This window comes from Lotus japonicus, chromosome 5 (genome assembly GCF_012489685.1).
Source record: "Lotus japonicus ecotype B-129 chromosome 5, LjGifu_v1.2".
NCBI lineage: Eukaryota > Viridiplantae > Streptophyta > Magnoliopsida > Fabales > Fabaceae > Lotus > Lotus japonicus.
The window spans coordinates 35,175,008-35,247,096 of NC_080045.1; the positions used below are offsets into that span (position 1 = coordinate 35,175,008).

Below are 72,089 nucleotides of genomic sequence, written 5' to 3' on the forward strand. Positions count from 1 at the left end.
TTGGTGTGAATGATGTGCCCTGTCCCAGAGGAAATCCTATTACCTTGGAGCATCACTTATTCTTGGAACCTCATGTCCTGGACATTGATCTGCCATCTAATAGGACATCTGTGCCTGCTTCTATGTCAGCTTCTGGAACAAAGAGTGTTCTTTCTGAATTGGAAGATATTTCTAAGGAGTTGCAAGAAACCATCAGGGTTGTTGCTGCAAGAAAGCTTAAGGTGGATGCGTTGATTCAAAGCCTCAAGGAGGAAGCTGGTCAAGAGGGTGAGCCTGCAGCTGCTGTTGAGAAAGAAGGATCTGCAGACAATGAAGAGGAGCACTCTTCTTCTTTTGATGTTTAGTACTTGTCCTAGTAGTTGTACTAGTTGACTCTTATTTGGATGTGCTTTAATTCTTTCCATCTTTGCCAAATTTGTGCTAAAAAGTGAGAGTAGTGTTGTTGTTGTTGGTTGGTTTGTCGTTCTTTCATTTTGCTTTGAAGACTTGGTATTCTGGTTCAGTTCTGTAATAATCATGAAGACTTATTCAAGACCGGTTATGTACTAGTTCTTCAAGCTGTTTGTTCAAGTATTCTACTGGTTTTGTTCAAGCATTATCTGGTGTGTTAGTTTGTGTGCGTGCTGCTATGCATATGGTATTTTTACTTCAAGCAGTCTACATGGATGCATCATTTGAGGGGGAGTTCCTCTCTGGTTGGCTACAAAGATGCATTGTTTTGAGGGGGAGTTTTTTTTCCGCTGCTGACTCTATGTGATTTACCCTCTCTGGTGGTGAAGTTGTTTTTAGACAAAATTTGACAAAGGGGGAGATTGTTGTTCCTTTGTTGTCATACATTTTGTTAAAAACAACCTGATGTCCTAGCCGATGTTGTGGCATTTGCTTTTGTGAAGGCTAGGACATTTGTCCTTACTGGCAGGAAATGTGGATCCCTTTGTTATTAGTTTAGAGGATGTGATTTGTTATTACTTGAGATTCAAGTAACTTATTAAAGGGAGATATACGCGGGTTGTTTATACGCGGGTTGTTTATTGTTGGAACAAATCAGTGATTGGAGATTTGTTTCTATTCTTAAGTCGTTAATCACTCATATCATATCTTGGAAGATTCTGTGCTGATATGAGTTGGATTAGATTTGTTCTTCAGCCCAAGAAACCCTAAAGCCGCCTCTGCTGAAGTATAAAAGGACAGAGAACTGAAGCTTGAAGACATGTAGAATTATATTGAAGATTGAGTGTTTTTGAGAGTGTAAGTTGTTCTTTGTCATTGTTGATTGTGAACAAGTCTTGCTCATTGATTCTATAAAGTAAGACCTTGTTCTATGTTGCGTTTGAGTGTCAAACAGACTTTGAGTTATTGTTGTTACCAATCACTGAGGCAGTGATTGAGGAAAAGTGAGAGGGGCTCTCATACTAGGCTGTGGTTCTAAGTAGAAGACCACTGGGTAGATTAGGTTAAGATCAATGAACTTGATGTGTTCATGTGTGTCTGTAACACCTAGATCTTGTGATAGTCGAATTCCTTTTCTTTGGGCGAAAGCTAACCAGACGTAGGTGAAGTTTCACCGAACTGGGTTAACAAATTGCTGTGTCTTGTTCTTTTTATTTGTACCTGTGTTTGTGCGTTTTCAGTCATATTGTTCTAATCGATTGTCCCAACATCGTGCATCACATCTGTTCTAAGGGATCTAGAATTTCAAGGGTTAAGCAATACCTTATTCAAGCGGGTGTTCAAAGTTGGATTTTCATTGGGAGTTCCGGTTTAGAGGTAAAGTGTAATGTCATCATTCCTCGAAGTAAGAAGTATGCGAAGATATGCAGTGGTTGGAGAAGCTTCTGCAATCTTAATAATGTCCAGCCGTTTCAGGAAATTACCTTCAAGTTTACAAATCCACAAGCCAGGATTGTTCATGTTAGTTAAGCTAGCATGTGGAAGTTGCACGTTCATGGTTCGCATATTTGTTATCCAATTACAACAAGAATAAAGATTGATGATGAAACATCTCTCTTTTGCAGAGAGGGTCTGGAGAAAGTCCTGTCTTCCCGGCCACAAGAAGTTTGGAGAAAGTCCTGGTCTCTTTTATGTGATGGCATTTTATATGACAGAAGGAAAACACTCAATATTCCAGATATTCAATCATTTATAAAAATGTTTTGAATGTAATTAATGCAGTTAGACTAAAAATGTTTTGAATGTAATTAATGTGTTATTAATGTAGTAAATTTGGTATTTTTTTTTAATAAATATGGTTTTTTTTACGCTACAAAGGTTGAAAAATATCTTTATTTAAATTTAAATTTTTTAAATTCTAATAATCATAAATTCGTTTGATTATTTATTGAGTAAAATTTAATTCAGAAAAAAAAATGATTAAATGCGTGATTAATACTATTTTTTGTAACCGTGACTTAAATTACATAATTAAATCATTGTAATTAAGTAAAATAAATAAAATTTGTCATGAATTTTTAAAGATAAGTCAACCGAATTAATGAAAAATTTTAACGGATTTATTCTAAAAACAATTGAACGTAATTAATGCAGTTTACCTATTTTGTTATTTTGAATTTCGTCTACAATAATTCGTTATTAATGCAATAAATTTGGAATATTTATAATAAATGATGGTTGTTAATATTTTTAACGCATTAAAACCTAATTAAATTATAATTTCCTGAAATTAAGTATTTATTTTTAGTAACAGGGGAGTATCATCAATTAAATACAATTTATTTTATTTTCTAAATTTTAACAATCAATTTGTTAAAAGAAAGTCAAGCATTAAATCAAGATTTTTTCTACCCGTGCGTTGCAGGCTGAAAACTTAAACGATCATCCAATTAGAGGTTGTAATCAAGTTTATGTTTCTTTTATGTCTTTTAAAACAATCAACATTCATTTTAGCATGCTTGAATAAATTAATACTAAAACATGCATAGCTCATATTCCATAATTAAAAACTTAAATGATTTTCATATTTATTAATGAATGAAACCATTAATTTACCACCCACAAATGCATTTGTTTAAACATAATAAACCACTTAATAAACCTTACTATTTTGTCTTAATTGTGATGGATGACTTTTATAATTAAATCAGTGTTATTGATTTTGTTATTCATTAATTCTAATTTAAAAGTATTTTGTTATTATCTGATAATGGGGGATTCTTTTTTCTATATGGTTTTGGAGGAACTGGAAAAACATTTGTTTGGAACACCATATCTGCTGCTTTGCGTTCAAGGGGCCTTATTGTGTTAAATGTTGCATCCAGCGGAATATCATCGCTGTTGTTACCCGGAGGTAGAACTGCTCATTCCAGATTCTCTATTCCTATTTCAATAAATGAGTTATCAACCTGTAATCTTCGTCAAGGTTCCCAAAAAGCTGAATTGTTGAAAAAAGCAAGCCTAATTATTTGGTGGACCGGGCGGGTCATTACAAGCCCGTTGACCCCCCCGGTAAGGCCAACACTTGGTAGATAAGGACGTAGGTCATAGCTGGAAGATGTGGGTTCGAGTTATTTTGTCTTGTTATATTGTACACATATGTATTTGTCTTATTCAACATAGGGATTTGGGCCCTGCATGTAAGTCCCAAATCCATGAACATTCTAGATAAGGACCACTTCTACTATAAAAAGGGGTGTCCTCACCTTGTACTAGGGATCTTTTTTACCATTAATGAGATAATTTCCTTATTCACATATTTCTTACATACTTTTGGTTCTGCTAGGGTTAGCAAGGATATTCCATTTCCCTTGTTAGACCTTGGACAGGAACATTGGCGCCGTCTGTGGCTCTTACTCAGTGATTTTTCTTCTGCTAACGTGAGAGGCAGTTTATTCTTTGATGGAGACACGTTCTTGTGGTGGGCGGGCACCACGCCGCCGTGGTGGTGGCCATCACAGTGGAGGCAGAAGCCAGACACATGCGATTCAGCATGAAATGGAGGATGAGGCTTCCTCCGATGAGGCGTTAGTGGCGGTGCGATCTCACACTACCACGACGCCGGACAACCCAGAACGACCAGTCGCGGTGGTAAGATCAGGACTAGATCTTAAAGCAAAGCTTCCCACTCCGGAAGACGGAGGAGCCACGTGTTGAAACACCAGTGCAAGCGAAGGACCATGCACCCGGAGCCTCATCTTCGGAGCTAAGGCAGGTGTTGGATACCATTCAGGCGGTTCAACGTCAGAATGAACATTTACAGGCTCAGGTGGAGTACCTTAATCAAGTGCGCGACTTAAGGCGTAGACAACGCGTGGATGCTGAGGACGTGGTGGATTTTCAGCCCTTTGCGGCCATAGTGGCTGCATTTGAGATTCCAGAGCATTTGCAAACTCTGACTTTGGACATGTATGGGGGAGATACCGACCCAATAGACCATTTACGGTATTTTAATACTAAAATGGTCATTGGCGGGGCGACCGACGCTGTGAAATGCAGATTGTTACCTTCAACGTTTAAGGGCGGGGCTATGACTTGGTTTATCAAACAACCTCCATATTCCATTTCAAACTTTACTGATTTGTCAACTAATTTTTTAACACAATTTTCGGCCAATCAAGCACAAAAGGCAACCACGACTGATTTATTCAATGTTCGCCAACAGGTGGGCGAGCGTATCAAAACATACATGGCTCGATTTAGCAGAGTTTCAGTGCAGTTAGAGGATGCCAGTCCGGAGGTATGTGTGGCGGCCTTCAAAAATGGGCTCAGGTGCGGCTCGTTGAACAAAGATTTAACCAGAAGACCCACCAAAGACATGATGGATTTGCATGCACGGGTACAGGAATTTATCTTAGTTGAGCAGGACGAGCAAAATAAGAAGGATAGAGACAATTGGCGGGCCCAACCAGATGTTTCAGCTGAAATGGGACGAGTTCCTAAGGAACAACGCCCCGCTCAAACACCGCGCCAACCAAGGCCCGCGCCCTACCCTTCAGGTAGACAGGGGCCACAAAGCAACACTTGTCATCGAAACAGTCAACCTGCCTCGGCGAATCAGGCGGCTCAGGCAGGAAATGCTCCCGCTCAGGGTCATCAAACCAAGTTGAATGCCCCTCTCAGCGCAATTCTGCGAGCATTAAGGCAAACCAACGTCGTCCAATACCCGAGGCCACCTAGGCGACCTCCTGCAAACGTGGACACAACCAAGTGGTGTGAATTCCATAAGGCTATGGGACACACTACTGATAATTTTTGGACCCTACGCAAGGAGATTGAACGACTGATCAAGGCGGGGCATTTGTCCAACTTTGTCTCAGGAGAAAATACACAATCAGAAGCAGTCAAAACCGCTGGCGGTGAATTGTCAAAAGGCAAGGAGGTAGTTGAGGAGTTGGGAGCACCCGCTGGGTCTTGCTCATCAATCGTCGGAGGATTTGACGACGGGCGTTTATCTAGCAAAGGAAGGAAAAGATATGTCGAGGCAGTAAACTCGGTGCACAATGCTTACGAGGGGGAATGTTGGCTGAACCACACTCCTATTACTTTCTCGCCAAAATATTTTGATCACGTGATTTCGCATGATAACGATCCAATAGTGGTGACTCTGCGCGTGAATAACTATGTTACTAAGAAAGTTTTTATGGACCAAGGCAGTTCTGCAGACATCATATATGGCGATGCATTTGAAAGATTGGGCTTAAAGGAGTCAGACTTAAAGCCATATACAGGGTGTTTGGTCGGATTCACGAGCGACCGGGCCAAGGTCCGATGCTATGTGGAATTGGACACTGCTTTTGGCGAGGGGGAGTATGTGAAGAAATTTCAAGTAAAGTATTTGGTTCTTCCATGTAAGGCGACGTATAATGTGTTTCTTGGGCGCGGCACTTTGAACAAAATATGTGCAATAATCTCAACCTCCCATTTAACAGTAAAGTATCCAGCTTGCAATGGAAAGGTGGGATTTGAGGGTGGATCAAGAGGCCGCCCGAGCATGTTACGCACAAAGTTTGGAACTTTATGGTAAGAAGGCGGCCAAGGAAGCACATCGCGTCACATAAATTTTTCCACATGAAGATTTTAATTTGGATCCCCGTGATAATTCAGAGGAATTAAGACCTCAGCCGGCGGAAGAAACCAAATCCGTTCACATATCTGGGCGTGCTTTGAAAATTGGGAGCACCTTGTCAAAGGAACAAGAGAACCGATTGGTCCATCTACTCAAAAAAAATTTGGACTTATTTGCATGGACAATTAAGGATGTTCCAGGCATTGATCCCAATGTTATATCTCATCACTTGTCAATCCAGCAAGGGGCCAAGCCTGTTGTACAGGCTCGTAGGCGCATGGGCGAGGAAAAGGACAAGGTGGTGCAAATAGAGACTCAAAAGTTACTTGAAGGAAAGTTCATTAGAGAAGTTCAATATCCAACATGGTTGACAAACGTTATTATGGTGCGAAAGGAAAATGGGAAATGGAGAATGTGTACAGATTACACAAGTTTAAACAAAGTTTTCCCAAAAGACTCTTATCCACTCCCAAATGTGGACAAGTTGGTAGATGGGGCTTCTGAAAATGAAATGCTCAGTTTGATGGATGCATATTCAGGGTACAACCAAATTATGATGTATCGCCCAGATGAGGAGAAAACGGCGTTCATGACAAGTCAGACGAACTATTGTTACAAGACGATGCCTTTTGGTTTGAAAAACGCAGGAGCAACCTACCAGCGATTGATGGACAAGGTTTTTGCAAGTCAAGTGGGAAGAAACATGGAAGTGTATGTGGATGACATGATTGTTAAAACTATTAAAGGGGGCGAGCATCACGAAGACTTGGCCGAGGCATTTGCACAGATCCGGAAATACAACATGAGACTGAATCCAGAAAAATGTTCCTTTGGAATTTTGGGTGGCAAGTTCTTAGGATTCATGATCACTTCAAGGGGGATCGAGGTTAATCCTGACAAATGCAAGGCTATAGTAGACATGAAAAGCCCGTCCAGTATTCGAGAGGTCCAGAGGTTAACAGGACGGTTGGCGGCCTTATCTCACTTTTTGCCAAAAGCAGGTGATAGGGCGGCGCCATTTTTTGCGTGCTTAAAAAAGAATACAACTTTTCAATGGACAGGGGCGTGCGAAGATGCCTTCCAGCAGCTAAAAGAGTTGTTGGCCTCACCGCCTATGCTAGCTAAGCCTACGCCAGGGATTCCTTTAATTCTTTACTTGGCGGTCACTGATGCGGCGGTTAGTACAGTTTTGCTTCAGGATGAAAACAAGCAGTACAAAATCATATACTTTGTTAGTCACACACTACAAGGGGCAGAAGTGCGTTACCAGAAAATATAAAAGGCGGCTCTGGCAATACTAAAGACGGCCATGCGACTTCGGCCATACTTTCAGAGCTTTCAAATAAAGGTCAAGACTGACATTCCTTTGATACAAGTTTTGCAAAAGCCTGATTTATCAGGGCGACTGGTTAGTTGGTCGGTCGAACTGTCGGAATATGACATCAGCTATGAACCAAGAGGACAAGTCACAATTCAGAGTCTGATTGACTTTGTAGCAGAATTAACACCCACAGAGGGTGACAAAGAAAATGCAGAATGCGTACTTTCAGTTGATGGTTCGTCCAATGAATCAGGGAGTGGGGCTGGCGTGTCAATCGAAAGCCTGAACAAAATGCTGATTGAGCAATCATTAAAGTTTGGATTCAGGGCGAGCAATAATCAGTCCGAATATGAAGCGCTAATAGCTAGTCCGAAACTTGCCATTGAATTGGGAGTACAAAAACTATATATAAAGGGCGACTCCCAGTTGGTAGTAAAACAAGTTCGCGGTGAATACCAAGTGAAGGACCCACAATTGTCCAAGTATCTATAAATTGTTCAAAGGCTTATGCAGGCGATCAGACATGTCAGGATCGAGCACATACCAAGAAGTCAAAACGAGCGTGCAAATGCATTGGCTAAAGTGGCCAGCACTGGGCGACTCGGAAACTACCAAACTGTAATACAAGAAATCCTGCCCCATCCAAGTACAGACATGGTAGAGCTCAAAGTGGAAAAGGCTATAGAAAATGGGGAACCATCTTGGATGGACCCAATCATCGAGTTCTTAAGTCAGCGACCTCAAGATGAAAGCCAAAACACTAAGGAAAAGAGGCGAGAGGCTAGCTTTTACACCTTGGCTGGCGGACAGCTGTATAGGCGGGGAATTATGTCTCCAATGCTTAAATGTGTGGATGCCGCCAAATCTCAAGAAATAATGGCTGAAGTTCATGAAGGAGTCTGCTCAAGCCACATTGGAGGGCGGTCTTTGGCCGTGAAAGTCCTCAGGGCGGGATTCTATTGGCCAACTATCAAGAAAGATTGCATTAAATATGTGAAGAAGTGCTCAAAGTGTCAAGTTTTTTCCGATATACACAAGGCACCGCCAGAACAACTCACAACAATGACCGCCCCATGGCCCTACGCCATGTGGGGAACGGACATATTGGGACCCTTTCCAAAGGCGAAGGCTCAGATGAAGTTCATCGTGGTGGCATTAGATTATTTCACCAAGTGGATAGAGGCAACAGCACTCGCCACAATCACTGCTGCCAAGGTGCGAAACATTTTGTGGAGGCGTGTTGTGTGTCACTTCGGAGTCCCAATGGCATTGGTTATGGATAATGGCACTCAATTTACCAGCGCATTGACAAGAGACTTTTGTGCTGACCATGAGATTGACATGCGATTCGCTTCAGTCGAACATCCTCAGACAAACGGCCAGGCTGAGGTGGCCAACAAGGTCATATTAAATGGATTGAAGAAAAAGCTTGATGAGGCGAAAGGATGGTGGGCAGAAGAATTGCCCGGGGTTTTGTAGGCGTACAATACCACGGTCCAAACCAGCACTGGGGAAACGCCGTACAGGCTAACCTATGGTTCAGACGCTATGTTACCCCTGGAGGTAGAAAATCAAAGTTGGAGGGTTGCAAACAGGAATGAAGAAGAAAACAATGATAACTTGATCGCAAACTTGATCATGCTCCCAGAATTGCAAAGAGAGGCACACTTGCATAATGAAGCTGGAAAGCTAAGGGTCGCCCGAAAATACGCAACTAAGGTCGTCCCTAGAAAAATGAAGGCGGGAGACCTAGTGTTGCGTGAAAGGACGCTAACTTCAGGGAAGAACAAGTTGACACCCAATTGGGAAGGCCCTTTTTAGGGTTAAAGCTGAAGTGGGCGCGGGGGCGTACAAGCTTGAACAGTTGGATGGCGGGACGGTGCGCCGCACGTGGAATGCCTCCAGTTTGAGGCAATACTATAGTTAAGAAGAAGAAAGTCGCACTCTTTTTTCCTTGAAAAAGGTTTTTAATGAGGCGACCAATGAAAAGAAGGGGGGAAACTCTCATGTACGGGTCTATAGACCCTAGTTTTTGATTAAAAGAAATGAAAAATGTTTTGCAGTTTGATATTCGTCACAACTGACAAGATCTAACTCATAAACTTTCTTAAACAAACTTCCTATGGCGATGATCTAATATGACAAAAAACATTCGCAATCAGAAAGTGTCATCACTGAGCAAACATATGAAGGTATGAAAAATGGTAGAAAGGGGGGGGGGGGTTTGAATAACGTTTTCAAAGTAGAACTTCCACCTTAAAGATTTTAACAAATCTTTCGAGAACTAAGTGCTTAAGATAAGAGATAGAAAAGCACACAAGGATTTTTATCCTAGTTCACTTGATAAATCCCTCAAGCTAATCCAGTCCACCCGTTAAGGTGATTTCTTCCTTCTTAGAATGAAGGCAATCCACTAATCAGGTAAGTGTTACAACTGCACTTGAAACCTACAAGTGACTAACAATTACACTGAATTAGCTCACACTAAGATTCACTCTCTTAGTCTTCTCTAGGATCTGATCAACCTTGATCTCCTAAAGGTAACTAAACAACTGTTTTTGAAAGAATGTTTACAAAGAATTTGCTTCTGAAAAGCTAATAGTAAACACAATGAATACAGATGAAAGAATGCTTAGAAGGTTTTGAATATAGCTTGCGCGTGTGTAATTCTTCCAACCGCATCTTTCAATCTTCAGCCTCTATTTATACTCCAAGGATTAGGGTTTGAACGCTGCATGGAAATGCTACCGTTGGAGGGCAGTTCTGGTAATTCCAGCTTCTGCTGTGGCTGAGAATGTTAGGTAGGTCGTCAGGATAGTACATTTGCTTTTGTACCTGGATAGTGACTTGACCTTTAAACCTAGTAGACTTCTGATCAGGGGAATGCTTCATGTTGGAACTTGTGAAGCCAGTTGATCAGAGTCAGAGGGAAAGCACAGATCCTCTGACCGTTGTATCTTCTGATTCTGAACTCAGAGGGAAGTACATGGTCTTCAGAGTCATCTTGCTTTTGGACATCAGAGTTTCCAATTTTCAGCTTCTGGATCTTCAGAGTCTTCTACACCTTCAGAGCATCTGAACCTTCAGAGTGTATGGGTTGTGAGAACGTCTGGATCTTCAGAACTTCAAGTGACTGAGTCCATATCAGAGCTTGTATGACTTCAGATCTTCTGAAGCGTTTCTACTGTTCAGAGTGAACATAGATGTTGCGAAAGCGTTGCTTGGGTCACTCTTTATGCACAGTGCTTCTGATTTGTGTGAGCTTGAATTGAGGTCAGAGCCTGTAAACAGCACACTCAGAAAAACACGTTAGAGTACCATAATTGTTCATACTAAAATGTTAACTTGTAATCATCAAAACATAGAGTTGTACTACTCGATCAAAACTTGATCTTACAACATAGCCTTGGCAATTCTAGTGGCCACTAGAAACCAAGCCTCGTCCGTAAAACGACTAAGGCCAGTAAAATGTGCCTAAGCCTTGGTTATCATACCAAGCACAAAAAGCCTCGCCAAATGGCGAGCAAAACCTCAGTAAACAAGCCATAACGAAATTAAAATAATCGTGAGCAAAACATGATTAAAAATAAAAAAGGGACAAGCGGCCAAAGTCTTACGTCATTACAAAACAAAGGGCAGGGCCCAGAATCCAAATGAAAGCAACAAAAAGTCAAGTTACAAACATGGAAAATATTTTCAAATATCCTATGCTTAATTATCCGCGTTGGCAGTGGGGACAGTCTTCTCCACGTCCTCGCCTTGAGTTGTTTCGCTTGCAACAGCTTTCTCCACACCCTCGCCCTCGCCCGGAGTTACTCCTTCATCCTCATCGTCAGACTCTTGCATGAAAGGAAGGCTACTCACTTCAGGATCAGGATCGCCTACAACTTTTCTATCCACAATCTTCTTCATGAAACCAAACACAGAAAAATCAAGCTTCGGATAAAGAATCTGCAGTAGCTCTTTGGCGCTGAGATGACCCAAAACATACTGACGAGAGCTCTTTTCTAAAAGAGTCTCGTTGGATTTCTTCAGTTCGGCCTCCAGCTTCTTGATTTTCTCTTCAGCAGCATCAAGTTTGGTTTCAAGATTCCCCTTAGCAGCCCCCTCTTTGGCAAGATCTTCCGTCACCCCCTGAAGCTGACGGCGAACGCCGGCCAAAGCATCTTCAGTTTGCTTCTTGGCAGTATCAGCACGCTTGGCGGCGGTGTCCGACTCAGTTTTCAAGTGCGAATAGGCTGCCTTAGCATCCTCAAGTTTTTGCTGGGCGCGAGCCTTATCCGATTCAATATTCTTCAGGTGAGGAAGAAGACCGGCGGCGCAGCTGGCAGCGACTAGCGCTTGGTTCACTGCGAGGGTCACAGCGGCTCGAACGCCCTTAGAGGCCACGTCATGAGGAATTTGAGTATTGAAATTCCTCTCCATGAAGTTAAGGCCATTGAATTTAGGATCAAAGACGTTGTGAAGAGCGCCAGTATCACTACCAGGTACCGCGTCCCGAGACGATTGAGGAACAGGGCTGGCGGCGGCTACCAAGTTAGCAAAAGCGCCAGGAGTGTGAGTCGGGGGCGGGGGAATATTGCTTGAGGTTCTCTTGTCTTTTGGAGCCCTGGACAAGTATCATTCAGGGTTGTTTGGTTGGGGTCATTCTTGGAGGAATTGCCGGATTTTTGACGTTTGGGGTCACGCTCGTCAACCAAGGGCGACTTGTTCTTCCTGTCACCCTTCAAGTCTTTCTTCTCGTTCTTCCTATGTCCCTTAGCAGCATCGACCTGGCTGGCGATTAAGGCTTGCATGCTGTCAGCATTGACGTCGCCTTTGGACTTGCCCATTTCAGCTGCGAACAGTAAAGAATGCACAAGTTAATAACAAGCGATCAAGGAAGGCTCATTACAAGGCATACACACAATAAATCCAAACTTACAAAAAAATTCCTGAAGTTTCCCATCTTTGGCTGCCTGGAGAAGGTCGGAACAGGAAATTTGAGGAAGGGTAAGGATGTATAAGGCGACCTACTTCCCCTCCTCGGTCAACGCCTCGAGCACGATAGTAATATCCCGCCGAGGGTTCACGGTCCAGTGTAAAGGAAACAAGGGGCGGTCCTTTTTGTCAAGTATGAGATTGGGAATTTCGGGCGAGTAAACGATCTTAAAAAAATTCTTTTGCCAGTGTTTAAAGTTTCTCTTTAACGGTTTGAAAATGACCATATTGGGGCGGGCTGACAAAGGAACAAAAGACACACAAGAAGGCTTGGCGATGCTAGTCTTATAGAAAAATAAAAATAAAGGGTAAGTGGGGGCAAAGTTTAGCTGCTCACACAACAACTCAAAGCAGCGAATGAAGCCCCAGGCGTTCGGTAGAAGCTGACATGGGGCGACATTTAAGAAAGTGAGTACGTCGCAGACAAAGATGGAAAAGGGAAGCTTCATGAAAAGCTCGGTAAAAATATAACCATGAAGATTGAACCAGGTGGGCTCTCCATCGGCCCCAAAAGGTTTAAGGGTTACAACTTCATTGTCGTCGCAAGGGGTGACGTTCAGGGATAGGTTGTCGTTATGGCTGGTTTCGGGGTTCACCTTGGTGAAACCCTGGGAGGTAAGGCGATTTTTGTTTAGCGATTGAACACTGTTCCAAACGGAACGGAAGAGGCACTTGTCATCTATGCACTTGTCACTAGTGCGCCAATCTTCAGAGGTCGAGGGGTTACCAGTGGAAAGGTGAGAGGTTATAGAGGTCGTTATTTTTTGGGCGGGATTTGAAGAAGAGGGCGAGTTGTGGGACTCAGAGTCAGAGTCAACCGTAATAACCTCTTGGCTAACGGTGGTTTTGTCACCATCATCAGAACCAGAATTAAGGGAAAGAGAGGAGTAGGATTGGCCTTTTGCAGACATTTTGGGAAGCTTCATGGAAAGAAGATGAATGTAAAAACAAGAAAACTAAAGAGAAAGGATAGGAACTGACCGAATATAGGTGAAGTGATAGGAATGCAACGAGCAATGGTGGTCGGAGCACTGGGAAGTCACCGGAGTAGCAAGCGGCCGTCGAAAACAGAGAACTTCAAGGGGAAGACAAGGATTGAAAGTAAGGAGCAGTAAAAGAGAATGAAAAGTGAGGATTTGGGGTTTTATAAGAAAGTCAAGTGAGGAGAGAGAAGGAAAGTGGAAAAGACATGACCATTTTTGAACGTTTTCGCAAACCGAGGCAATCCCTCGAATCCCGCGTGAAAAGACTGCGACAGTTGAATACTAATAATGGCAACTTCTCGGTAACGGTGCAACACTAGATGAAACGGCACAAGTCAAACAGTTTGAGCGAACTGGCGTGAATTTCATAAAACAAGCAGACCCCAAAAGAAGTGAAGTCTCTTGTCTTGTGGGCTTGGTCAGATAAGGAGGGCCGATCGTGTAAAGGCGGCAGGATTATTTTTGCTCCAACTATAAGACATTTCAGCTCCAGAAAATATGGAGCTTCATGTCTTGTGGGCTTATGGACCGGGCGGGTCATTACAAGCCCGTTGACCCGCCCGGTAAGGCCAACACTTGGCAGATAAGGACGTAGGTCATAGCTGGAAGATGTGGGTCCGAGTTATTTTGTCTTGTTATATTGTACACATATGTATTTGTCTTATTCAACATAGGGATTTGGGCCCTGCATGTAAGGCCCAAATCCATGAACATTCTAGATAAGGACCACTCCTACTATAAAAAGGGGTGTCCTCACCTTGTACTAGGGATCTTTTTTACCATTAATGAGATAATTTCCTTATTCACATATTTCTTACATACTTTTGGTTCTGCTAGGGTTAGCAAGGATATTCCATTTCCCTTGTTAGACCTTGGACAGGAACATTTGGGATGAGGCACCTATGTTGAACAAACATTGCTTTGAAGCTTTGGACAGATCTCTAAATGACATTATAAAGACTAGATCTAAATATGGTTATGACATTCCATTCGGATGGAAAGTTGTTGTACTAGGAGGCGACTTTAGACAAATACTCCCAGTTATTTCCAAAGGAAGCCGTTCTGAGATTGTGGGATCTGCTATCAATTCTTTATATCTATGGAAGCATTGCAAGGTAATGAAGTTGACTGTTAATATGAGATTGCAAAATGCTAACTCATCTTCTTCAACAGCAGAAATAAAAGAGTTTGCTGATTGGTTGCTTCAAGTGGGAGACGAAATAGTTACAACTATTGATGAAGCCGAATCACTCATTGAGATTCCTCCGGATCTCCTTATTGAACACCGTGTAAGGATCCCTTACTTGAAATAGTAAATTTTGCATATCCAAAACTTTTGTTTAATTTGGAAAAAAATTCATTCTTCCAAGAAAGAGCAATCCTTGCACCAACACTTGAAAGTGTAGAGGAAATCAACAATTTTATGTTAGGTATGATTCCTGGTGATGAAACAGAGTATTTGAGTTGTGATACTCCATGCAAGTCAGATGAAGATTCAGGTGTCAATGCGGAATGGTTTATATCTAAATTCTTAAATGATTACAAATGCTTCGGAATTCCAAAGCATCAAATTAAACTGAAACCCGGTGTCCCTATCATGCTCATTCGAAACCTTGACCAAGCTGCAAGGTTGTGTAATGACACTCGAATGATAGTCAACGCTTTGACTAAATATATAATTGTCGCTACTGTTCTAAATGGAAACACGATGGGGGAAACAACCTTTATTCCAAGGATGAGCTTAACTCCATTTAATTCTGACATTCCATTCAAATTCCAGCGCAGACAATTCCGTGTTACCCTATGTTTTGCAATGACTATAAATAAAAGTCAAGGACAATCTTTATCTCATGTTGGACTGTATTTGCCAAGGCCTGTCTTTACTCATGGACAATTATATGATTCATTATCAAGAGTTAAATCTAGAAAAGGTTTGAAGATACTAATCCTAGATGACCAAGGAGTAGTTTCTAACACTACCCGCAACGTTTTCTATCAAGAAGTCTATGAAAATATTTGATATGTAAGTGTTGTTTTTTACTACAATTTTGTTGGGTTTATATTTTTTTAAATACCAAATATGATATCTCTTTGTTTTAATTGTTGACAGTATAAATAAATGTCAAGCAGCTTATTGGCCATTCTTGGACTTGAAGGATAATTCCGTTGTTATAAGGTTTGTTTTTAATTTTCAAATGATATATCAACTTCATCTTTGTTTTGCGTACTAATTATTACTCTATTATCTACTTTTTCCATTGTAGGTTATGAGGCTCAAATATTGAATTGGTAGCAAAATTCAACTTCAAGTCTGAAGTCATTATAACTGAACATGGACAGCGAAAATTCATGAATAGTACTAGAGGGAGACCAACACACGTAAATAGGAGGGGACTGCCTGCGCATAAGACTTCACACTCGAGTTACCGGATATGGAACGTCTCCTCAGGTTTGTAAAGTCATCACCTGGTTTCTAAGTGGCCCGCCGGGTAGAGAGTCCCTCACGAAGTAAAAGAGGCACTCCCAACCAATCCACATGTCTACAATCACAAAATTTATTTGATACATTGCGTACCACCTTTTTTGGGCGGGCATCGCAAGCTTGAGCATTTATAACACGCTTTATTGCGATTACTTTTTGGAAGTAAACTAACAAATCATGTATAACTAAAGTACCAGTCGGCCTTTAAACTTGGACCTCGAGGAAGTCAATAACTGCATCACCATAGTTATCCTCTAACCTATACCTTTTTCAAAATATTCAGAAAAAAACCCTAACCCACTCGCCAAACCATCTTAAAATCCATTGCATGATGATTAGTCACCTTTTGTTAAAAACCTCAAGCTTTTTAACTCAATCCCAACACCTAGAAAATTTCTTATCCGCCATAACTATCAACTTCTCAATCCTTTCCTAGTCGAGCAAGCCCCTTTTAGAGTAACATAAATAGTCTAACATTGCTGAATACTTTGAGGTTCGACCCGCCTAACAAAATCAAATCAGGACATACTTATCAATACCTGGGATACCTCTCTATTGCCTAACTTCTCCTTTACAGAATTCTCTAACAAAAATGAAAACGGCTCGTCTCACTATAACTGAAAATTATTCACCTCATTACACTGCCACAACACTTTTCCAAGTTATTACAAACTATATCCTATAGGAGAATCAGTCAGCTTAGGTCTCACTCAATCCTCAATTCCTCATCAACTACTAAATTTCAACCACCGTAAATCACTCGCTGATCACCAACAAATCATATTCCAAATGTCATACTTAGCAACTTAAAAACCACAAGTTGTAAGATGAATTCAATAATTACATGGAAAGTCCTAAATCGTCAGAAAATAGTCATGCTCACCACCCTTCCAAAAACCTAAACAGCACCCACGGAAAAAAAAAATGACTATCAAAAAATCTCATTCTTCGTCTGGCCCTATTCTCAACACTGGATCACCATCTACTCACTAGCAAACTCAAAAACATACACTCAAATTTTTTTTCATGATAAAGACCCCTTCTCGACAATATTCCTCTCGCCTTATTCATGCTAATATTTCTCATCTGGTTGACAATAACATCTTATATAGCACACTTAGAGAATTTCTATTGTTGGGGTTGATTGCAATGTAAGTCCCACATTGCTAATGAAGGAGAAAAAAATCAAGTTATGCATCTTGGAGAAGTCCCACATGGCTTAGATTAGTGAGGGGTGGGAGAGTCCAATGCTATATATAGGGATCTCAAGCTCCTTGTTTCAACACACCAAAAAACACCAAAGATGTAGCACCTCAAAACACTTTAAGTTTATATTTGTGTTTTCTTTTTCTCTTATACTCTTGTTTTAGAGTATTGTGAGATGTAGTTCAAATATTTACTTTGGAGAGTGTGGGTGTACTGGGGTTATGGGGTGGTTGAGAGCGGAGTCTATGTGTTGTAATAATTTTCACGTAGTGTTTGTTCTGTGGTTGTCGGTTTTGACAACGACCGTGGTTTTTTCTCCGGTTTTGGAGTTTCCACGTTATATTCTTGTGTTGTTGATTGCGCTCCTAGTTTATTTTACTTCTTCAGCTGTGTTATTTCTTAACAAGGGTATCAGAGCTTCCGGTTCGATGGATATCACTTTATGCGGTATTGCGAAGGTGAGGTTCTGGTTGGGAACCAACCTGAGGCACAGTTTACAGTCGGTCTACAGATGCGATGTTGTGATGGAGGAGTTGATGCAATCATGATTACACAAGGTGTTATGGGCATGAAATTGTCAAGGTGGCACACAGACATTTGTTGATATAGATGCAAGGTGTGTGATGATCGCGTGCGGGCATTGGTTGGCATTGATGCAAGGTACGTGGTTATGTCGATGGCTGATGGACTTCCGGAGAAAGCCAACATGGAAGTTGCACCATAAGTTTTCAGCAAGGTTTCGACATGTGGAAATTCTCGGAATGGTTTAGTTCCAAGTGAAGAAAATTCTTGGGATAGTTTAGTTCCAAGTGTAGTGTACTCTTTTATGGTGGAGTATGATAATTTAATTTTTCGGTATATAGACAATGAGAATTATGTTTGTTGGTGAAGACAATGATTGTCGGTTTAGACAATGAAGATTGAAGACCATTACAATCAAGGTGGAGATTGTTGGGGTTGATTGCAATGTAAGTCTCACATTGCTAATGAAGGAGAAAAAAGATCAAGTTATGCATATTGGAGAAGTCCCACATCGCTTAGATTAGTGAGGGGTGGGAGAGTCCAATGCTATATATAGGGATCTCAAGCTCCTTGTTTCAACACAACAAAAAACACCAAAGATGTAGCACCTGAAAACACTTTAAGTTTATATTTGTGTTTTATTTTTCTCTTATACTCTTGTTTTAGAGTATTGTGAGATGTAGTTCAAATATTTACTTTGGAGAGTGTAAGACCCAGGATTTTAGAATTAAATAAATAAATAATTTCTAGCTCACGCAGAGGATTATGTGTAAGCGTGAGAGGAACTTGACTTGTACTTGATGGTTGGATTAGTATTATGAAGAAGAAAACGTTAGTAAACGACTAATTTGCACTTAAAGACACGATGGAAACTAATTCCAAAAATCTTCAGAGAAATGTTAGAACTTCTCTTAATCCTTCCATGATAAGCGTTTCGATACGAAACCCTGGAATGTACGAACGTCCGATTCTAATTCTCGGAAGTTTGCCGAAACTAAGTCACTGATAGTTCAAGAAACCTAAAATCAACGGACGATGAAGACTTTTTCTATTCGGAGCTTCAAACAAAGATTCCACACGCGTTCGCCTATTTCTCTTGATATTTCCAATCTTTCTTCAGAACGAAGTTTTCTCATCCGACATCAACTGCAAAAAGTAGTTTTTTCGGGTAAAATCGATTTACACCGACTTTGGATCGTTTGGTTTAATTCCAAGAAACCTGTTTTGAGATTTGGAATTCTGTCGCCAGAACCTATCTTAGAATTCACGGAGGAATGCGCAGGAAAAATCGGAATCGCGAAATTTTCATTTTTCTGCATTTTCCAAAACCTATAAATAGCAAGAAAATGAAAAAAAAAAAACAAAAAAAAACCTCACAAACACACACACACGGCCGTGAGCTTCTTGGAGGAAGGAGGAGAAAAATATTTTTGTCGATTCTTGTCTGATCGTCGCACAGTTCGTTGCTACGCGTAGGCCTCGAGGTTCGCAATTTCCATGCCCAACTTCTACTCACGAAGGTAAGGGTAACTCAGTTTTAGAGCGTCTTTGAGTCTTGCCTGCTTTTATCGCACTGCCTGCGTTTGAGATGAAGATGTTTATACTGATTGGCATTGGATTATGATTATTATGCTTGCTTATGTTGACTGTTTCTGTGGCTTGTGCCAAATGTTTTCTGAAAGCTTCGGCCGAGTAAACTTATTGAGACGTGTGTCTCCGTTTTCTTGAGAGGCTTCGGCCATTTACTGGTTTCTGTCATTGAACTGAGTTGGTATGCAATTGAATTGAGTTATGTTCGTTGATAATATGAATAACATGTGGTTACCTTGATTTGATTGTTGGATTTGAGATTGTTGTTCGAGTGATTACTGAGGTTGAGGATTGTTGTTGACTAACTCGACATTTAGGGCTTGAATCTTGAAGTGGCAATGTGGTGGTGATTGTCCCACGTGATTGTCCCGTCTTTTAAGGCGTTATAAAGTGGCGGTGTGGTGGTGATTGTCCCACGTGATCGTCCCATCTTTCGAGATGTCCTAAAGTGGCAGTGTGGTGGTGATTGTCTCACGTGATTGTCCCGTCTGTAGTGGCGTTAAGTGGCGGTGTGGTGGTGATTGTCCCACGTGATCGTCCCGTCTTGAGAGACGTTGCTGATCGATCCATTTTGGTAGCAGCATATAGTTGCATTATAGGGAACTAACACCTGACCCTATGTTGTTGGATTTTAGTTATTGGTTTATTAATATCTGATTTGATGTTACATTGTTGAGGTTATAATTATCTGAGTTAATCTATGTTAAGTTGTTGATATATGAGTTGAGTTATGTTGCTAGTTTATTTACCATGCTAGGTAATTAAATTTGAATAGCATGGTTTTCTCTTTTATACATGGTAATTGCATGGAGTTAACCCTTTCTATTTGCTACTTGTTGTTTGGGCGCTTAACGCTATTAGGCGATGGAGAGCCTTCCGCTGAAGCTTAACTGTTCGAGTTGGAGATCGTGACCGTGGGCGGTCGAGTAAAGGTGGATGAAGCAGTTGCTTCTCCCTTTTTGGAGGACTATGTCTGAGTTTCTTTCTCCATCTGAAAACTCTATTGTTTAAACCTTATCTTCGCCACTTGTCTAAGTGAGCGTACTTATTTTGGAAACTTGCTTATGATATTGTAAGACACTATTATTATATGTCGGGAACGGGTTGTTTAATTAAGACTATGTTATGTATTAAACTGTGTTTAGTTGTTTTGAAAAGGAAAAAAATTATCGTGTTTTCTTAGGATTACGGAATAGTCCTTAGACTTTGTTAGGTTACTAATGTGACTCCTCAGTTGAGAAACCGGGGTGTTACAGAGAGTGTGGGTGTACTGGGGTTATGAGGTGGTTGAGAGTGAAGTCTATGTGTTGTAATAATTTTCACATAGTGTTTATTCTGTGGTTGTCGGTTTTGACAACGACCGTAGTTTTTTCTCCGATTTTGGAGTTTCCACGTTATATTCTTGTGTTGTTAATTGTGCTCCTAGTTTATTTTACTTTTTCAGCTGTGTTATTTCCTAACATCTATATATATTAAAACTAGAAACTGCCCTAAACGAGGCCTGAGATGCAACTCTATAGTCTATATATTAAATGGACCAGAAACACATTTGAACCCTTTATTTAATTTTGAGAGATTTTATGTAGTGTAAAAGTTTTTTTTCATTTTGTTACAATTATAAATATCACTTTTTATTTTAAACACAGTTATACAATGTTTATTTATTTTTCCACAAGCTATTCAAAATAACTTCTCTGGGAATGACATGTAAGAGTATTGGAAACTAGGGAGGTGGACAATGAAGGCAATGCTAATGGGAGCACCCTGCTGCCGGTGAACAAGCCGCTGGAGAGGAAAGCTACATTCCAAGAGAAAGAGTTAGGGGTGTCGAAGGAGGGACCCAAAAAAGTTATGAACCTTATCAAAGAAGGAGTGATAAGCTAGATTGTCGGGAAGGGAATAGGTTGTTCGATCAATTCCCTGTGTTCTCTATCGATGAGAAATCCTATGTTGAGCTATGCAAACCATGGGAGGATTGAATTGTGGTAAAGTTGCTTGGGAAACACATCGACTATGGTGCCTTTTGGGAGAAACTAAGAACGTTGTGGCGACTATCAGGAGGTTATGAAATTCTTGATGTTCATCATGGATATTTTCAAGTCAAATTCGACTTGGAGGCAGACAAAGAGAAGGTCATTTCAGGTGCACCCTGGCTTATCTATGATCACTATCTCTCGTTGAAGCCATGGACGCTAACTCGAAGATCAGTACGAAGGCTATTTGGATTCATATCCTGAGGTTAGGGTTTCAATTTTATGATGAGTATCTTGTGTACGCTAGCCTCGACAGTTAGGACACCCATCAAGGTCGACATGAATACGACATATATGAAGCGAGGGAAGTTTGCTCGTATATGTGTTGAAATTAGTTGGAATGAACCTGTTGTAGGAATGATGTGCCTTCAGGGAACCTGTTACAACGTAGAATATGAGGGCCTCCACCTTTTGTGTTCTAACAATGGTATGCGCAATTGCAGTGTCACTTAAGTTGTCTTTGTGACACACCTCGCTTTCCAGGGAACTTCTCGGATGAACTTGCTTTGATGGGTTTGGTTTCGAACACGCTAACCTTTTTTAAAAAAATTCTAAGCTAAGTCCCTAGACTTTGTTAGGTTACTAATGTGATCCCCGGTTGATAAATTGAGGCGTTAAAGATGCGCAATTATCGTGTTTTCAATGACAGCCCTGAGCACTAAAACTATGTTTGTGAGGCAGACTCTGGGCTCGATATTGGTGAACAATGGCACATATTCTGGTTCCGACCAAGGAGGCATAGCAGCACGCAGATTCCAGACTTGGAAGCCCCTTCGTCTACGGTCGCGCGAGTTATTTCTAGCACTGTGCCGCGAGCTAGTACAGAACCTGCACTTTTGTTTGTTGATGAAAGATTCAGTTAACGTCATCAACGCATGGTCTGTGATGTTGTTCTGTGAAATAGCCTTGGATTATGGATTTTTGGTGCCGCTGACAGCCTTCCTCGCGGAGTTGTTGGCTGTTGAGATGGTTTACAACACGCATGGGATCTTGGATACATGACCGCCTTCCTCTCGGAGTTGTTGGCTGTTGAGATGGGTTTGCAACACGCATGGGAACTTGGATACATGTCTATTACATGTACTTATGATTGCTAGCAGGTAGTAAAAGTTCTCCAAATCACTATGGATATCTCTACTTTTTGGGAGAAGGAAACTGTCTTGCACGTTAGAATGTTACTTATATACTTGGGAATTGACATGTCTTGGTGGTTCATGTACCTAGAGAGAAGTACAACGCAACGGATTTTCTGACTCGTTTAGCCTCTAGAGAGGGCACTACCTGTCAAGTTTGGAGGCTCGATCCCCACCTTCGTTCATTATACAGTGACGTAGTTCTTGTGCTCTTTGAGTTTTTCTCTAATGTCAAAAAAAAAATAACTTCTCCAAATAATTAGAAATTTCATTATTTTTTCACATTCTGATTTCTTTCAAAAGATGAAACAATCATTTAAAGTTTGGCAAAGTTATTTAATTAATAATAGAAACAAGCACTTTAAAGTTTGGAAAAGTTATCTAATAAAAGAAGTAATTTAAAAAAAAAATGACGTAAACAAATCTATCTACTTCTACTACACTTGAAAGGGAACCTCAAAGGGGTACTGTTCATAAGAGAACTACACATCTCGACCGTTCAATTTAATTTTTGTTGATCTATGTTTCCATTCAAGCAATCTTGCCCGTTCATATTTGGCTGACCCAAAGAGACGTCATCAGTGTTTTTTTCACGCTTTCTCCCTCTAGCTAACGACGTCATTGCCTTTGCCGAAGAAGGATGGATGGGTTGAAGGTGAAGGGCGTGCGTTTGGTAGGGTCTCATCCCATACAAGTCAGTTTCTCATCTGTTCCCGTCAAATCGGGTCTCTGCTTCCTTCAATTTCATCATCACGCATGCTCGCTTTCCCTTCCGTGTTCAAGGAGGTTTCCCTCGCCGAAGAAGGAGAAGAGTGTTTGCTAGGGTTTGCGTTCGCGAGATTAGGTGAAAATGGTCAGGAGTGAGTGAGGTGACAATGAGAAGGAATAGAATAGATTGTAGAAGGAGAAGAGCAAAATCACAAGCCAAAGACGTCCTTTACTTTCGTCAGCTGATGCTTTCCCTGTCAGTTGAGTACAAGAGGGTTGGTATTCATCGTGGTCCAGCAGGTTTCTTTCTTCCATTCAATTGTCTGTTTCGTCTCAATCACCATAAATTTTATTGATTTTTTTTGTACTTCTCATTCAACCTTATCTGTTTCACTTGATTTTTCCATTTAATTTGATTTTTTGAACAAGGAATGCAGGCTCTCTATAAATACCCCTGTTGTGAATTTACAATCAGTTTGCTTCCCATTTCCCCTTTGTTAAACTATTTGTTGATTTGTTGATTTCCACTGATTTCCCCAATGTCTGAACCTGTGAATTCATTTCGAAGCTTATGCCCAGGTTTGATTGCATTTCCAATGCCCACAAGGATTTAGAGTTTGTTGACAATTTTTAGTTTTTAATTTTGCCTTTTGGTAGGCCGATCCAGAAACAGATGAAGTTATCTTGTATTTGTTACTGCCAATTTGAGCTGAAGTTAGGTTTAGGTTCTAGATGTAGAACTAGATTGTGATGGCTTAGCAGAAGCTCTCCTCTTCTACGTGTTTCTTCAGTTGGTGTTGGCTATAAATATTCCCACAATTGGTCTTTCATTTCAGATTTTGTATTTGTCTCCATGTATCTCATTCTTTTCCTCTTCTTCCATGCTTACAGAGAAAACACTTTAACCCACGGTGAGAGCACTCAGACATTGGGAAAGAAGGATGGAGGTCTGTAGGCAGAGGACAGGTGGAAGCTAGATGACCATGTGTGCCAAGGTATGTGAATCGCTCTATCTTTAGTTTTGAAATCCTAATTCTAAGTTTCAGTCTTATCATTCTCTTTTCATATTTGAAATCTTATTCGGTTATTTTTTCTGGTTACATGAAATCTTCTTGTTTGAATTTGTGAACCATGAACTAAGAAATGTGAGCTAAGATCTACTTTGTAATGACAGTGTTCCAGTAATTTACTTGCTGGCATCCTTCAGTTTAATTAATTTGAAATTGAAATTTGTAATGACCTACCTGTCTCACTTTGTATCCGTCTATAAATACTGGTGTATTGTGGTCTCTTTGTTGCTCTTGCTCATATCCTGGTTTGATTTTGATATTGCTATTGCTTCATTGCTACCTATCTTCATATCTGATATCTGATATTTGACTTGTGCCTTAATCTCAATCATGGCCTTTACTTTTGCACTTGCACTTGTCTATAAATACTGTCATTTTGTGATCTTCTTGCTGTGCTTGCTCATAACCCTTTTCTTTTGCTATTTCTACATTTCTACATAACTGATAATTTTCTTTTGATTGTGATCGACTCACAGGTTCGTGTTATTTGATGCCTTGCAAATGGAAGACATCACTGAGTCATATGATGAGGGTGGTTCTTTTGATTCTGTGGTTGGTTCTTTTGGCTTATATAAAGTATTGCTTTTAAGTTTTTAAATTAATCTGCTCAATGGATTTACCATATTGTTCTTAGCATTGCCTGTTTGTTCTTCAATGCTATCTATGAAAAACCATCTCTGTGCTATGCTATCTACTGATTCCTGGTACATATAGTCACGTACGAAGGATTTCTGAAGGGACACTTAATTGTTGTATGGAATTATTCTCTGTTTTATTGCGGTTTTGAAGATTTTTCAAGAAAAGAGAAGTGGAAGGAAAGATTAAAACCCTACTTCTGTTGGTTTTATGCTCACCATGATTTAGTTAATGCTCAGCAAGTTCATTTTTGTTTGAAAAAACAGAAAATTCTAATCCAGTTTACCTCGTCTGTTTAGTTTGCAAATGATTTTGTTTTGTAAGCAGGTAGACCTAAGAATGGTTACTGAAGTACTTTCAATGGACTAATCTTAAGCTGTAGGATGTTCCAATGTGATGGCTTGTCCTGCTCCTGCTTAATGTAGATAATAGTTTGTTATCTTGCTGTGCAAATTATGTTACTTTGTTCTGATTTCTGAAGCTTAGGCTGAATGGCGTGGGCAATCTGGCAACATCGGAACTATGTAATCTTCATGGAGGGGAGAAATCAAGATGTGTCAATCTTTGAAGGTGCTCAACTTAGAGCTTGGCATTGGTTTACAGGAAGAGTGAAGGGATTCAATTGCTCAACATATGAATGGTTGGCTCAACCTATACTATGTATTAAGGCAGCGGTTCTATGATTTTGATGCACTCACCAGTTCCTCTGGGCGGCGAAAAGGGATTTTTATTTTTTTGAAACAAAGAGAGAAAGAGAAGGAAATTTACCAAAAAGAAAAAACGCGAGAACGCTGTTCCCCTAAACTCTGATCAAATCGTTCCAAATTCACAATTAATCCTCTCTATTGCTGTGTAGTTTCTATTCGTAGTTAAAGTTCAATTTTTGGTTCAGTTTTCTTCATAAAAATATTGGTTCAGTTTTCTTCTATTGCTGTGTAGTTATAGATTTTTATTTTTATTTTCTGTCATTCCTTTTTTTCCTCCTTCATGTAAATATAATTGGGGATGTTGTTTTCTGCAGCTATTAAAGAAGCAAGGTTGGAAAGAAGGGAATGGTCTTGGGATATCTGAGCAGGTTTTGTTTCTTACTCTCTTTTCTTTTTCACTGAAAGATAAAATCAACAGTTACAAATGTTGTTTTAGATGTTGGGAATGTGTATTTTGTTGGTGAAATTAGTCCCTATAACCAGCAACTGATTTGACCAAAGAAATTCATACTTGGTGATGAATTTAATCAGTGAAATGCTCCTGTTTGTGCACTTGTCTCATTCCCATAATTGTAGTCTATTAATCCTATGTTTGAAATTTTCTTGCATTGATTCTGATAAATGGATTCATGATGGAAACAGGGTAGACTAGAACCCATGGAAACTTGTGTGAAGAATAACAAACGAGGTTTGGGAGCGGACAAAGGGAAGAAAAAGGCTGTGAAGTCTGATGATAGTAATGTCTCTGAAGGGAACTATCAGCAGGTAACTTTTTGCTCCTAGGTCATCATCTATAAATCATCAGCTTATGGACATATTCCATAGGAATAAGATAACTATGGAAAATGGTAATAGTTCATTCATTTGGAATTGGAAGTTTATATGGTTGTCAAAGATTTTGTTATCTAAGATTGTGCTAGCTGTCCAAGTTATTTTGATTGGAATAGATTGAATTTTCAAGTTTTATTCCATTCAATTTGATGGGGGAGTTTAAGAAATATGATATAGTATTCAGTAGTGAATAAACTCTGATGATTGAGTAATTAGTTTATTCAGTGCAACCAAAGTAATGGTTATTTGTATCTTTATGTAACATAGTAGCACTATAAAATAATTGAGGTATTCAGTCAGCTTTTGTATCGAACTATTCTCAGTCATTACTAATTAGTAAAATATTGCATTCCCTTTGTCTTGCACTACTCCATTCTGAAATAAATTTATTAGTATGTTAGACATCTCTAATATCACCTAATGTCTAACATACCATGTTGCTAGAGAAGCGCTACATGGCAGAACTGAATCAATTTAAGAATCACTCTTTTACTATGTAATATACCATGAAGTAAAAGAAAGATTACATGGCAGTAGAAGATGCATTATATGTGGTAATACATGTAATTATTTGAATCAATCTAGGAAAACAAGAAGTCATACTAACTGCTTTATAATTTATGTACATTGAGAGTGGTAGCTTGATCTTTAAAATGAAGAAAAGCTTACCATAAACAAAGTAATACTGCAGTGCCTTTGTGTTTGTTTATTGATCATGTTGCTACAAATTCATAAAATGTGCAGCTTGATTTTTATTTTAAATAAAGCTCACCTTGCTTTGTTAATTTCTTTGATAAGCTTGGCTTTCCTTAGCTTGCTGCACAACAGTCTTAGATTCCCTTAGTTTGTTTCATATTAAGCTTAACTGTGTGTTGTTGATTTGTTGCATAAAAGAAGGTTGGCTTTCCTTAGCTTGTCTCACAATAATTTTAGATTCCCTTAGTTTGTTCCATATTGATTCCCTTATAGATTGTTGCATAAATGACTAGGCTTTCATTAGTTTGCTGCATAATATGCTTGGATTTCCTTAGCATTGCTGCATATTAAGCTTAGCATTGCTTGATGTTAATTTACTGCATACTAAGCTTAGCTTAACTACGGTGTAAGTTTAGAATGACACATTATTTATCATTGGAAATCTTTGACTTTTGAATCAAAGTAGTAGTATTTTCTCTTGATCGTCAAGTGCTCAAAGTGGTAGTATTTCAAATTTTGATTTACAAATATCTGTTAACCTCTTTCTTCTTCCATTGTAGATAACCAAGGGTCTGTTGGAGAAGTATGGCCCTGAGAGGGTTCTTGATACTCCAATCACTGAGGTTCTTTTTCTTACCTCACTCCAGGCACAATTTTTTTTCTTCCACGTAGAATTTACTGCTCCTTGCTTTTGTTTTGATACAATTTAGACACATTTGGAATAGAAGGACAAATGTCTCTGATTTTATCTTATTTCAACTATTTGTTGATTTATTTTATTGGCATATTTTATTTTATTTTCAAAAAATAATACAGCAGTCGTGCATCGCACGGGTAAACTACCTAGTGATTTACAAAGTTGGTAGTACTTTTATTGATCTTATGTGTTTTTGCCTATTTTTCCTTCAGCCTCAGATTACTTTTTTAAACTGGAAAATAGTCCCTTGACACCAAATTCCACCTCCACCTATAGCGAAAGATAGGAATAGAAGAGAGAAAAGTGAGACATATGGTGTGCGATTGGATAGGAAAAGAAGAAAGATATAACAAGGAAAAGTGAGTGGAAATTAAATTGAAGAGAAAGTGTGAACATATCAAAACTGTATAATCATCTTATTTTCAAAATTGAATCTTTATCCCATTCTTTGGTTACATGCATAGTAATATGTAAACACACTCGAGTAATTAAAGTGGTTTGTTATGTTTAATGTTGCAGAACAGTTGTTGATGTTAGATTATTTTAGTGAATGTTTTGGATGTTAAAATGTGGGAGTGTTGTTGACAGATAGAAACAAGCCTGTACCTGAGGCAGTATGCACGTACAAATTCTGAAAAGTATCAGCTTTTCATCAATTTATATGCAAAAGTTCTTGAGGTTAGTGTGTTTGGAAATTTAGTATGTTCATTGTTGTGTAAAGTTAATTTAGTATGTTCATTATATGTTCACTGGCGTACTAAGTGAGCACCCTTTTTTGTGGTTTACTCTACTGGTGTTTCATACCAATTTATTGGTCTTCAAGGCTACTAAAATGTGGTTTTTGATTTATGTTGCAGTTCCTTTTTTTTTATTTTTTTATCCGACTTGGTTCATATATCTCTTTTGGTTCAAATGCCTTCATATTCGCTGATTGGTTCTTTCTATCATACGGGGTTGTATAACTCATGCTTTCATGAGCTATTTTGTAACATTGACTTATTACTCTTCAATACAATTTTTCTCTTTAAAGAAAAACCAGCAAAGCAAAAGAGCAAGAGTAACTACTTTATGAAATAATTAATTCCAAGTGGAGAAAATAACTTACTTTTTTGTTACTTTTAAAATGATGGTGCCTAAAACGTATTCCTGTTTGTAACTCTACCTGATTAATTTCCCCTCAGGGACATTCACCACTGAGCTCACGAGGAGTTCTCAATAATGACACCCTTAAGACCCCTTTGACACTGATCTAAGAAGTTGCAGAGAAAATTGAGGGCGATACTAGCCCAACTCGCTCTCTGGTCGGGCCTGCAAGTAAGGCACAGTGTGCTGCCTAAGATCACAAATGAGTCCAGGATCAACTGAAATTTTGATGTATTTGAGTTGTCTGTTCGTGAAGGCCTGATGGCCAAGTTCTCTGGTGTTAACCAAGCAAGCAGAGAGTTACTTAGTTTAATTTAGTTTTTCTTATATCTCTTAATATTTATTTGCTCTACATTATTTTTTGAGGCCTGACCATATAATTGTGAAAATGTGATATTAATGCTAGAGATACTAAAAAAATTTCATTAATGCTAGAGATACTTGAAGCTCGCATGTTTTATGTTATTTGGTTCTGTTCCCCTATCTATCTACTACTTCTTATTGGTCTGTTTTCAAATTACTATTCATAAGAGACTTTTTTTTACCAGGACTCATTTCTGGGCTCCGCCAGTACTAGGCAACTACAGCCCATTCACTTTAGTACTTTACTTCATTTTTAGGGTGGCCAATCACTTTACTACTTCACCCCATTTTTAGGGATTTCCCTGGATCCCTGGCACGAACGTGAACTCCAGCCAACACTGCAAAGCTATTCTGGATCTCTCATTATTTTTCTCTCACTTTCCTTCATTTGTCATTCTTGCAGGGAAAATATATGAGACTATGGGCAAGACATCCAAAGTTGTGGCAGTGAACTTCTGAAAGAGGATAACGTTATAGCGTCATGGTCACTTGTGTGGGGAGGTTGGGTCGCTATGCTTGCAGAGAATGAATTTGAGGGAGAAAGGGAGAGTGCGAGAGGTAGTGCACTCCACTGTGGGAAAAAGATGGGGAGGAAAATCTTAATATAGTGAGACAGTGGGAAACAACTTCATAGCAGGCTATTTTAGATTTTGATGTATTCTCTTTTTCCTTTTATTCATTAACAAATTTTTCACTTGGTTTAAATATATTTTAGAAGGCTTTTTTAATTTCACTGGTTTTAATACTTGTGCTACCTACAAGATTTCCCTATGCCTCCCCTTGTATCCATCTATATTGGAGAAAAATGAATTTGCAGTTGTTTGTTAATATATATTGGGTAATGTGTGCATGTAGTAATTTTAATTGGCTATTATGGCAACCAGCTTCAATTATCGTTGGCATCTCCAATTAACAGTTTGATTGAGTGGATCTGTTTTGCTCTTTCCTCACTTATGCTTGATGACAAGTTAATTTGATTTGTAACCTTTCATGTAATATGTTTGAGGGTTTTTTTTAGTCAAATTTGTAACTTTGAAGATTGGAAAATATTTCATATTATATGTCTTAGTATTTTAGAGTTGATATTATTTAGCTTTGGAGTTCAAATTTGAAGTGAAAGTTAGGTTTTTTTGTGAATGTTAGCCGAAGTAATAGGACTAATTTCACGTAGGGGATGAGAAGGGTTAAGTGTGAAGGGAACTAGGTTCGAAGCTTGTGGATGTGAGTAAGTTATTTGTAAAGCTAGACTATCATTCGAACTTATTAGATTTAAATAGTTCAACTATTATTTTTAAGTATATTTTTTATTCACTTTGAAGATTGGAATATATTTCCGATTATATGCCTTAGTATTTTAGAGTTGATATTATTTCGCTTTGGAGTTCAAATTTGAAGTGAAAGTTAGGGTTTTTTGTGAATGTTAACCGAAGTAATAGGACTAATTTCGCGTAGGGGATGGGATGGGAAGGGTTAAGTGTAAAGGGGACAGAGTTCGAAGCTTGTGGATGTGAGTAAGTTATTTGTAAAGCTAGGCTATCATTTGAACTTATTAGATTTAAATAGTTCAACTATTATTTTTAAGTATATTTTTTATTCACTTTGAGATTGGAATATATTTCCTATTATATGTCTTAGTATTTTAGAGTTGATATTATTTAGCTTTGGAGTTTAAATTTAAAATGAAAGTTACTATTTTTTGTGAATGTTAGCCGAAGTGATAGGACTAATTTCGCGTAGGGGATGAGAATGGTTAAGTGTGAATGAGACAGGGTTCGAAGCTTGTGAATGTGAGTAAGTTATTTGTAAAGCTAGACTATCATTTGAACTTATTAGATTTAAATAGTTCAACTATTATTTGTAAGTATATTTTTTATTCACTTATTGGAATATATTTTCTATTTTGTGCCTTAGTATTTTAGAGTTGATATTATTTATCTTTGGAGTTCAAATTTGAAGTTAAAGTTAGGGTATTTTGTGAATGTTAGCCGAAGTGATAGGACTAATTTCGCGTAGGGGATGGGAAGTTTTAAGTGTGAAGGGGGGTAGGGGATGAGAAGTTTTAAGTGTGAAGGGGGCATGGTTCGAAGCTTGTGGATGTGGGTAAGTTATTTGTAAAGCTAGGTTATCATTTGAACTTATTAGATTTAAATAGTTCAACTATTATTTTTAAGTATATTTTTTATTCACTTTAAAGATTGGAATATATTTCATATTATGTATCTTAGTATTTTAGAGTTGATATTATTTAGCTTTGGAGTTCAAATTTGAAGTGAAAGTTAGTGTTTTTTGTGAATGTTAGCCGAAGTGATAGGACTAATTTCGCGTAGGGGATGGGAAGGGTTAAGTGTGAAGGGGACAGAGTTCGAAGCTTGTGGATGTGAGTAAGTTATGTGTAAAGCTAGGCTATCATTTGAACTTATTAGATTTAAATTGTTCAACTATTATTTTTAAGTATATTTTTTATTCACTTTGAAGATTGGAATATATTTTCTATTATACGTCTTAGTATTTTAGAGTTGATATTATTTAGCTTTGGAGTTCAAATTTGAAGTGAAAGTTAGGGTTTTTTTAAGAATGTTAGCCGAAGTGATAGGACTAATTTCGCGTAGGGGATGGGAAGGGTTAAGTGTGAAGGGGACAAGGTTCGAAGCATGTGGATGTGAGCAAGTTATGTGTAAAGTTAGGCTATGATTTGAACTTATTAGATTTAAATAGTTCAACTATTATTTTTAAGTATATTTTTTATTCACTTTGAAGATTGGAATATATTTTCCTTTATACGTCTTAGTATTTTAGAGTTGATATTATTTAGCTTTGGAGTTTAAATTTGAAGTGAAAGTTAGTGTTTTTTTAAGAATGTTAGCCGAAGTGATAGGACTAATTTCGCGTAGGGGATGGGAAGGGTTAAGTGTGAAGGTGACAGGGTTCGAAGCTTGTGGATCTGAGTAAGTTATTTGTAAAGCTAGACTATCATTTGAACTTATTAGATTTAAATAGTTCAACTATTATTTTTAAGTATATTTTTTATTCACTTTGAATATTGGAATATATTTCGTATTATATGTCTTAGTATTTTAGAGTTGATATTATTTAGCTTTGGAGTTCAAATTTGAAGTGAAAGTTTGAGTTTTTTGTAAATGTTAGCCGATGTGATAGGTCTAATTTCGCGTAGGGGATGAGAAGGGTTAAGTGTGAAGGGGACAGGGTTCAAAGCTTCTGAATGTGAGTAAGTTATTTGTAAAGCTAGGCTATCATATGAACTTATTAGATTTAAATAGTTCAACTATTATTTTTAAGTATATTTTTTATTCACTTTGAGATTGGAATATATTTCCTATTATATGTCTTAGTATTTTAGAGTTGATATTATTTAGCTTTGGAGTTCAAATTTAAAATGAAAGTTACTGTTTTTTGTGAATGTTAGCAGAAGTGATATGACTAATTTCGCGTAGGGGATGGGAAGGGTTAAGTGTGAATGAGACAGGGTTCGAAGCTTGTGGATGTGAGTAAGTTATTTGTAAAGCTAGACTATCATTTGAACTTATTAGATTTAAATAGTTCAACTATTATTTATAAGTATATTTTTTATTCACTTTAAAGATTGGAATATATTTTCTATTTTATGCCTCAGTATTTTAGAGTTGATATCTTTTAACTTTGGAGTTCAAATTTGAAGTGAAAGTTAGTGTTTTTTGTGAATGTTAGCCGAAGTGATAGGACTAATTTCGCGTAGGGGATGGGAAGGGTTAAGTGTGAAGGGGACAGAGTTCGAAGCTTGTGGATGTGAGTAAGTTATGTGTAAAGCTAGGCTATCATTTGAACTTATTAGATTTAAATTGTTCAACTATTATTTTTAAGTATATTTTTTATTCACTTTAAAGATTGGAATATATTTCATATTATGTGTCTTAGTATTTTAGAGTTGATATTATTTAGCTTTGGAGTTCAAATTTGAAGTGAAAGTTAGTGTTTTTTGTGAATGTTAGCCGAAGTGATAGGACTAATTTCGTGTAGGGGATGGGAAGGGTTAAGTGTGAAGGGGACAGAGTTCGAAGCTTGTGGATGTGAGTAAGTTATGTGTAAAGCTAGGCTATCATTTGAACTTATTAGATTTAAATTGTTCAACTATTATTTTTAAGTATATTTTTTATTCACTTTGAAGATTGGAATATATTTCCTATTATACGTCTTAGTATTTTAGAGTTGATATTATTTAGCTTTGGAGTTCAAATTTGAAGTGAAAGTTAGGGTTTTTTTAAGAATGTTAGCCGAAGTGATAGGACTAATTTCGCGTAGGGGATGGGAAGGGTTAAGTGTGAAGGGGACAAGGTTCGAAGCATGTGGATGTGAGCAAGTTATGTGTAAAGTTAGGCTATGATTTGAACTTATTAGATTTAAATAGTTCAACTATTATTTTTAAGTATATTTTTTATTCACTTTGAAGATTGGAATATATTTTCCTTTATACGTCTTAGTATTTTAGAGTTGATATTATTTAGCTTTGGAGTTTAAATTTGAAGTGAAAGTTAGTGTTTTTTTAAGAATGTTAGCCGAAGTGATAGGACTAATTTCGCGTAGGGGATGGGAAGGGTTAAGTGTGAAGGTGACAGGGTTCGAAGCTTGTGGATCTGAGTAAGTTATTTGTAAAGCTAGACTATCATTTGAACTTATTAGATTTAAATAGTTCAACTATTATTTTTAAGTATATTTTTTATTCACTTTGAATATTGGAATATATTTCCTATTATATGTCTTAGTATTTTAGAGTTGATATTATTTAGCTTTGGAGTTCAAATTTGAAGTGAAAGTTTGAGTTTTTTGTAAATGTTAGCCGATGTGATAGGTCTAATTTCGCGTAGGGGATGAGAAGGGTTAAGTGTGAAGGGGACAGGGTTCAAAGCTTGTGAATGTGAGTAAGTTATTTGTAAAGCTAGGCTATCATATGAACTTATTAGATTTAAATAGTTCAACTATTATTTTTAAGTATATTTTTTATTCACTTTGAGATTGGAATATATTTCCTATTATATGTCTTAGTATTTTAGAGTTGATATTATTTAGCTTTGGAGTTCAAATTTAAAATGAAAGTTACTGTTTTTTGTGAATGTTAGCAGAAGTGATATGACTAATTTCGCGTAGGGGATGGGAAGGGTTAAGTGTGAATGAGACAGGGTTCGAAGCTTGTGGATGTGAGTAAGTTATTTGTAAAGCTAGACTATCATTTGAACTTATTAGATTTAAATAGTTCAACTATTATTTTTAAGTATATTTTTTATTCACTTTAAAGATTGGAATATATTTTCTATTTTATGCCTCAGTATTTTAGAGTTGATATCTTTTAACTTTGGAGTTCAAATTTGAAGTGAAAGTTAGAGTTTTTTGTGAATGTAAGCCGAAGTGATAGGACTAATTTCGCGTAGGGGATGAGAAGTTTTAAGTGTGAAGGGGACAGAGTTTGAAGCTTGTGGATGAATTATGTATTACCATTATTTGATAACTAGGATATCTATAAACTCTATAAAGGAAGAGTTTTAGCAGCCTTGGGGGTAAATCTGTCAATCAACAAATAAATTTAAAGGCAATGAAGCTTGACCATGGATATTTTGGTAAAAATCTCTTTTATTTCACTTGGATTGATTCTCAGCCATTGATTCACAATAAGTTATTATTTATGGATCAAATCTTGGCCATCCAAATCCTCTAGCAATCTCCTTCTTTAAAAGAATCATATTATTTTTTAAATATGCAATCAGATGCCATACGTTTCCCTTGCGTTTCATCCGTTCATCATGCTGCCCATCGTCTTTGTCATCGACTCTCTAAAATCCCTAACCGTGCGTTTCTATTTTGGAGCCGCTTCGTCTCTAGCTTTTATTCTTCCTTGATGTTACTCTCAAAGTCTCTAAAATAAAGTTCTCGCTGAATCACGCTTCAGCCCTTCCCCATGTTCGTCGAGCTTGCTCTTGCTGCCAACGGAGAAGCAGTGAACAACGACGGCTTGAAGGAGAAACCCAATCGACCACATTCATAACAAATCGCGAGTTGGATTCTCCTTTTTTCATCTGTTTTCATTCTTCTAGGGCTTTTAATCGCGTGCACGGCTTAACATTATTTTCTTCTTGGCAGATTCGCGGCTTCACTAATCTATTGTAAGGGTTTTCCTCGAATTTACTGTCCTCAGATTCTTTGTTTGTTTTTTTTCTTCTCTGTTCTGAATCTGTCAGCTACCCCTCTAGACTATGAAAATCTGTTCGACCCAGTTTAATTTGAGCGAAAGGGGGTTCAGATTGATTTTAATCATGTTAGGTTTTGCAGGTTTGGAATTTTTAATTTCTTTTGCTGATTTTCAGGAGCTTTCCATATAACAGATCCAAAGCATAAAACAGCAAACCAAGGAAGGACAAAGGCTATGGAGTAGAATCTGTATCAAATTCAATGAGATACGACATACCGAAGCCACGAGGTTCAGAATTGCCATTGTGGTAGCCTTTGAACTCTGGATCACTTTCAGTACCCCAATTGCAGTACATTAGGCCCATCCCAATTGTGTAAGTGAACAAATTAACTTTTCAAAATGATTGCTATAGATGTGGATTGCATGAACCCAGCTCATGACGCGTAATGCTGACATTTTGGCCACTATATGTGAAAATTTAGCATCACTTACCAACACCATGTGTATATCAGTATATTACTATTATATATACACATCATGGCCTCCATGATTATAATTACAAGTACTCAAATCATTTATTGCAAAAAAGAGGAACAACGCATTGTTAAAGGAAAGTTATATTTTAGTTCAAGGTCTTAATTTCCATTATTATACCATAGTTAAAGATTAGTTAAGTCTACCCTGCCGAATTAAGAAATCATCAATGTTTTTTTTTATGATGATTATGATATCGAAGACTGCTCCCATGGTTATGATATCGCATTATGCTTGAAAGTTTTCAACTTTCATTTTCTACTGCACAAGAGGAAAATGATTGAAGGTACTTCTTTTCTTTCTCTAATTTATCTCCTTCTACAGAGCCTTCATTTGAAACCTTTTGACTTGAGTATCTCTCTCATGAAAATACTTTTTCCTATCTTTGAACTAATCTGAATTCCCTTTCTACATGGCAAATTAAAAGAATTGTAGGTGCTTCTTTTGTTTCCTCATTTTTATTGCTTGCAATTTCTCTTTCTTACAATTTCTATCTTTACTACATGATTTTGTGCACATGTTTATTGGCTTTCACACATGATTTGTTGGGTGTGTCTATGAAAAATTAGTTTCATGTATTTTTGTCTCAATGAACATAACCTGAGGTCTGTTCTGCTTTTATTAGTTATTTCTTGATACTACAGCTCTGAATTTTATATTTGTGTCCATTTGCCCTTGAGTAATAGACTAGGAAGCTTTAAATGGATAGTTTTAGACATTGAATAACACTTGACTTTACATAAGACTCGGACTCTAAAATATCAAATCGCTTAAAAGAGGAAACTGGATAAGAGCAAAGGGTGGTAGGATTCTACCAGTTAAATTGTTTGATTGAGTCTATTTTCAAATTTATACTATTTTGATGGTTTCAAATTCTGATGTAACAATTGCAATGCATGCCAATGAGTATATAGTTTCTGAAAAGTTTCTTTTCATGACTCTTTCTAGATTATTTTGCCTATCCGGTTACTCACTCCCTATTTATTTGTTGGCTTGCTGAAAAAAATTCAGGGAACAAACTCATGCTTTTGTGTTCATTGCTTTCACGCTTAGTGACCTCCAAGGCACTAGGATCCAAATAAATTCAATATGTTACCAAGAAGAAGCAAAGTGCAGGTTGTGCCAAGAAGAAGTCAATGGTGGAGCACACACAAGAGGATCATGAAGCTCACTCATGGGAACATCAAATACAGTACCAAGTCAAGAGCCTAGAGAATGTGCAATTGCATGTGTTCAGTGAAGCTCCATCCTCAAGTTCATCTTCATCTTCCTGCCACAGTCCTATTCTTGCCAAATTTCTCAGATTCAAATTACAAGCTGAGATGATGAAGGGTCTCAAACAGTCCTCTTTGTGACAGGAGAATGTGAAATCAAGCTAGCATTAATTTTAAAGTGATCAATGTTTATGATATGAATACGTTTCATCTATCAAGTTTCATGGCCACCTGTTATGCTATAGAGATGAATTGACATTGGTGAATGCCATATGTTACATTATCACATACTATTTTTTATTAGGGCTTATTTTATATGTAATAATCTATTTCCTCTTACATATATGTAATACCTATCATTAATTAATTATTTGTTCCTAATTACCTATTTTTGTTTTCTTAGTGCTTCAATAGATATCTTTTTTTTTCCTTATATAATCATCACATATCCTAGAGTTTCTTTGCGGAATAGTGATTGCATAAGGCACTCATTTTCCAACAGTGTCTACTAAATCTATCATTTTTTTCTTTATGCTTTCTTGGCATCTCCTAACTTGCAACTTATAAATAGCCTTCTGCATTTACAGATGCTCGCTTAAGACATAACTAATTTACATACAGAGGTGAAACTTGGAGAGCATAAAATACCACATGTCTCAATGTAAACCTTGAGTGTATCATAAGATTCAAGCAGGGTGGTTGAAATGAAGGAATATTTCAGGTGTGATATGTGATAAAAAATTATCTCGGACTGAAAAGAAAATTTCACTGCATAGTTATAAGACCTACAATGCTACATGGGACTTAATGTCGGGTGATTAAGAGCCAACAGAAAGGTAACCTTGGTGTTATAAATGTGAGCAGCTTATGTAGGATGAGAAGATATACAAGACAACAGATCATGGAATCCCAATGATTTCATTAAATTAGAACATAGGGAAGTTAACAAAGTCATGGAATCCCAATGAGATTTTAGTGAAGCTTACAATTGATGCATAAATTACTAAATTAATTTTTTAAAGAAATATTGTTAGGAGAGTTACAAAGTGATGGAATCCCAAGGGAATTTTAGTGAAGGTTGCAATTGAATATTAAACACCATTAAGCCTATTAAAAATGAAATTGATGTCAATTAACCACCCACTACATAGCTAAGGAAAAACTACAAGGAAAATAAGAATGATCCAGCTTCCTAGGCAAAATAGATTGACAAAAAATTCAAATACATTATATGATAAATTCGTATTTATTAGTCTATTTAAAATTTAATTTATACTTGCCTTTTGGTTCCTTTCTTTAAAGTTAGAATCCACACTCATGTTTGCTTTTAGAATCCACAAGGAAGGACAAATGTTTGCTTTTAAATTGATCAAAAAATAAAAAAAAAATATAAATTAACCAACAACTTGAACTATAACAATGGTTCTTATCTTTTGAATCATGAGCAGATACTTTCATTAACAAAAAGTATGAGGCTACAAACTGGAAGAGCAGATACTTTCAGGTGATGCAATGGCTTCTATTGTCAACTCTACTTATCCGTCTTTCGTTCAGAACTACGAAATCCAGAATTTTTTCAAGATCGTGCTATTTTAGCTCCTACAAATGAGATTGTTGATAGTTTGAATAAATACATGATGTCATTGTTGCCCGGAGATGAGAACACTTATTTGAGTGCCGATAACACATGTTCATCAGACAGCAATTATGACAGTCCAGATGATATCCATACACCAGAGTTTTTAAACACAATAAACTCTTCAGGCTTGCCTAATCATATGTTAAAGCTAAAAAAAGGAGCTCCAGTGATGCTTTTGAGAAACATCTACCAATCAGCTGGATTGTGCAATGGTACGCGTCTGATTATCACTGAAATGGGAAAATATGTTTTGGAAGGCTAGGTTATATCAGGAACAAAGGCCGGGAAAAAGGTGCCTATACCAAGATTAACATTGACCTCATCAGATAGAAGAATTCCTTTCAAGTTTCAAAGGAGACAATTCCCTATAGCGCTCTCTTTTGCCATGACAGTAAACAAAAGTCAAGGACAATCTCTGAAAAGGGTAGGGTTATATTTGCCAAAACCAGTGTTTTCACATGGCCAGTTATATGTAGCCTTCTCTAGAGTTACCCATCGTAAATGATTAAAAATCCTCATTGGCGATGGTGATGACAATAATTCAAATAGTACTTCAAATGTTGTTTACAAAGAAGTATTTCGCAATGTAATGTGAAGGACATATTTTTACAAAAATGTGAAATATTAGGTTCTCAGTTTTATTTTCAATCAAATAATGCCAATTGCAAAAAAAACCACTTATTCTTAGCGCAACAATGTTACTTCAATACAGATAAAAATAATATTAATCTTCCATTTGAAATCAACAAGTCAAAAGACAAAAACAAAGTAACAATACAAAAAAAAAAAACAAAAATTTAATAAAAACAAAACATAAGAATTCATAGTATAATTTTTTTATAATCTTTTAATCAATAAAATATATTTAAATAAAAACATATTTAACAAAAAACACAAAAAAAAAACCTAAAAATTAATATCCCGTGCATCGCACGGGTAAAAAGTACTAGTTTATAATAAAAAAGTAAGATAATTGTTTTACTTGAATGTTGTGATGGTCCACTTATTTCATGTGGATTGAGTGGGGCATGATTTTTTTCATTTGTCTTAACTATGTAGAGTTTTTTTTTATGAAACTTATGTTATTTTTCTTTTTGTTTTGGGTAAGTATGTTAATTTTTTTTGCTAACTAGAAATTATCTCTATGGGCCAATTTATTTTCTGAAACTCTGGGCGGCTCAATGTTTTTTTGTTGAATGAGGAAATTTAATTTTTTGTTAAATGTTAGGGCATGTCTATGATCTTTGTTTTTCTTTTCCCAGGGACGTGAATTTGTCATAATAAAATTAATTTTCTTATTCTCTCCTTTTTAGTTTGGATTCACTTTTTCTCCTTTCCTTTTCAGCCTTTCATTGTTTGTGACCTGAGCTTTGTTTTGTTTCCTGTTCAACAAGGGACAAAGTTGTGTTCGTCCCACTTTGTGCAGCAGTTAGGCTTCGCGTCAACGTCGTTGTTCCTACTAATTGCTGAACATGGAGAAGAGACGTTCAACTCTATCTCTTTGTATATCTTCTATATATCATGTGACAAGTAGGTCTTTGACAAATTATATTTTCTAATCTCTTCTTCTTTGTGCATCCAGGTAAGATATTTACAAATTTGACTTATCAGTACATATAATGTACTAATTAGTAGTAAAAAAGTAACAGTAATCATGATTTTCATTTACGCACCCCCAACTGCTCTCAGATGTAATCATATTTGGAAGTAGATTAAAATAATTTTTTTACTTGATCATCATTTGTTTACATGACTAGCGTGGGGCAATTTTCTTGTGTAAGTAGGTCAATTGCTTGAACTAAATTTGTACAATAAGGAAATTAGTACTTTCTGTGTTTTTTGGTTGTGTATTTGACACTGGAATTTCTTTATGAATATATGTATGAGAATTGTTATTCATACCCCCACACAACTATTCAGACCCCCTTAAATGTGTATAAATACTAAAATGTCCTTAATGAAAAAAAATATAAAAAATTCTCACTCACATTCTCTCTCCTCTCTCCTTACCTCTTTCTTCAACCACCACCACCCTCCACCTCCGCCGCCACCACCTCCGTCACCACCACCACCACCATCACCACAACAACAACCTCCATATTCTCCTCTCTATCTCCTCTTTCCTCTTTCCTCCACCACCACCACCACCACAACAACCTCCATCTTCTCCTCTCTCTCTCTCTCTCTCTCTTCTTTTCTACTGTTAAAGTGTCGTTTTTAGAATTGCTGTTTTTTTTTCTGCAACCTAACGCGCTGTCTCACTTTGACACCTGTCTGAAAGTGAGACAACTATCGCACTTTGAAAGAAAGACTGCGCTTTCACCTGTCTCACTTTCAAAGTGAGACACGTGTCGCACTTTCAAAGTGAGAGAGGGGTCGCACTTTCAAAGTGCGTTTGACAAGGGTATTTTTGGATTTCTGAAAATGTTTTGGGTCTGAATAGCTGTGGGGGGGTCTGAATAACAACTCTCTATATGTATACTGTTGACCATACCCTGTTGTGAAGAGATTTTCATCATTTTCACGCTGAGGCTTCGTATATTTATAACAGAAACTTTAAACATTGTAATTGTGTTCGAGTTATTTTGACAAAGACAAATGAAAATACAACTTTTGTTATACATATTAATGTTTATAACTGGTCGTTGATGTCTATGTTTCGGTTAAGCCATATTTTGTGTTGTGTTTAGTAAATGTTACAATAATTGATATGTGATTTAAATAGATGAAACTAAATAAGTTGATTGAATAAATATGATAAATTGAAGAACTGCTCGTCCGTGCATCGCACGGAGACGGGCTAAAAGCTTAGTTATATATATAGCTATCTCTGTATCATGAGTTGTGTACAGTTTGAAATGCATGTGTTCATTTCTTTTAAAAAGGACGGTCACAAACAACGAATTAATAGAGGTGGTACTTGATGTGTGAATGCCCTATGTAGATTAACGGTGTGAAAGCATTCGATCTTATTTGCTGGGTTCGATTGCTTTATTCTTTTCTGAGAAGACATAATAATTTGAATTCTTTGCTTCAAGCTTCCTTGGGTCGAGTTTATGCTTTGTTCTTTACTACTGTTAGAGCTAGCTACAGCTTCTTCTAGATTGGAATCTTTTCCTTAACTATTAATTATTTTTATCGAACGTGTTTGTTTGTGAAAAACTTGAAGTCATCTAAGTGAAGCCCCGATGACGTAAATACAATGCAGAGTGGGACATTTTGAGACTAAAATTCAATTTACATACATGTTATTAGTGGTTTTTAACCACCACAAATAATTGCAGCTAACTCCGATTGGATGTCTTTGAGCTTAGAAACAAGTTCATTAAAATTAATTTTTATGTTATGGTTGAGTGGGTTAATCATAACATAAAGGTGACACCTAAAAAAAACGACAAACCAAACCCAACATTTGTTTTGCTTCAGGGGTGTGTTCCCTGTCCATTAAAGGCTTTGTAGTTGTTCCAATCAGTTTTGAGTCTAAGAGTAAGTAGGAAGTGGGAATTCCCTAGATTCCCCATGAATCACGTTCCAGGCATTTAGCTCCAAATAGTAACAAAAGCTCTCCAATTACAAAGTGGTTACGAATCTTAGTTAAAATAAGGCTTTTGCAATTCAAAACACGTTTTCCTTTCTTTTTAGTACTTGTTCTTTAACGTTTTTCCTTTTCAGCCCCTCGCTAATCACTATAAAACCAAGCCTCTGCACCTTTGCAGGTAGCAAGTGACCCACAACCTCAAAGACTCAAATCCTCCAAAAGAAAACCCCTGTTATTTCAATTTCAATTTCCAAACCAAACCCCTTACCTTCAAATTTGTTAACAACCTCTGCATCTGATCGATGGGGAATGAAAACTCAGCATATCCAAAGCCAGAACATGGTAAAGCAGCAAAGGTGGTTTCATCAACTAATCAACCTCAACATGTTCAAAAGCAGAGGAAAGCCTCATCAAAAACAGAGAACATAGACCTTGCAGTGTACCCAGATCAGCAACATGGTAAGAAGCCAGCACTAGATGATGACACTTTCACTAATTATATCAAACGTGCTAAGTATAAAATCAGAAGCATGACAAACATTGGTCATCACGAGGAGAAACACAACCCTGCACCAGATGTGGGTAACTATGGTGACAACAACAAGATGGAAAATGAAGGAGACCACTTCTCTCATTTCATTGTGAATGCGAGGAAGAAGATGAGAACTGTGACAACAATGAGAAAGAATAATTCTCTCAAAAGGGGGCAAGACAGTGAACATTGAACCGCACCTCAAACAAAGTGGATTACTAATGTGGCGTGTTGGTGAAGGTATTGTTGGGTGGAGTGCATTAAAATAAGGAGTGATGCAAAGTATATTAGTTTTATTTTGTATCATTTTTAAGGTATGAATAAAATGATTATTGTGTTATTTAGGATAATAATACCTTTTAAAAACTTAAGTTGGTTCTCTAAATTCACACAATGAACAAAGAGACTAGCCAAGTATTGTATTGGATTTAATGTTTCTTTACATGTTTGTTTATATACACGTATAATTAGGGTTTCCCACTTATCGAACTAGTGCAAAATGCCCGCTCAAATTACATAGATTGCATCGTCATTACAGGGAATTCCTCGATTGACCCCGAATCTTTCATGTCCTTTATGGCGTTGTCATCTCGAACATGATTTTCGGCTCTCATGACGGATTGACCAATTGGGAGTCTTCAACAATCCAAGACGGTACACAACTCCCAAGACTTGAGCTATTTGATAGTTGTAGTGTGTCGTGCTAATAAAATCATACACACTTTTAAAGGCAAATGCATCCGGTCAATCATACCTTCTTATATTAATTAACTCATCGTTAAGCCATTGTTAATTGTCCTACCCAACTGCACTAACTTAAAAGCAAGCGTCATTGTAACTTGTAAGGTGATATGTGAACGTGACATGAAGTGCACAGTCATGTCCTATGAGTATTTCACTACCTAAATCCATAGGAAATTGGAAACATACAAGAACCTCCCGTTATGAGCGTGTTATTATTAATTCTGATATATTCATTTCTTTTATAGTTTGGTAGTTAATCTCTTTAATTAGAAGCCACACTTCTTTTTCTGCAATCCCTTCGGCCACATTTGTTGTACCTAAATCTTCTTCTCCGAATCAACACGAAACTAAGTCTGATTCTAGAACCAAGTCTCGTGATAGCTAGCACAAATTTTCAAGGTTCTGATTCCAAAAATGACAATATCAAGTCCAAATATACCTATTTCTACTAATTGTGTCACATTGGCCATACTAAGGACAAGTGTTACAAGTTACATGGCTTCCTACCCTACTTTTCGAAGCCAAAACCACCTCCAAATGCAATATACCAAGTTGGAATCCTCTTCTCAGCTTGTTGACATGTTTCCTAACATATATAGTTCTTCCAAAACAAGTTTCGGATTCTGATTTAAAGGTTCCAATCATATTTCTAGCAACTTCATCTGCAGCTCCATCTCCAAATCCATCACCACACTCACCAGGTCCTTCCACAAACTTTATTCCATATAACTTAGAAGATCAACAAGACATCACAAACAACCTGCATATCTACAAGACTATGCTTTGCAGGCCTCTTCATCAGGTATATCACATCCTATTCATAATCACATATCCTAGTCCAAGATCAATCCGTCATACAAAAGCACTAACTTTTGTGGAAGATCTTCTTGTTTAGTTTTTTTTTTAATGTTCGTTAATTTTTCAAATTAAAAAATAAAATTGTAAATATAGCATTATATATATATTCTTATCAATAACATAAATAACAGATCAGATCTATTAAAGATTAAATTGAGATATCTTTTCAAAAAAATTGAAATATCTATCATTTTCAAATTATGGCTTTCTTATTTATTAAATATATTTTATTGGTTAAATATATGACATTAGTATCGTAGTGTAATTTTCCGGTGTACCAAAAAAGTATCCTAGTGTAGTTCAATTATTTGAGATAGACAAATATCCTTATCCCATAATCTTGATTGACAAATATCTTTATCAAATTATGCTACGGGACGTTAAATCTCATTTCCTTCACCATGTAATGCTTGGTAGTATAAAGAATCAGAGAAGTTGATTGGGATTAGTGTGCGGGTGGCAACAACTTGGGCCATTTGGACTCATTGGAATTTTTTTGGGTAAGCAACTAATCAATTAAAAGACACAAGGGGTGCCACCAATACAAAGTCAACAAGAACAGATTACCATACATAAGTAATTAAAAAGAATTGGAAAAGGAAGAGATGGAACAGAGTAATAACAATAACAGGGGAAGAAAAAACACCAACAAGACAAAGAGCAACAAGACAAGGCCAGTATCCAGCAATTGTAACAGGTACCATCTCACACAATTCCAAGCTAATAATCACGAGCTGTCCCATAAAAAACACGCCTTCTGGAATACCATCTCAAAGCTAAAACGACTTTGCTGGATTTTCAAAGGTATATGCAGTCGGGTTATTAGATGCAGCTAGAATAAAAAAAACACTAGTTTGTTAAATAAATAAAACATAATCTTGATTGAAATTAATCCGGTTGACAGTTTGTTTACACGGATTTTTGGTAAACAAATATCCTCTTAGTTCGACTAAAGGAAGTTTAGATTTCAGGGTCCTTTTGAGAAAACGCTTTGCCAAAGTGTTGTGTGTACATGAATGTGTTTTCGACAATAACAAGCAGCTCAGATGAAACTGGAATTTATTGAATACGAGTCGATTACAAAACAGTCAAACAAACTAAAATAACATGAAAACTACATGAACTGCAGATTTCGACAAACAAACTGCACAGAAGAACTGGAAATCAACAAACTGAAATGCGGGGAAACTAAAGTGTTGGTTCTGCAACGTACTCCTTCATCATCACGTTTTGCTCCTTGAGTCTCATTGATGCGGACATTAGAGCTTTCTGGTGAATTTTTCAGAGTTTGAGTTGGGAACCCTCTTTCTGAATTGGATTCTCCTATTTATAGAGTTTCGTGTTCTGCGTGTTAGTGGGTCTGGTTTCTCCCACGATCTGATGCTTGCTCCGGAAGTTCTGCGCATGGTGGTGGAGATCGTGTGCTTCAACTGCTCCAACCGTTTCCTGGCCATGTTTTCGACCATCGTGGGGGGAATTTGACTTGGTCAGTGTGGCACGTGTTACATGTGCCTGTGTTTAGCAGTAATTGTTGTTGTCGAGTTTTGCCGCCCCATTAACTTGGTGCAACTTCCTCTTCCTTTCTTTAGTCAGAATTCGACTTCCTCGAGAGTTTTGGGCTGAATGCGTTTTTCTTTCTTGGGCCAAAATATTGGGCCAACAGATGCCCCCCAAAAATGTTGATTCTCGACTACCAGTCCTTGGAGAGATCAAGCATTTTTCGCCCGTGCATTTCGACGGAGCTTGACGGCTGTTCGCGACTTTTCCTTTTCTGATTTCAAGTCCCATCAGAGATCCAATCGTTTGACTTTTGCTCCAATCAGAGGCTTTAGCGTCTGACCTCGTCTGCCGTGTGCCGTCTCTACTTTAGAGTAATCATGGCCTTTTCCTAGCCTTTTCATTAGGGTTTGCGGTTATATAATAAAATAACCGTTGGATTTCAAAAATTTTATGCATCACCCTGTAATGCAGCTTCACGTCCGACTATTCGCTTGCCTATAAATACGCCATTGTTGGCCTTCTTCAAGCTTTACCGTTCTTTCAATCACTCACGCTTTCAAACCCTCAAGCTTTCGAACACTCAAACTTTTGCCTGATTTTGCTTGTGACCGCCTTCCATCGTTTGGTTTCTGTTTTCCCGGTGTATTCTCTGAACATTTCCATGGCTTCTGGTTCTGGTTCCGACAATGTCATCCCTTTGGCTGCTGCTTGTGAGATGAATGAAGCCAAGCGCACTCCCATTCCAGATCCGCCGTATGACGTGGAGAAACGGGCTATCTGGAAATCCCAGGTATTTATTCCTATTTCTGTGAATGGCAATTTACGTGCCATTTTGGGCCCTTTGAAGAAGGCGAAGAAGGGCAGGCCTGACAGTCTCCCTGAGGACTACGAGCATTTTCACCCCAGCATTCGTGGGGATGAGCTCATTCTTGCATTCCAACCTTCTTACCGCTTCCCTTTTCTGAAAGATCCCAAAAGGGCTTTCAGGTCTGCGCCTCCTAACCCATCTGCTGGTGAAGGAGCCTATCTGAGATGGCTCAACAGGGTGGAGGCCAGTAAGTCTGGGCATTGGAAAGTGACTGGCATTTTCGACCTCATTCAGTTGTCGAGGTCGCCGATTACTTACAACCCTGCCATGCTTCTGAGTTCTCTTTTCTTTTGGGAGCGGTCCACCAATAGCTTTCATGTCCCCTTTGGGATGCTTTCTCCTACTCTTCTCGATGTTGCTGCCATCACTGGCCTTTGGGTGGTGGGTGACGATTATCATTCTTCTGCTGCTCCCACTGATCCTATCGCCATTCCGACAGACAACATTGCTTTCAGTAAGTTTATTAAAGATCATTACGTCGAGAATGGTGAAGTCTCCGATGCTGAGCATGTCGCGTTTCTACTGTATTGGCTTTCTGCCTATGTGTTCTGCACCAAATCTTTGAGAATTCCGGCTAAACTTCTTCCTTTAGCCAATCTGTTGCACGAGGGTCGAATTATCGCCATGGCTAGGCTCGTGCTCGGTAATCTCTACCAAATGATCAATGAAGCAATCGCCGATATTCGAGATCCTAAAGTGGCGTCTTTGAATGCAGCTGGTCCTTTCTGGCTTCTTCAGCTTTGGATGAATGCGGTTTTCGAACCATCTCTTCCAGCCAAGAACTCTCCTCCTGTGGTGTCTAACACAAGGATCGACGCTTTCAGGCTTGAAGCTCTCACCCCTCCTTATGATGCCTCCACGTTCGAGTTTGACTTTAAGAAGTATTTCACCATGTTTTTCGAGCTGAAACGTTTCCGCTCGAGCTTTGCACCGTATCACAAACCCTCTTACGGCCCTCGGTGGCTAAGGAATTCATATCCTAATCTTCCCGGTTCGGAGAACCTTTCTCAACACCAAGTCGAGCTTTGGCAGACTATATTGTCTCCCAGGGTGTTAACCATCAACTTCGCCAGTAATGATTTTACTCTTTGCGGTTACAATCCTCAGCTTGTGTCTCGACAGTTTGGGCTGAGTCAAGATTTGCCAATACCTTGTTCGACAAATCCCTCATCCTCTATCCTGGTACCATCACCAAACGTAGTGTTTTCGACACTACCATTGGTTACTATAACAATGAGGAGCTACTTGGTCTTAGTCCTTTCAGTTTCACTCCATCCTTTTACGTCACCCAGGCGTTTAAGGCGTGGTGGTCTGCTTATTGGCATGATATTTCGACGCCAATTGAGGATTGCTTCCAGCGCATAACAAACGTTTTTCTTTTGCAGAGGCAGGCCCCAAAGAAAACTAAAGGTATGCATACATCTGAGATCAACGCTTTTCAACAATTCTTCGGTGTAGTGTACTTTCCGGGTCCTCGACTTCAGGAAACGGTTGCCAAAGCAGCTCAAGTTCTCAGGCAAATGTGGGAAGCTAAAGCCAAGAAAACCCGATTGAACCTTCCTTCTGATGAGGACGGTCTTTCTTTTATTATTCGAAAAACTGGCTTTAGGTTCCCACCACTGCCTACTTGTAAGTATGCTTTGGCTTTTCCGGTAGTGCTTCCTAAGTGGGTTGATCATGTAAGTATCAAAAACTTTTACCACAGTGCACTGCCCCCTCGGAAGCGGGTGACCTGGACCAAGCGTTACCTATGGAATTATCCTCTCCATGTGCCGGTTGAAATCTTCAACCACATATCGATAAAATCGCTTATTGGTCAAGGTAATCATTTCGACCTGGCATCTTTGCGATATTTATGGCTTAATCCTCCTTTGTTTTCTTTTTGTAGCTGAACCAATTCCTCGACCGACCCCTCAGGCTTCTCCTCGGGTGGCCTCTGCGATTGTCGAAGTGGAGGATGATGATGATGATGATGTTGCCTTGGCTGATAAGCTCAAGATTCCTAAGGTAATACTGAACCTTGTGAAACTCTGACTTTTACTCGACGTGTATATCTTTGTGATCATTTGCTTTTGTTTCAGAGTCGAAAACGGGGAGCCACCCCAACTACTTCTGCGAGCCAAAAGAGGGCTAAAGGCGCTGGTGAATCTTCTGTGGGAAATCCCTCCCCGGCTAAATCAGCTAGTCAACGTGAGGAAGTGCAGCAAGGTGTTGAACAAGGTGTTGATGAGCAGGCTTCTAATCCTCTGCTTCAAGGTACTACACCAATTCCTGTCGAGATGGCTCAAGCCAAGAAGACCTCCGGGAAAAGGTCTAGTCGCAAATTTGGCAGCTCCTCTTCCCACCATTCTAAGAGTTCAACCAGTTCCAGTCCCCTCAGAGCATCTGGCCCTAAGGTGAATCATTAGCTCACATCTTGTTTCAATTTGCTTCCTTTTCCTCTTTCTCAATCATTTTTACTTTGATTCTTCAGAGGGTTGGCATGTCTAAAATGGCTGTACCTCGGGCCACGTGGTTTTCTTCTAAACCTCCACCAATTGCCCTATCTAGTTCTTCGAGCGGTTTAGAGTCCTCTAGCTCGAGTTTAGACTCTACTGAGTCAGACCCTGTGTGGGACAAACTGACATTCTATTTTAACTCGAAACCAATTGCTTGGCAACATCCTGGTTGTGAACCCTATTATACCAAAGAATGTCGAGATAACCTTTCTAATTTTCCTCCACAGGATATGCAGAACCTGCCTTCCCCTGCTCGTGAAGAAAGCATGCCGCATGATGAAGTGCAGGGTGGTGAGGATCCAATCATTCAGCCTGACCAAGTGATTGGCGTAATGCCCCCACCCAAGGCTGATGTTCTGGCCTCTACTCATTCCGAACCTTCTCCTCGACAGCTTCAAACTTCCCCTCAACAGCCTCGACTTTCTCCTCAGCGATTTCAACAAGATGCTAGAGCCGCTTTGATCTCACCTCATGCTAAGGGAGGTTCAGCTTCTTCTAAGACGGCTGCTTCTTCTCATACTTCTAGTGAAAGGCTCAGTGCTCTTTTGGTCGAGGATCCTCTTTCTATCTTCCAGAGCTTCTTTGATGGTACTTTGGATCTCGAGTCTCCGCCGCGCCAAGCTGAAATTGCTGAGACTGCTCAGTCTGGTGGAGTGCCCGATGATAGCCGGATTGAAGCGGCTCTTGTTAAGTTAAAAGGGCTGGTTTTCGATACTGGCTTTATTGGCAGTGTCCGAGTCACTCCTCAATTAGGCCAAGAAGTGAAAGAACTGCTTGCCTTCCTCTTAAGCCTACAACTTGATCAAATTCAGGCAGATGCTCTCGTCGAATTGCAAACTCTCGTGGTCGATGTTGTGGCCACGCTTGACAAAGCCATTGCGGTGGAGCAATCTATTGAAACTAAAAAGGCGCAAGTGGTTTCCAATACCAATGGCCTATTGCCCGCAAAAGAAGAGGCTCTCAAGCTGACTGCTAGGAGGACTCTCATTGCAGCTGAGTTGTCGAGTGTTGATGCTCGACTGGATGAGCTTCACAGGGAGGTAGCCAGACTCGAGAAGCAAAAGGCTATGTTGATTGATGAAGGCCCAGCTGTGAATTCTCGACTGAATGCGCTGGCTGCTGAGTGCACGGGCGTGATGCTCTCGACATCTCAACTTTCTAAAGAAGTAGCAGCGGAACAGCGTATGAAGCAAAGCTTGGATTGTAGGATTGCTGCTGCTGGGGTTCAGCTTGAAGCCTTCAAGTCGAGAATTTAGGCTTCATAATTGTTGCTTTATTGTAATGGCCATGGATCTATTATGGCCTTTGTTGCCAACTTTATCATTCCCGTCCTGTAACTCTATTCGATTCTAATTAATGAATGACTTTGTATTGGCAATGCTCGACATGCTTTATTTCTCGATTTGCATTTTATCGTTGAATCAGCTTTCGCTACACTACTCCTTGCATTGAATTGCTAAGCCTCACCTTTTAACTTGGTGCTTAATCTAACCTTTCAGCTTCCAAGTTTCTTGGAAAACCACGATAATTTAAAATGCTTTTATCACGTTTCTGTTCAACGACTCAAGAACTTCCTTCACTTGTGGTAGTGGTTGACGTGGATTGCCGTGTTTGGCTGACGCTTTGGTAACTGCATGCTTGCATTAATACGTCTGTTTGTTACTTCCCTACTATAAATGAAGCAGTTTTCTACTCGTCTTTCAACAACAACTCTTTTCTTTCCATTCTTCCCTTCTTTCTGCGATCCAAGAACCTTTCATTCTTCACCATGGATAGCAGACTAATTCTTCGTCGTATCAAGGACTTGGCTTTCCAAGAGAACCTTTTCCAGAACCTGTATGACTCCTCAACTACTTCATAGGCCAATCGTTGCGCGCGTTAGAATTCCTCTTCAGGAGTTCCAGGGGCTTCTCTTGGAGGCCAAGCCTCTGTTTGAAGAGTTCCGGGAACTTTCAGTAATGGTGTTCTTTCAAGAACACCAAATAGATGAGTGGAGGGGTAAATTCGATTTTCTCCAGGCCTCTTTGGATCAGCAAGATCCTGAAGGTCTTGTTCAGTCAGTTGTCGCGATTCTTGCAGCCTCCCTTGAAGACCTGGTTGCTCGTCAAAAGAAGGCTCGACTTGAGGGCCAGATGGTGGCGCTGGTGGGTCGATTAGCACCCATGCAAGCTAAATATGACGGATACAGAGCCATTTTTCCTTTTTAGGTTTCTAGTTTTACTTGTATTTTGCCATACTTGTAACGTTTTTCGATTAATGAATATAATTTGGCAATTTTATCGTTCATGTTTCATTCGATTTTACATTCGTGCAACATTGGCTTATATGCTTTTAAATACTTGCCATTTATCGTAACACATTGACTCTGATTGCCCAATTCCTTGATCACGTAAGCATTATTGGGTAACGTTTTCTCGACTGTAAATGGCCCTTCCCAACTGGGGGTCCATTTTCCATAAACTCTATCCTTTTTATCCATTGGGAGAATAACTTTCCACACATAATCCCCTGTAATAAAAGATCGATCTCTAACCTTTTTGTTGTATGCTTTAGCTATGCGATCCTTTTGCCTTGTTAAGACGTCTAGTGCCAAGAGCCTTTCTTCGTCGAGGTTGACCATTTCATCTAGCATCATATTCCAGTAAACGTCGCTTGGGATTTCTTCTTGCCTTTGAATTCGACATGATTGCAAGTATACCTCTGCGGGCAATACGGCTTCTTGGCCATAGGCCAGTCGAAAAGGCGTCGTTCCTGTCGCTTCCCTTGGTGAATTCCGGTAAGCCCATAGGACTTGGCTTAAAGATTCATGCCAGCTTTTTGGTTTTCGACCCACATGCTTCTTGATCAAGCTTATTAGGACTTTGTTGGCTGCTTCTACTTGGCCATTAGCCTGAGCGTAGTAAGGGGTCGAGGTCAAAAGCTTGATGCCCCAAGATTCTGCGAAGGCTGCCACTTTACGTCCCACAAACACCGTGCCTTGGTCCGTTGTAATGGACTCTGGCAATCCAAATCGATATACAATGTGGTTTTGTATGAACTCGATCACCGTTTCCTATGTTACGTTTTGTAGTGGGATGGCTTCGACCCATTTAGTGAAATAGTCGACTGCCACAATGATATACTTGTGCTGCTTTGATGAAGCTGGGTGAATTTCGCCAATTAAGTCTATTGCCCATCCCCTAAAAGGCCATGGCTTGATAATAGAGTGCAATTCACTAGCTGGCACATGCTGGATTCCTGAGTGTTTTTGGCAATCTTGACAACCTTTTGCGTACTCGATGCAATTTTTCATGATAGTTGGCCAATACAAACCTTGTCTAAATAGAATCCATTTCATTTTGGCCCCTGCTTGGTGAGCACCACACAGGCCATCGTGAGCAGCTGATACTGCTATAAATGCGTCGTCTTCGCTTAAGCATTTCAACAGTGTGTCGTCGACGTTCTTTTTAAACAACTCGTTGCCTAAAATGGTGTAACTTAGAGCTCTATACTTGACTTTTCTATCAGTTGACCCCACTGGGTTCTGCAGGTATTCGACAATTGGCTTTCTCCAATCGTCAGGAGTTAGATTATCAATGACCATAATGTCGAGATCTGAAGGACTCAGTTTTTCTTTGATCTTGATTAACTCTGTTAACTTTAGTCTATCTATCATATACCCAGAAGCAATCTGCGCCAATTCATTGGCTTCTTGGTTCTCTATTCTAGGAACATGTCCTATTCCAGCTTCGTCGAATTTAGCCAACAAATTGCTTGCTTTCACATAATATTTGGCTAGATGCTCACTAACGCACTTGTATTCTTTGGTAAGCTGCTTTACTACCAACTCAGAATCCCCTTTCACGACAACATTCTTTGCCCCGAGAGCTAGCAAGATCTCGAGGCCTGATATCAGTGCCTCATACTCGACCTCATTGTTCGAGCAATTACTCTTGATCCTAAATTTGAATTTAGTGGGGATGCCCTGCGGGGACATGATAAACATCCCGATTCCAGTTCCATTCTTATGGCTGGAACCGTCGAAATATAACTTCCAAGGCTGTATGCCCACATAGGTTATGATCTCTCTAGGCATGGTGTGATCTGCCAAGAAATCAGCAACCGCCTGCCCTTTAATCGCTTTTAATGGGGTGTAAGTTAATGAATATTCGGTTAGGGCCAAAGCCCATTTACCAATTCGACTATGCAAGATTGGTTTGGATAACATGTGCTTTATTATATCATAATGAGAAAAAACCATTACATCGATTGGCTTTATATAATATTTCAACTTTACACAAGAGAAGTACAGGCATAGACACAATTTCTCGATCATAATGTATCGAGTTTCTGCGCTATTTAACACCCTACTTAAATAAAATATGGCTCTTTCGTTGCCATCTTCATCTTCCTGAGCCAGCATGCTCCCGATGGTTTCATCTGTGGCAGAAATATACAGCTTCATTGGCCTCCCCTTGATGGGTGGTACCATTACAGGTGGATTGGACAAGTACTTCTTGAGTTCATCGAATGCCTTTTGGTGCTCTGCCTCCCAGCGGAACACATCTTCCTTTTTTAGTCGAAGAAGCGGAGAAAATGACTTGGTCTTTTCACTGAGGTTGGTAATGAATCTCCTTAGGAAGTTAATCTTCCCCAATAACGATTGTAGTTGCTTCTTGCTGGTTGGTGGACTTGTGTCGAGAATGGCTTTAGCTTTATTTTTGTTGATTTCGATGCCCTTTTTGTGCACCACAAAACCCAAAAAATCACCTGCAATAACACCAAAAGCACATTTAAGGGGATTCATCTTTAAGCCATATTTCCTCATCCTCTCAAAGGATTTCCTCAGATGAGATAAATGGTCATCCCTTGATGGGGACTTTACCACAATATCATCAATGTAAACCTGCATGGAAAATGGTATTCATTACCCTTTGGTAGGTCGCGCCAGCGTTTTTCAATCCGAATGGCATGACCACCCACTCGTATGTCCCTAAGGCACCAGGACATCGAAAAGCTGTTTTCGACACATCCTTTTCTGCTATGAAGATTTGATTGTAGCCTGAGTAACCATCCAACAAGCTTAAGTATTCATGACCAGCAGCTGAATCCACCATCATTTCAGCAATAGGCATGTGATACTCGTCTTTTGGAGTGGCGGCGTTAAGATCTCGAAAATCAATGCAAACTCTCATCTTGCCGTTCTTTTTGATCACTGGAACCACGTTGGCTAACCAGTCCACATATCGAGCCGTTCTGATAAACTTACACCTAAGGAGCCTTTCAATTTCTCCCTTGATTTTTACCAACACATCTGGATGGAACCTCCTGGGTAATTGCTTGACTGGTTTCTTGTCTTCTTTGATGGGTAACTTCAATTCCACCAATTCTCGACTGAGGCCAGGCATTTCATCGTAATCCCAAGCGAAACAGTCTTTGAATTCCTTGAGTAATTTCACCATCTTATCCTTTAATTCTGGGTCAATAAGAGCACTGATGTATGTTGGCCTCTTTTCTGAGCCATCACCCAGGTCCACTTCTTCTAAAGGGTCTTGTGCTTCCATTTTCTTGGACATGTCGACCACTGGCTTTTCGAAGCCTAATGGGCCGTCATCGTAGATGCAATCTAGCCTCAAATTGCAAAGGTCCTCGAATTCGCATTCATCGACACTCTGCTCGTTTTTCCTTATGCACGTGTTATCCTTCTGTGCTTTTGCCTCCTCCTGAGATGTCATTTCGACAGGAAGAATTGAGGCCTTGGCTTCGTCAGTAGCCATTTCTTTGGCTATTCTTGCGGCCTCTAAGGCCGTCCTTATTCTGTTTTCGGCTGCGTAAGCCGAAATTCGAGCTAGGCTCGAATTAATCATCTTTAACCTCATTTTGCCACTCAGTTGTGGCATCCTTTTCTTCATCGCTGTGCCATCCACTCATGGCATCAGGTTTGTACGCTTCATTAAGGTTTAAACCCCTGAGTACTCCGAATACGGGTTGAAATATTGAGAGGCCACTGTGTCTAGAGGAGCAATTGTGGCTAAACTCTTTTCGAAATTTTTCTTGCTGACGTAACCTGTCTCCGCTAAGTAGTAGCTCTGATCTGCTTGCACGTTCTCGACGACTCCATCTGCTTTCCAAATGGAAATACGTTGGTGCAGAGTTGAGGGCACTGCCCCCACGCCGTGGATCCATTCTCTCCCCAATAGCAGGTTGTAGTTGGCTTTTGAGGGCACCACGATGAACAATGTGGAACGGGCCACCGTTCCTACGGTTATGTTCATCATAATTGCTCCTAAAGAAGAACCTGTCTTCCCTTCATAGTCGGAAAGGACCATGTCGTGAGGGATTAAGTCTGCTTCAGTTTTGCCTAGCTTCTTGAGCATAAACTTAGGCATTAAATTGATCGTGGCCCCTCCGTCGACAAGAACTTTATTGACTCCTTTTTCGTCGACTTTGGCCCAAACGAATAACGGCTTCAAGTGGCTTTTCATCTGCTCCGTTGGCCTCTGGAAAATAGCTCTTTCGTCTTCGACGGATCCTTTTTGCATCACGTAGTAGCACAAGGGGTTGTCATCTGGCTCCTCCTCGTCGTAGTAGTCTTCTTCATTCTCGGTGACCTCCGAGATCCTGTCGAATTCAGCGGGTAAGATAGACACTATGCAGATGATGTTGAGATCTTCCCCATCGCTATCATCGAAATCGTCGAGCATGTCTTCATCCTCGTCCTCAGCCACATCTTTCCCTTTTTCTTTGGCCGGGTTTGGGGGCACAACTGTTCCCTGTTTGATAGCATGGTCGAGCTGGTTGATGATTGACCCCACACTAGGTTCCTTGTGAGGGTTGTCTTCTGGCTTTATGTCCCATAATGAACGGAACTTACCGCCTCTTTCTCTCTCAGCTTTTCTTTTCCTCAGGAAACGTCTGAATTGAGTTCTAGTCATTTGCTCAGGAGCATAATAATTCCCAGAGCCATAGGAATAGTTCCGCGACACACGGGAATTGTTGATGTAAGATGACCCCTGGCCTAAGTCGATTTTCTGCCACTTGGGGTATGGTTTTGGTCTTGGGGGTGCTGGCCTAAACCATTGATTCTTTGGCAAACCAGCATCAGGGACATAAGTCTTGTCCTTGATTCTTGACCTCTGGCCTTTGTGGCCATCGAGTTCTTGATCCCTCTCAACCCACTCCTCGTGGGGATACTTCAACCTTCTAGACACAGGCATTTTGCTCTGGTAATGCCTCTTCATCTCAGAATCTTGATAGGCTTTAGCTGCTGACTTGTCGAAAACGGCACTACATCGAGGACAAAGCATGACCTCTTTCTCGCTATCTTTGCTTCGTGACAAAAACTCGACAAGAGTTTCCCCTGCCTTGGGGTAAACCTCCTCTAGGCTCACCTCTTTCACGACGTCTGGTTCTTCGACAGCCGTGTTTTCCTCCTTTGCCTCCTCGAGTGTCAGGCCCAGATTCAGCTTCTCAGAAATGTCAACCATGCCAATGTAGAAAGGTTCCACGTAATTGGCTTCAGCTACCTGCAGTGGGTCGGAGTCAATCTTCATTTGGCTTTTGGCTTTTTCGTCATACTTGAGCCTTCCCGAGTCCAATGCCCCCTGCACAAGATCCCTGAAACGAACACATTGTGAGGTCCAATGACCAAAAAAGTTGTGATATTTGCAATATTTCTTCCCCTTCCTTTGTTCAGGAGAAGGAAGTTTTTGGTCTTTAGGGACCACAAGCAAACCATCAGACACAAGTATATCATAGATTGCATCACATTTGGTCACATCAAAAGTATAAGTTTTCACAGCAGGAATCGTGTTCTTGGGGTTTTCCTCCCCAAGTTTGTTTTCACGTGGTTTCAATGCTTTACAAACATAAGGATCCCCTGGCTGAAGTTCAGCCAGATTGACATCATTTAAATCGACGTCTGCAGGGACTTCTCGATAGACACATGGATTTTGACATACTGAATCCGCGTCTATGTACGCTACCTTCTCCTTATTTGGCCACTTAGTAGTCTTGGCCCTTTCCTCGGACTTTTCGGCCTTTAGTAATTCGATGTGCCTCACTCTATCTACGAGTAAAGACATATCTCGAATATACTGAGTGTCGATTTTCTTTCTAATGGAATACTCTAGACCACCAGCGGCTAAGACAACTAGCTCGTGTTCAGGGACATGGGTGAAACATCGAGATTTAAGCATCCTAAACCTGTTTAGGTAATCATCAATAGACTCTGCTGGCTTTCTTTTAACACTAGCCAGATCCTTCAAACTTACTTTGCACTCTCCCCTAAAGAACTGTTCATGGAAAATTCTTTCCAACTGAGCCCATGTATGGACTGACCTAGGAGCGAGGGTGGTGAACCAGGTAAATGCATTCTTGGTTAAAGAACTCGGGAAGTACTTCATTTTTAAATTTTCATTGATGGCTAGGTCTCCTGCTTCGATTTGGTACCTGGCTATGTGTTCTACAGTGGACTCTCCTGAATCCCCCGAGAACTTAGTGAATTTGGGGACCTTCCAGCCTCGAGGAAGTTCTGATTCGAGAACCTCCTCTATAAAGGCTGACACAAAATGGGGTCTATTCGCGAAACCCACGTTGAAACCATGTTGGTTCAACAGTTGCTCCACCACAGCAGCAACATTTTGTTGCCCCCCAGCGTTCTGGTGTCGAATTCTTTCTAGCACACCATCAGCGTGTTCTTCCCTGTTTACCATATATACATTTTGCAATGGCGGCTGCACTGCCTCGTACAAAGGGTTTGCCCTCATCTCTTGGTGTTGCGGCACCTGATAGCGCACAGGGGCAGGGACATGGTTAGGCAACGGGATTTGGTTGATCCCTGGCGCCGATTGGATCTCGACTGGTGCCCCCAGGGCTGTCGCCAAACGATCCATCTGTCGTGCCAAATGCTGATTATTGGCATTATTATTTTGGAGCACAGGGTTGATTAGCTCACCTATCTGTCGAGATAACATGTTAACCATTTCATGGTTACTATCATCTACTTGCTGCCTAATGGCTTGAAGTGAACCAGTGTTCATACCTGTAGATAAATAAATTTGTGAACTAGATCCAGGAATAGAAGGGCTAACTCGACTCCCCAAATTTAGCATTGTTCCATTTGCCCCAAAAGGGGGTATACCGAATGGAGGAACATTTTCAGGGAACGTCGAATACGTGCCTTGTATGCCTTGCATCATAGACGTAGGCATACCATAAGGCATGTTTTCCCTCGTAACTGTTGGAACAATTTGTGCCTGTACTGATGTAGATACAGGCATTTCTGCAACTGCAGAAATTGCTACATTCTGGGTTGACATAGTGGTGCCATGCCCCATTCCAGTAGACACTTCTTCATTATTATTACCACTACTTCCCCCGGGACTACCCTGATTGCCCACGTTAGACCCTTGGGGGGAAGTCCTCCCTCGATTGCTTGCCATACTTATAGTCTTACCACTTCTCAGGCGCATATAAATCACAATCAAGGCAAGTAGCAAATACCAAATAGCATGCAGCAAACAAAACACACAAAACGCTTCTGTAAAACTTAGTTTTCACAAAAATTGTCCCACTGGGCGTGCCAATTTGTTTACACGGATTTTTGGTAAACAAATATCCTCTTAGTTCGACTAAAGGAAGTTTAGATTTCAGGGTCCTTTTGAGAAAACGCTTTGCCAAAGTGTTGTGTGTACATGAATGTGTTTTCGACAATAACAAGCAGCTCAGATGAAACTGGAATTTATTGAATACGAGTCGATTACAAAACAGTCAAACAAACTAAAATAACATGAAAACTACATGAACTGCAGATTTCGACAAACAAACTGCACAGAAGAACTGGAAATCAACAAACTGAAATGCGGGGAAACTAAAGTGTTGGTTCTGCAACGTACTCCTTCATCATCACGTTTTGCTCCTTGAGTCTCATTGATGCGGACATTAGAGCTTTCTGGTGAATTTTTCAGAGTTTGAGTTGGGAACCCTCTTTCTGAATTGGATTCTCCTATTTATAGAGTTTCGTGTTCTGCGTGTTAGTGGGTCTGGTTTCTCCCACGATCTGATGCTTGCTCCGGAAGTTCTGCGCATGGTGGTGGAGATCGTGTGCTTCAACTGCTCCAACCGTTTCCTGGCCATGTTTTCGACCATCGTGGGGGGAATTTGACTTGGTCAGTGTGGCACGTGTTACATGTGCCTGTGTTTAGCAGTAATTGTTGTTGTCGAGTTTTGCCGCCCCATTAACTTGGTGCAACTTCCTCTTCCTTTCTTTAGTCAGAATTCGACTTCCTCGAGAGTTTTGGGCTGAATGCGTTTTTCTTTCTTGGGCCAAAATATTGGGCCAACACAGTTCCACAGTTTGTTAAATAGTTTAGTCACCCTAGTTTCAATTTAAAAATAAAATCAGTAAAAGATTAAACGTATCAATTATTTTTCAAAATACTTCCAAATTACCATAAAAAAATCCTTCCAATTTTCATTTGAAATAGTAATGATACAGTAATTTTTTAAAATCATCAACGAAATTTAATAAAACTAGTGTTTTTTTATCTGTGCGTTGTACGGGGAATATGTCTATTGTATTTGATGCATTAATCAATCCCTTGATTACTAAAAATATATTAAACACAGATGAAATATAGGAGTCTGAAATGCTAAGCATAGTGGACAAAAAGACTTATCTTCTAAGCCTGATCCAGATCAACAGGAACTCATTTCAGATTCTTCATGAACATGAAGACAATAGCACAAATCATAGATATTAAGAATCATCAATAAAGCAGACGATAAACACATATTAATCTTAGAAAAAAGAATGTAATAGTAGTACAAATCAAGGGTTTTGAAAGATAAATCATAAAGTATGACATCATTGTAAGATCAAGATTTGGTCATGTGGTACAACTTTATGTTTTGATGATAACAAGTATTTATTTGTGGATGAACAATTATGGTACTCTAACGTTTGTCTTGAGTGTTTTGACAAACAGGTTCTGATTCTGATACCAGAAGATATATTCATCAGAAGATCTGAGGATCAGAAGATCTGAAGACCAGAAGCTCTGAAGGTCCAGAGGCTCTGAAGGTCCAGAGGCTCTGAAGGTCCAGAAGCTCTGAAGGACCAGAAGCTCTGAAGGACCAGAGGCTCAGAACGTCTAGTAGCTCTGAAGGTCTAGAAGCTCTGAAGGACCAGAGGCTCTGAAGGTCCAAAAGCTCTGAAGGTCCAGAAGCAGAAGTTACGAAGGTCAGAGGATCCAAGCTTCCCTCTGACTCTGATCACCAAGCTTCACAAGTTCCAACATGAAGCGTCGTCAGATCAGAAGTAAATGGTTAAAGGCAAATGTCACTATCAAGAAGTACAAGAGCAGTGTACTATTCTGACAAGCCTACCTACCAAGGTTCAGCCATAGCAGATTCTGGAAGTTCCAGAAATGCCCTCTAACGGTCATATTTTCTCAACGGAAATATCCTTTGCACCTTGGACTATTTAAGGCTGAAGAAGAGAAGAAAGAAAAAAAGGAGAGAGAAACCAAGAGCTACAATACAAGAAAAGATTCAAGCCTCCACTTTCTTCATTTGTTCGTATTTAGTTTACACTTAGCTTATTCAGTTGTTTGATCTGTGTATCTTAGTGGTTACTAATTCATTGTATTGTTAGTCACTGAGCAGTTAGGTCAGTATCCTTGAGAAGACTAAGAAAGTGAATCTTAGTGGTTACTAATTCATTGTATTGTTAGTCACTGAGCAGGTTGCTAGTGCAGTTGTAACAAACTCTGAATAGTGGATTGCCTTCATTCTAAGAAGGAAGAAATCACCTTAACGGGTGGACTGGATTAGCTTGAGGGATTTATCAAGTGAACCAGGATAAAATACTTGTGTGCTTCTATCTCTTACCTTAAGAAGACTAGGATCTGTGTATCTTAGTGGTGATTCCTTAAGGGACCAGTTAGGTCAGTATCCTTGAGAAGACTAAGAAAGTGAATCTTAGTGGTTACTAATTCATTGTATTGTTAGTCACTGAGCAGGTTGCTAGTGCAGTTGTAACAAACTCTGAATAGTGGATTGCCTTCATTCTAAGAAGGAAGAAATCACCTTAACGGGTGGACTGGATTAGCTTGAGGGATTTATCAAGTGAACCAGGATAAAATACTTGTGTGCTTCTCTCTTCTCTCTATCTTTATCTGCAGCACCATCTATCTCAGATAAACCGAAAAGATTTACTTTAAATCTTAAGGGGAAAATTTTTATATTCAAAACTCTATTCAACCCCCCCTTCTAGTCGTTTTTCACACCTTCAATTGGTATCAGAGCGCAAGTTCTGATTACCACACTTAACAGTGTTCAGTAGATCCGGGCCAGTGTGAAAAACTCATGGATTCCACCACTACTACAAGCAAATATCAATACAGTGCAAGACCACCTATCTTTGATGGTCAGAGATTTGATTTCTGGAAAGACATAATCAAAAGCTTCTTTCTTGGCTTTGATCCTGATCTCTGGGATTTTGTTGTTGATGGCTACACCCCTCCTGTTGATGAACATGGTGTAAAGATCCCAAGGGAGGAGATGAGTGAAGATCAAAAGAAGGAGTTCAGAGATCATCACAGATCAAGAACTATTCTGCAAAGTGTCATTTCATATGAAGAATATAAGAAAATTACTGATCGTGATTCTGCTAAGTGTATCTTTGAATCCCTGAAAATGTCCCATTAAGGAAACAAGAAAGTGAAAGAATCAAATGCGTTGTCCTTGATTCAGAAGTATGAATCCTTCATCATGGAACCTGACGAATCCATTGAGGATATGTTTTCCAGATTCCAGTTGATTATTAATGGAATAAGACCCCTCTAAAGGTATGAAAAACGGTAGAAAGGGGGGGGGGGGTTTGAATAACGTTTTCAAGATAACACATCCACCTTAAAGATTTCAACAAATCTTTCGAGAACTAAGTGCTAAAGATAAGAGATAGAAAAGCACACAAGGATTTTTATCCTGATTCACTTGATAAATCCCTCAAGCTAATCCAGTCCACCCGTTAAGGTGATTTCTTCCTTCTTAGAATGAAGGCAATCCACTAATCAGGTAAGTGTTACAACTGCACTTGAAACCTACAAGTGACTAACAATTACACTGACTTAGCTCACACTAAGATTCACTCTCTTAGTCTTCTCTAGGATCTGATCAACCTTGATCTCCTAAAGGTAACTAAACAAGCTGTTTAAGAAAGAATGTTTACAAAGGATTTGCTTCTGAAAAGCTAATAGTAAACACAATGAATTCAGATGAAAGAATGCTTAGAAGGTTTTGAATATAGCTTGCGCGTGTGTAATTCTTCCAACCGCATCTTTCAATCTTCAACCTCTATTTATACTCCAAGGATTAGGGTTTGAACGCTGCATGGAAATGCTACCGTTGGAGGGCAGTTCTTGAAATTCCAGCTTCTGTTGTGGCTGAGAACTTGTGGCTGAGAACGTTAGGTAGGTCGTCAGGATAGTACATTTGCTTTTGTACTTGGATAGTGACTTGACCTTTAAACCTAGGAGACTTCTGATCAGGGGAATGCTTCATGTTGGAACTTGTGAAGCCAGTTGATCAGAGTCAGAGGGAAAGCACAGATCCTCTGACCGTTGTATCTTCTGATTCTGAACTCAGAGGGAAGTACATGGTCTTCAGAGTTTCTTGCTTCTGGACATCAGAGTTTCCACTTTCCAGTTTCTGGATCTTCAGAGTCTTCTACACCATCAGAACATCTGAACCTTCAGAGTTTCTTGGTTTTCAGAACATTTGGATCTTCAGAACTTCAAGTGACTAAGTCCATATCAGAGCTTGTATAACTTCAGATCTTCTGAAGCATTTCTACTGTTCAGAGTGAACATTGATGTTGCGAAAGCGTTGCTTGGGTCACTCTTTATGCACAGTGCTTCTGATTTGTGTGAGATTAAATTGAGGTCAGAGCCTGTAAATAGCACACTCAGAAAAACACGTTAGAGTACCATAATTGTTCATACTCAAATGTTAACTTGTAATCATCAAAACATAGAGTTGTACTACTCGATCAAAACTTGATCTTACAATCTCCCCCTTTTTGATGATGACAAAACTAAGTATTTTGATGAACAATTCTTAAACAATAAACTGAATTCACTCAGAGTTTAGAGATATAGAATAAGACTTATCCTGATGTGAATAGTTTATTTTGCTCATTCTGAATCCAAGTCACAGCTTGATTCTGAGCATAGCTCCCCTTGAATCTTAGACTTAATGAAAATGTTAGAAATGTCTAGATTCTGAGCTAAATAATGTAAGAGTTCAGAGTGAAGGCTCATGACATAGATGAAATAAAATAATCAGAGCGCATAAGTATTCAGAGTCAACGATAAGTGGTATCAGAGTCAAATAGAATCACTTCAGAGGAAGTGAAATGTATTCCTTGTATTTGCCCAGTGACACATCTATGGTCATAAAAGTGGAACTCTTAAATTCTCCAAAATAAAAAATAAATCACACTAACTCATCAAAAACTAGGTGTACTCCCCCTTTTTGTCATAAGCAAAAAGAATGGGGTGTGAAAAACCCAGCCTGAAGTACAGAGTACTCCCCCTTAGAGAAGGTCTGAGTGAAAAGATGGAGAATTAAACGCTGTAAGAATGAGAGTTACGCGAATTAAGGAAAGGAGTTAATGCACAATAAGAATCGTTTACCACCGGCCACGAGAGTAAAGAGAACATCAGTTACCAAGGACTTAACCTCGAGAAACTGTAGGAGCAATAACTTCCAAGGAGAGAATGAAGCTTATATAAAGCGATTTAGAAGAAGGTAAGCTTCACAACTCGATCAATACATTAAAAGGAAATGGCATCATACATAGTTGCACTGGAAGAGTTCAGAAGGAAAGCCTTCGAGGAGGACTAGTTCCTTAACATCCGGCACCCGGATGGTACACGAACAATACATGAGCTGACGAAGGCATTGCTTGAAGAGGATCTTCGTCCAGAGCTGGAGAAGGATCTGAAGGAATTCCTTGCCTTCGTGGAGGAAATTCAAGAACTCAGCCAGCTTGAGCTGATGTTGCTAGAGGAGAAGGAGTCAGTAGAAGGAAGAATCAAGACTATAGAAGATAGTCTGGAGAAAACCGAGCTTAGCATCAAGCTAGGCAATATAGAGTATGCGCTTGAGCGGCTGGAGAAGGAGAGAGCAGATCAACGCCGGGAGTGCAGAAGAATGAGGAAGGATCCTCCATTCTAGGTTTAGGGACAAAATGGAATGTATGATGTAATAAACATTATTATGAATAAAGAATGAAAATTGCAAACACCGACTTATAGAAGTATATATATGTATGTGCAAAGATAAACGACAACTAACAAAACATAGCAAATAATGTAACTTAAGCAAAATAAAATAGAAATAAAATTAAATAAAGTTAAGAATGAAAACGAAGAAATTCTAAGATTAAGGCTTGTCAGAGCGACGCAGAAGTTCCTGAAGAATTTGCTTCATGTCCATCAACAGAGTCTCATGAGTATCGAGACGTTGTTCCATGATATCGAGTCTGGAAGAGCTTGACTGTGTGGAGCTAGAAGGAACATTCTGAGCAGATTGATGAGCTGGAATGGAAGCAGAAGCAGCAGGAGTAAAGACCACTGGTGTAAGAGCTTGACATCTAAGGGCTTCAGCTTCAGCTTCAAGTCTCTCAGCTTCTAATCTTGCTTGTTCAGCCTGAGCTGCTGCTTGACGTGCAGCTTCCTCTGCTTGCTCTTTCTTTCTTCTGGCCTCTTCAACAGCTTCAAGAGCTGGACATCTAAGGGCTTCAGCTTCAGCAGGAGTAAAGACCACTGGTGTAAGAGCTTGACATCTAAGGGCTTCAGCTTCAGCTTCAAGTCTCTCAGCTTCTAATCTTGCTTGTTCAGCCTGAGCTGCTGCTTGACGTGCAGCTTCCTTTGCTTGCTCTTTCTTTCTTCTGGCCTCTTCAACAGCTTCAAGAAGCTTATTTCTTTGTTGTTGTTCATGCAGAGCCACTCTCCTTGTAAACCGCTGCCTAGCAGCCTCAATTCTCTGATCCCTTTCTGCAGTCAGATGCCTCATCATAATAGGAACCTGAGCTACTAACCAAGTACTCAGACTATTCCACTCGTCGGCAACAGAGTCAGCATTCTCACTCAGGTCAGTGTGACCTTGCACATTGCGTAGCATCAATGAAGCTTCATGACTAAAAACATTAATGCACTCAGAGAGAGAGGTTGGTCTGAGGTATGTGTAGGGAACAATGGAGAGGTTGGTTTCAGGAGAGGTTGGGTGGTTGCTACTGTTTGCCTCAGAGGCACCTTGAGGAGAGCCAATGTTAAAGGTTTGGACATGTGGTTCAGAGGCTCCAAGGTGTGGTTCAGAAGTTTCAACTAGAGGATGTGGTGATCTAACCGAAGAGTGGTTAAACACAGAGTGTTCTGGTTCTGGTTGAATTGGCTCTTGATGGACAGGGTCAGGTTGAACTTGTTGACTCAAAGGATCTGCCTCATGCAAAGGGTCAACCTGGATAGGATCATCTGGATCAACTAGACGTTCTGGTCTAGGTCCAGGGTATCTCCTAGGGCTTGGTACTGTAAGGTAGTACTCTGGGATGGCAGACACTTTTTCTTTTCTGACTTCCATGAATTTACGATGTGACTCAGAGTTATTGGAAGGGGAGGAGTCAGCAACGTTGATTGGGAAAGATACAGGAGTATAGGCAGTTGAGGAATCTGTATCAGTGGTTCTAACAACCGGACGTTCTGATGCTCTGGGGATAGAGTGATCAGACGTTCTGGGTTCATGTTCTGGTTGATCAAGCGCTGGTTGGTCAGGAATGATGGGTTCAGACGTTAATGGGTTGTATTGGATGGTAATGGGTGAGGTTGGTTCATCTGGACGTGGAGTCTGGAGCATATCCCATAGAGGGGCTTCTGCTTGAGAAGGTTGGAAAAAGGAAGACCTTGGGGAATTTGGTGGAGATGTGGCTTGAGCAGTCGGTTGAGACTCTGGGATAGTAGTGAGTTGGGTGGAGGTGCGTTTAAGGAGGGTAGAAATGGGAAGTGCATCAATAGAATTTAAATCATCATCAGATTCAATGATAGCAGACTTACTTGTACGCACAACAGACCGAGTTACTCTGGCAGAAGTCTCCATTCTGATGACTGCAGCAGCAGGTTCCACACGTGTAGGCTTCACCACGATTCTGACTTGTTTCTTCTTCTTCTTGGGAGGAGAAGGACCATCTTCATTATCACCATCATCACCATCATCTGGCTTGGTGGTTTCAGCATGCTTCCTCTTAGGCTGGTCAGCCTTCTTCTTCCTCTTCAGAGGAACATCAGACTCCTCAGAGGATTCTTCCAAGACCATCTTCCTCTGAACTTTCCTCTTGGGAGGAGAGTCAAACTCTGGAGCTGGTGGCAGTCGTCTGAAGAACTCATCTACATCAATCTCATACCCTTGTTGCTTCAGATCATCAATATAGCATAGAATAGCTTCTGGGTTGTCTGCTTGGGTCCACAGAGGGAAATCATTCAGAGGCACCCTTCTTTGTCTTACTTCATCAGAAGTATCTTCATGAGCAGGGGCTATCTTCTTCTTGATCAAGCCCATCTTCTTCAAGGATGTGGCTGTGAAGACATCACTGACTATTGTGGACAGATCCACTGTGCATCCTGCATTGATCAGATCTTCTACGAATTTACTTTCAATGAAGAGATCTGAAAGCAATCTCCCAAAGGGGATGTACTTGATGGCAGACTTGATGGAGGCAGTGGTTCTGGACTTCTTGATACATTCCTTCAGGTAAGAGAACAAGAAGAAAGGGAGGCAGATCTTCTTCTTATCCTGAATGAAGAATAACATCGCCTTATGGCAGAAGTTGATGTAGTCAGGAGAACTACCCTTCAGCCTCTGATTGATGCAGTGAAGTAGAATCTTGTGCCAGATTCTGAGTTTGGGATGAAGATCCACCACCTTGTAGTCGCCCTTGCCAGGTTTGTAGGTGGTGTAAAGAGCCTTGTTGGTTTCATCCTTGGTTTTGGGTTTCAGCTTCAATTCAGTCAGTTGAAATCGATACCCAGTTCCAGTGTTCGCACCCAGCAGATTCACAATCGACTTCTCAGTGATGATGATTCTCCTTCCAGCAATATAGGAGACCACTTGAGTGTCATCACAGTCCGCGTGCTTCTAGAATTCCTTGACCAATTTGTCATAAATTGGTCCTCTGAGCCTGTTGAAGTACTCTTCCCATCCCTGAGCTTGAACTTCAGGACGCAAGTCATACCCATTTGCAGCTATGTTATCTAGGTCGAATCACCATTCTGCAAGCACTTCGAGTTCTTCCGGAGCATAAACGCAGTGAACGGCACAGCCCCGTTCTGCGATTGGAATCATCTTCTCTGACGCTTGACCTTGATTTGGATTTTCAGGACCCAATTGGCCTGTAGCTTGACCTACTACCATATGAGGAAACCTGGTTGCATCCGCAGCTTCAGTTATGGTTTGTCTCACCATCTTGGAGTCGGTTGAAGGTTTTGGGTTGAAGGTGAAGATGAATAGAGAGAGAGAGAGTTGAAGGTATGAATCGAGAGAAAGAGAGAGAGATCGTGGGTAAGAGGTTTTGAAAAACTGAAGAGAGAGAGAGTAAAACCGTAAGTGTAGGAGAACGTGTGTGTATAGTGGGTTTTGACAAATAACCGTTGTTGATTCAAAAAGCAACTTAAAATCAACGGTTAAAAATTAAAGACATGATAGTAACAGTAAATACACCTATCACACGCAGGAGAGAAGCACATCAACACTCATTACAACAGACTGTCAGCACGGGCACAAGGAACTATGTATCAGAGATACTAACACATGTTTACTGTCTCAGCTTCAGAGTCAGTACCAATGGGTACATAAACTCTGATAGAGTTACCTTCTGGACTAGACATCTTCTAATGAAGAAGCATCATAGTCTGAGGTTCTGATCCATCTTCATGCTGGACAAAAGTCCATATTCAGATTTTTCAGAATGAAATTAAATCTATCCTCTGCTAAGGGCTTTGTAAAGATATCTGCCCATTGATGGTCAGTATCAACAAACTTCAGAAGAAGTACGCCCTTCTGTACATAATCTCTAATAAAGTGATACTTTACCTCAATATGCTTTGCCCTTGAATGTAAGATAGGATTCTTACTCAATGAAATTGCAGCAGTGTTATCACAATAAATTGGGATATTTCTCTCAAGGATTTGGTAATCCTCCAGCTGATGTTTCATCCAGAGCATCTGAGTGCTGCATATTGCTGCTGAGATATATTCTGCCTCTGCAGTAGATAGTGCAATAGTTGATTGCCTCTTGCTTGCCCATGAGACTAAGTTGCTTCCCAGAAATTGACAATTTCCAGAAGTGCTTTTTCTCTCTGTTCTATCTCCAGTATAATCAGCATCACAGTAACATGAATGCTTATACTCTGATGTTTTCTTATACATCAAGCCAAGGTTACTGGTACCTTTCAGATACCTTAGGATCCTCTTAACAGCAGTTAAGTGGGTTTCCCTTGGATCTGATTGGAAACGAGCACATAAGTGAACACTAAACAATATATCTGGCCTAGATGCAGTTAAGTATAGAAGTGATCCTATCATACCACGATAGAGTTTCTGACATACTTTACTACTTGCATCTTCTTTCTCCAGAATGCATGTAGGATGCATTGGAGTTTTGGCCACTGTAGAATCCAGCATATTGAACTTCTTCAGAAGTTCTTTAGTGTACTTGCTCTGATGGATATATGTTCCTTCTGGTGTTTGATCAACTTGTATTCCCAGAAAGTACTTGAGTTCTCCCATCATACTCATCTCAAATTCAGCCTGCATCATCTCAGAAAATTATTTGCATAGAGATTGATTAGCAGAACCAAATATAATATCATCAACATAAATTTGCACAATTAAGATATCATCTTTGTAAGTTTTGCAAAAGAGAGTTGTATCTACTTTACCCCTTACAAACTTATTCTCCAGAAGGAATGAGCTGAGTCTCTCATACCATGCTCTGGGAGCTTGTTTCAGACCATAGAGTGATTTCTTCAACTTGAACACATGGTCTGGGTTCTTCTCATCCTCAAAACCTGGGGGTTGATGAACATAGACTTCCTCTGATATGTATCCATTTAGGAAGGCACTCTTAACATCCATCTGATGTAGAATTATGTTGTGATTTACTGAGAAGGAGATCAACAGTTTGATTGCTTCTAGTCTAGCTACTGGAGCAAATGTTTCTGTGTAGTCTATTCCTTCCTGCTGGCTGTAGCCTTGAGCAACTAACCTTGCTTTGTTTCTGACTACTTCTCCTTTCTCATTCAACTTGTTTCTGAACACCCATTTTGTTCCAATTACATGGACACTATGAGGCTTCTTCACTAGGCTCCAAACATCATTCTTGGAGAATTGATTCAATTCTTCTTGTCCTGAAGAGCTTCATCAATTGACTTGGGTTCAATTAAGGACACCAATCCTTTCAGACTAAGCAGGGTCTCTTCAGAGGGTCTGAAGGCTGATCTGGTTCTGACTGGTTCGTCTTTGTTGCCCAGAATCAATTTGATACGCCCCAAGTTGATGCAAGGGCTGAAATGGATCGTCTAGGATTGATCTTGGATGATGAGAACTCTGAAATGTGAGAAAGAAGAAGAAGAATTTCGTGATAGAAGGGAAATGGACAGAAAAGAGGGGAAGTTTTAGTGAAATGGAAGATGAAGACTTCACACAAAGGTGGTGGCAAACCCTTGATAAGCCTAATTCTTGAATCACTCAAGAACTATGAGAATCACTCTCACAAATCTGAATCACTCAGAAAAAAATACTAATTCATTCATAATCTGTCTATTACATTGAAGGAGTGGTCCTTATAAAGAAGAAGGAAATTCAGCCTAGTTACAAAAAAATGATGAGGTGTAATTTCTCTAGAAGAATCCTAGGCTAGGAGTTACAAATTAAAAGAGGAAGATAGTGATATGCTTCAGCCCTGAATGTGTATTTAGTGGCTGATTGCTTCATGTAACTCCCTTTCTTGACTGTTATTCTGACCAGGGAACATAGCATTCAATGCTCTTTATGCACTTAATTTCGTTGTCTTTGTAACTCCATTCTTGCCTTTGAAAGCTCTTCAATCCTTTGACTTTGCTGATGTAACTCCTCCATTCAGAACTTATTCAAATTCAAACACATTCAAAGAGTTTTAAGAAAGGAATGGGTCCCTCCCTTTAAGCCCTTCATGCGCCCCATGCACACACACACCACTTGAAGTGGATTAAACACACTAAAATAAAATTCAGCAACATAATGCATTTGGATCCAACTTATTCAATTGGTCATTTGCATCTTTATTGAAATAAAATAAAACAAAGCATCACATGGCAGCCCCTATGCGTGGGCTGGCTCTTCTTCTTGGGTCTGAATGATCATCATGATTTTTGGTTCCATCTCTTCTACCACTTTGTCTTCAAGAATGGTTGCCACTACTTGCTGAAGAGTCTCTTTGGCCTTTTTAGCTCTAGCCCTTGTCACTGGTCCTCCAAGTCCTTTTAGTGCTCCATGACCCTTGTCCTTGTCCTTGTCCTCATCATTCCCTCCCTCTTGAAAAGGATTTGACCTCAAGTCTAAGTCTCCTCCATCTGTATCGAAGAGAGATAAATCAGAGACATTAAAGGTTGAGCTGATGTTATACTCACCTGGAAGCTCTATTTTGTAGGCATTGTTATTGACTCTCTCAAGCACTTGAAAAGGTCCATCCCCTCTAGGTTGGAGTTTGGATTTCCTTTGTTCTGGAAACCTTTCCTTCCTCATGTGCACCCAAACCCAATCTCCGGGTTGGAACACCACCTCCTTTCTTCCCTTGTTAGCTTGCCTAGCATAACTCTCATTCTTTCTCTCAATTTGAGCCTTCACACGCTCATGCATCTTCTTGACATATTCAGCTTTGCCCTGTCCTTCCTTGTGCTTGAAAAGAGAAATGTTAGGCATAGGCAATAAATCAAGAGGAGTCAAAGGGTTAAATCCATACACTACTTCAAATGGGGAGCAATTGGTAGTGCTATGGACAGCCCTATTGTAAGCAAATTCAACATGAGGCAAACACGCCTCCCAAGCCTTTAAATTGGCCTTAAGGATAGTCCTAAGCAAGGTGCCTAGGGTCCTATTAACCACCTCAGTTTGCCCATCAGTTTGTGGGTGGCAAGTGGTAGAGAACAAAAGTTTAGTGCCTAACTTCCCCCATAAAGTCCTCCAGAAGTGACTTAGGAACTTGGTGTCCCTATCACTAACTATGCTTCTAGGCATCCCATGAAGTCTTACAACTTCTTTAAAGAACAAATCAGCAACGTGACAAGCATCATCAGCTTTCCTGCAAGGACTAAAGTGAGCCATTTTTGAAAACCTATCAACAACCACAAAAATGGAATCCTTACCATTCTTTGTTCTAGGGAGGCCTAAAACAAAGTCCATAGACAAGTCAACCCAAGGGTATTCAGGGATTGGCAAAGAAGTATACAAACCATGTGGCATCACCTTAGACTTAGCCTTCTTGCAAACAATGCAATGTTCACAAAACTTGATCACATCATGTTTCATTTTGGGCCAATAGAAATGTTCCTGTAAAGTTTCTAGAGTCTTTTGGACTCCAAAATGACCCATTAATCCCCCAGCATGGGATTCTTTAACAAGCAGTTCTCTAATGGAACTTTTAGGCACACACAACCGGTTTTCCTTAAATAAAAATCCATTGTGCCTATAAAATCCATTTTGAGAAACTTTCTCACAAGCCACAAAAATTTCAGCAAAGTTATCATCTATTTCATACATTTCTTTCACATGTTCAAGTCCTAGCAATTTAGTCTC

The 72,089-nt window shown here is 39.5% G+C and overlaps 2 protein-coding genes, 1 long non-coding RNA gene and 1 pseudogene across 9 annotated transcripts in view; all 4 read left to right on the forward strand.

Moving 5' to 3' along the window:
* LOC130719477 (uncharacterized) overlaps positions 1 to 344 on the forward strand; it is a 1,761-nt gene extending 1,417 nt beyond the window's left edge. The window contains exon 1 of the mRNA XM_057570104.1: positions 1 to 344. This exon is cut by the window's left edge and continues 1,417 nt beyond it. Coding sequence (XP_057426087.1) covers positions 1 to 344 — 344 coding nt within the window.
* A 22,531-nt stretch (positions 345 to 22,875) lies between these two features.
* Positions 22,876 to 29,948, forward strand: LOC130718477 (uncharacterized). Of its 6 annotated transcripts, XR_009012641.1 has the most exons (9): positions 22,877 to 23,277; positions 23,869 to 23,972; positions 24,524 to 24,599; positions 25,705 to 25,758; positions 26,033 to 26,155; positions 27,478 to 27,540; positions 28,203 to 28,292; positions 28,796 to 28,928; positions 29,524 to 29,948. XR_009012641.1 is itself a non-coding variant. In XM_057569075.1 (8 exons), the coding sequence occupies exons 3-8, from the start codon at positions 24,549 to 24,551 to the stop codon at positions 29,375 to 29,377; spliced, it is 453 nt and encodes a 150-aa protein (XP_057425058.1). In that variant the 5' UTR covers positions 22,876 to 23,277; positions 23,869 to 23,972; positions 24,524 to 24,548; the 3' UTR covers positions 29,378 to 29,948. The 6 variants fall into 6 exon arrangements, 5 of the variants coding, with proteins under 5 accessions (XP_057425058.1, XP_057425057.1, XP_057425060.1 ...); XM_057569075.1 differs by lacking the exon at positions 28,796 to 28,928 and having other exon boundaries at positions 22,876 to 23,277; positions 29,306 to 29,948; XM_057569074.1 differs by lacking the exon at positions 29,524 to 29,948 and having other exon boundaries at positions 22,878 to 23,277; positions 28,796 to 29,244.
* A 4,690-nt stretch (positions 29,949 to 34,638) lies between these two features.
* On the forward strand, positions 34,639 to 37,431 carry LOC130718478 (uncharacterized). Of its 2 annotated transcripts, none has more exons than XR_009012643.1 (3): positions 34,639 to 35,269; positions 35,471 to 36,115; positions 36,841 to 37,431. It is a non-coding gene; the product is annotated as an uncharacterized LOC130718478 (long non-coding RNA). The 2 variants fall into 2 exon arrangements; XR_009012642.1 differs by having other exon boundaries at positions 34,654 to 35,269; positions 35,471 to 35,668.
* A 1,249-nt stretch (positions 37,432 to 38,680) lies between these two features.
* Positions 38,681 to 39,277, forward strand: LOC130719478 (uncharacterized; annotated as a pseudogene).
* Positions 39,278 to 72,089: the final 32,812 nt, after the last annotated feature.

Bases quoted from the DNA above. Each gene is read 5' to 3' on its own strand.
- LOC130718477 (XM_057569075.1), top strand. From the start codon at position 24,549: ATGGAAGACATCACTGAGTCATATGATGAGGGTGGTTCTTTTGATTCT. The intron at 26,156-27,477 runs GTAACTTTTTGC...CTTCCATTGTAG, and splicing joins CTGAAGGGAACTATCAGCAG to ATAACCAAGGGTCTGTTGGA. The intron at 27,541-28,202 runs GTTCTTTTTCTT...TGTTGTTGACAG, and splicing joins TTGATACTCCAATCACTGAG to ATAGAAACAAGCCTGTACCT.